We start from the raw sequence: 72089 nt of genomic DNA, 5'->3' as shown, positions 1-72089 counted from the left end.
CCATTTTCCATTTCTCGGGTATGACAAAGGTGGAAAGAGACAGGTTGAAGACATGCGCTAAATATTTGAAACCCTCTTTCCCTAGGTTTTTAAGCATCGGCATGGCTATGCCGTCTGGGACCACTGCTTTCGATGGTTAGCGCGACCAATGGCGTCCTCAACCTCTCTAGCGGTGATGGTGATTGGTGACGCGCTGAATTTGTGTTTATGTGCGTGTCTATTGGCTCTCCGTCTATCTTTGTCGACCGTAGGATGCATTATATATTGTCGGCAGAAAGCGCTCGCGCATTTTTTCGCATCCGACAGCACCTTATGGCCAAAGGCGATGGAAACTTTGTCTTTGTGCTTAGTCGGATTCGATAGGGACTTTACGGTGGACCAAAGTTTACCTACACCGGTAGAGAGGTTACAACCTCTTAGGTGCTCTTCCCATTTCACCCGCTTGTATTCGTCCACAAGCAATCTGATGCGTTGGTTTATATCCCTTATTTGGGGGTCGCCTGGATCAAGCTGTCTTATAAGGTCGCGTTCCCTCGCTAAGCTCGCGGCCTCCGCCGGGAGGTGGGCCGGATTTCGGGAATTCTCCCGGCGGGAATGAAATGTGCCGAGGCGGATTCAATGACCTTACGGAAGGCACGCTCCCCTTGGCGGGCATCAGTCGGGATAGGGAGGGCAGCAAAGCTGCTGTCTGTTGCAGATTTATATTCTTCCCACTTTCCTTTTTTGAAGTTTATGAAAGTGCGTTTTTCGGTGACGATGAAGTCGGCGGTACGCTCGAACGAAATAAGTATGGGCAGGTGGTCGGATGCCAATGTTACCATCGGCTGCCAGTTGACGCAGTTTACGAGTTCTGCGCTCACGATTGAGATATCTGGCGAGCTATGACAGCTTCCTACCATACGTGTGGGGGCGTCTCCGTTTATTGTGCAGAACGTCGTTTCGTCTATTTGATCCGCCAACATCTCACCCTACTGTCCGCCCGCAAGTTTGAATGCCATAGGTCGTGATGGGCATTGAAATCGCCTAAGATAATGCGATTGTTGCCAGTGAGTAAGGCCTCGATATTAGGGCGGTATCCACTGGGGCAACAGGTGACAGGAGGGATGCAGATGTTGATGATTTCTAGATTTGCATCGCCTGACCGGACAGATAGGCCTTGACGTTCTAAGACATTGTCCCTGCGGTCGATGCCAGGATCAAATATATAATATTGCACAGAGTGGTGTATAATAAACGCGAGGCCGCCTCCATTTCCGCTCTCGCGGTCTTTCCTGTGGACATTATAACCAGAGCAGGTCTGCAATGCAGATCTTGCTGTGAGTTTAGTCTCTTGAATCGCAGCAATGCGGATGTTGTGCAGCTTCATGAAATCGACTATCTCCGTAATCTTCCCAGTTAGTCCATTACAGTTTAACTGCAGAATTCTGAAATGCATGAGGGGTTACGCCGCCACTCTAGGGGTAAGTGACGGGTGACTACGCCTAGGTTGTGGAAGGCCAGGACGCAATTGCTGTTGTGGCCTTGGGACTGGGCGCCCTTGGGCAAGCATTGGGGTACCCGGATGATTTGGGTTTGCGACCTGGCAACATGGCGCGATGAAACCCGTAGAGGGGTTGCCGTCGCGGAGACCAGAACATCTAGGAAAGTGGCACCACCCAAGGCAGGAGCTGCATTGAGCGGATGTCGCATACCTATATATTCTGTGCTGGCAGACGGTGCAAACGGAGGCAGGGACTAAGAGTCTGTTTCCCTGACCTGCACGATTGCTGCCAGAAAAGAGGGTTGGGGAGAAGAAGACGGGGGCAGGGGCTGATGCTCAGCATTGCTACCAGCTCTACTACGAAGGTAGTAGTTATGAGTGGTATCAGCTGTTTGAGTTGTTGGCGCCGTGGGGCGCGAGCAGCAGCGGGTACTTGTTGTGGCTTGCTGAGCAGCGAGGCTGCTGGAAGGTAGTGGGGATACGCTTAGGCGTAGACTACGGGACGCCCTTGGGCGTGAGCAGCAAGGAGCCACAAAAGATTTATAAAAGTTACGTGGACGTCGGGTTTTGGGATCAAGCTCAGAACCTGTCCGATGCAACCATCCCTTGCACGAGACACACTGAACAGAGTATGACCGTCCTAAAAAGATTCTTTTCTGGCAAATGCAGGAAAACCATTTCTCAGGACCGGGGTCAGGAGACGGACCCGGATTGGGTTCGATACCTTCCCGGAGTAAGAGAATATGTAGCAGTCCTGCTGCAAGGAGCTGCTGGGAGGATGACAATTTGTGGGAGGGACGAAACAAATTAAATGGGGTCACACTGAAATGACAGTCCTTGGTCGGGAAAAATCCCGAGTCGCCCCGGTACGTAGAGCCGACTGCCTTGGGAGAGATTAATACCGCCCTCCCACCCCCTGGTTCCATGAGGAACTTGTGGTCGCCAGAGCTTAGTCTGCTAAAGATTTTTATGATACATTAATATTTGTAACAGGATTCCCCTCACGTAGATAAGGTTGACAATTGGGTTGCAGAAGCTTTGGAGCTGGAACGATTTTCCGTCATCACTTGTCAAATTTGGTTTTGAGACAAAGATTTATCCACCCTGTCGGAAAATCAACAAAATAAGATAAGTCTGTGTATTGCTCTTATCAACCGCTTGAATCCCTGTAAATTCACTTGAAAAAGATAAACGCGAAAATTATTTACCACATTGAATGCCAAGCGGATTTGACGAAAACCTTCACCGGGTGCCAAGTACATTTTTTGCTCTAAACTGGTGTAAAAGTAAAAAATAATGAGTTCTGAGCCAATTCCGAATGATTTTGTTGTTTATTTTGGATTTTATAACTGTTATATTATATATATTATTATATGTCGCACGTTTTCGCACGAAATGGCACTGCACGAAGAAATTGCAATCGCAAAAATCGCTGCCATACGAAAATGTGCGACGCGCTTTTTTGCTATGTCTTAATTTTTTTTCTTTATACGCATGTTCCTTTTCATTTATTTCAATTTTTCATTATATTTGTTTTTATTTTTATTTTGTGCTATTTTAATTTTTATTTTTCTTCTTTTTTTGTTTTCTTTATTTTAATTTTTGTTTATTTTCTTTGTTTTCTTTTTTTTTATTTTTCTACATTTTCTTTTATTTTTGTAGATTTATTTGAATTAGAAAAATTGCGAAGCGAAGCCTTAGAGAACGTGAAATACGTTAAAAACAAGTGATGATGATTTTTCGTGCGATGACTCGTTGATTGATGAGAACTGGGTACCAGATGATTTGGGCACTGACTCTGCTAATAACATTGATATTTACGATACTGAATACGACTGGGACATGGACGAGGACAAACCAACAGCATTGTCAAACGTAAACAATTATTCCGAAACAAACATTTGGACTGAATTTAGTTCTCGTCAGAAAACTTTTACATTTACTGGGCGATCAGGCCTGCAACAGTGTATTCCAGCAGATATTTCCTGTTTGCATGGATTTCTCTTATTTGTTGACTACGACGTTATTGAATTAATTGCATCAGAAACAAATAAGTATGCGGAAGAATTTTTAAGTCAAGCTACTGCTACCAGATCTTCTCCAAAAAAAAATTGGATACAAAAAACAGATTTTGAAAAGAAGAAGTTCCTTGGCCTTCTTTTGTGGATGGGTTTGGTGAAACTCGGATCTTTAAAAGACTATTGGTCCAAAGATTCGCTCTACAACTTTTCAATTCTGGGGAAAACAATGTCACGCAATTGCTTAGTTTCATGCACTTCTCAGACAATAACTCAATTGTACCAGGTGATTGGTTTGGTAAAATAACACCACTATTGGACATGCTACAAATGAGATACAAAAGAATTTACGTACCAGGTGAAAACACACTAATTGATGAGACCCTTATTCCATGGCGAGGCAGACTATTATTCCGACAATATATACCAAATAAAGCTCATCCTTATGGTATAAAGCTTTTCAAGCTGTGCTCTACCGAAAGATTCACCTGGTCAGTAAAAATATACTCCGGAAAGTCATCAAGTGGATTGAGAGAAGTCGGTTTGGCAAAAAATGTTTGCGAGGATCTGATCACTGAGTTGAAAGGTGAAGGTCGAACTTTATATGTAGACAACTTTTACACAAGCTATAAATTGGCTAGTTCAATGCTAGATCAAAACACACATGTTGTCGGTATACTCCGTGCCAACAAGAAACATTTCCCAAAAGAAGTTATGGTTGCTCCTATAAAGAAAGGCGAAGTAGTGGCTAGAGAAAATGCCAATGGTATAGTTGTGATGAAGTGGAAAGATAAACGCGACGTCAGAATGGTATCTACGAAACATGCCCTTATAATGGTATCCACTTCAGGTGGAGCAAGTAATCCTGAAGAGCCTTCAACTAGTCAAGGACCGAGACGTAAAAGGCGAGCACCAGAAAAGCCATTGGCTGTGGTAGAATATAATAAGGGGAAATCAGGCATTGATTTTTCCGACCAAATGGCTTCTTACTCAAATACCCTTCGCAAAGGAATAAAATGGTATCGAATGCTGGGAATTGAACTTTTACTCGGACTTTCCGTGGTAAATGTCTTTACTGTGTACAAAGCAGCTACGAATAAAAACATTAATATTTGAACATTCCGTGAACGCGTTGCTAAGGACTTAGTAGATCTCACATCCCCGCAGCCTGTATCGCAATCAAAACATATTATCACCAAAAGAGTAGATGATAATAATAAAAGCATCCGACGTGCTTGCGTTTTATGCCACTCTGAATAAAAAAAAAAAAACACTTAGACGAAAGGAAGCAAGAAAAAATATCAAAAGGACAACTAACTACTGTCCGCAATGCCCCAACACTCCCAATTTGTGCGTTGATTGTTTTCCAAAATATACACATCTTAAAAATTAATGTAAATTAAAAAAACGTATCCTAATTTTAATATTTTTCTATATTTTTTAAACTTTTTTTCACAAATATCGAACAAATTCCAATAAATTTTCAAATCTAGAAAGAACCTCCGAGATTTTATCATAAAACCCGCAAAAATTCAGATAGCTCTATGAAAATTGGACCAAATTTTAGGGCAAATATTATGGTACTAGGAAAACATTAAAAAAAAACACTGTAGTGTCAAACAGAAACGCACGCATTTTCGACTTTTTCGGCCATTTTCGGTCATTTTTCTTTTTTCGACATTTTTAATTCGATAAAAAAAGTTTTCTGTATAAAGAGGTTTTTAACGATTCGTCCTTTTGTGTTTCGACAATTTTTTTTCGACATATCGTACGTATGTCGGTGCCAGGACATACGTTATAGAATAACTTCGTCCTCTTGGCAAATACTAGCAATTTTCTAGGGCCCATCTTAATTGCTGCCTCGAGATCTGGCAACTCTGCCACCACTAATAGCTGGAGCCTTGACCTGGCGAAGGCAAGTCACGAACACAGAACGTGCTCAACCGTTTCTTCCTGTAACTCCCACTTCCTGCACTTGTTGTTACTCACGAGGCCTAACTTATAAGCATGTGATGCCAGAAGGCAGTTTACAGTAAGTATGCCCATCTCTCTTCAGAGATATGAGTCACTTTGTGAGTCTAATATCGTTGGCTTTGCACATGACCTTAGAAATTTTGCAGCCCGCGCTTTTGTCCACGCCTTTCCTGCTTGATGGATCAAATGCAAGTCCCGTCTCCTTTTGATTTCTCCCAAGCGATTTGGGACATCTATGGTCGACTCAGCGAGTGTTGCACCCTCGTTTGCCAACTCATCGGCCTTTTCGTTACCTTCTATCCCTTCACCGGGAACTCAGTTTTTCCAATGCTTCTTTGCATTCCAGAGCATTTCTTGATGAAGTACTGTGTGAGATTATTTCCTTAATCGCAGCCTGACTATCAATATATATATTGACGCGACTGCAGCTTAAGCTCGCTTCTCCAGAATTTCTGATGCTTTCTTCACTGCTACAATTTCCGATTGAAAAACGGTGCAGTAATCTAACAGCCTGTAGTATTATATTATTATTATATCCTATGTTACTAGAACTAAACTAATTTTTTATTATATTGAATAAACTAGTATACAGTGAACCACCAAGAGGGTTTGTTTAATTTGGCGATTTTGCTTTTAATTTAGAGCACAGCTTAGTCCCTGTTTTTGTATTTATTCCGCGGTAAGAAAAAAACTTCTTCACCCTACATTTTGGCGCCCAATGTGGGACAGTGTTTTAAATTAAAGGTTGATTTAATCGATTGTTTAAAATAAATTATTAATGCGCATTTCAGCATGGTAAAATATCGTGGTTTTACTCTTGGTGGCGCATCATCATATCAACATCAACTTCATCATAATCATTTGTTGGACATAGGATCCAGAAGGTCGGAGTAACGGAATAATTTCTCCAAGTGCAAGTAGCAGTATAATTTTTCGTGAACCCATAGTTTTCGTACTTCGCTGCCAAAACTCCGTTAAGTCGGCTATTCATTTGGGATTTCTTGTAATCGAAATATTTGTCGCTACCCAACGAACTATTGAACGGTGCTTCCTACCACTTGTCATTGTACACTATTTTTCGATAGCAAAAAATAAGGTAAAACCTTCAATCAAACTTTCTACATTGATAAGTTAAAATAGTTTATTTATTACACGCTGGCACATACCAAATGCATCCAGCCACATACTAATTACTAATTACTCATAAGCGCATTATACATATTTAGTAGTATAAGTTACTAATTCCTTATTACTACCTTTTTCTAAGTTCGATCACTGACATTAATATTTACTTATTATCACTGCTATTTTACCATTTGCCTTTTGCAAGTGTCAATGCTCATATGCATATACATATTGCTATACATAAATGCATAAGCCGTCGCCTGCTTTGATTCTGCCATCCCACCAATGCTTACTCCTACCTATGCAGAGAAACTTCACTGTACACACATATTACATACATATGGTAGCATTAAAGCAGCTGATGTGCAGTACCGCTGAACAAGGTGACTGTGCTTAGCTGTACTTCATATATTTGCTAAAATAACTTTTTCTATTATGTACGTTGCCGTTAAATCAGGTGATATTCCTGTATCCATTTAAATTGTTGCTTTTTACATTTCCTTTGAATATAAGTAATTACATATATTAGGAATTTGAATTTTGTATGAATTCAAGTAGAACTGAATTTAGTTTTTTTTTTAGTCTCGTCAAAGTTATGGTGCAAGGCACTTTAATAAATTTCTACGTACGTTTTTCGTGATAAATCACCAAAAAATATAGCTATCGTGCTATTTAAATAAAATCTTTTGTTGTTTTTAATCGCTTCATATATCTGTGGTAAAGCATAATCTCGCTTTTTAGGCTTTAACCCAGATAACCCTAAAAGTTACTCAGGCGAAAACTTTGATTTTTTTTGGAAATGTCTGTTTAAAACCGCTATAGAAAGAGACTCTGATACTTTAAAAAAAATTTTTTTTTTTTATTATTTTAGAGGTGTCCTATATATAGTACATTAGGAATATAAGGGATAAAAAAATATTTTTATTTATTGGAATGGAAGTTTACAAAATACTTGGCATGTACTCCAATATTGCATTTTACACATCTTGTAGTGGTTTTTGATGGCAATATCCATATCGGGTTTGTTTTTCCTGTGGCTCTACAAGATGATCTATACGGTCATAGCGAATCTCGTCTTCTTTGGGGCAACTTGGATGGCCTGTTTGGTAGCTTGATTGATTTCGATGGGTAGTCAGCAGCATGGTAGCTACTGCACGCCTAAAGCTCAGTTGGTCAAAACTTCCGCCCCGTTCGCGATGTATGATCCAAGCAATGCATATCAATGCAGTGGGCTAGCAAAGGCAGGTACCATTTGCCCCTCATTGAAATTCTATACAAGCTTATATTTTGGTCAGAACGTTCCACTCCTCCCATGTTAGAGTTATACATGTAAATCAAATGCGGTTGTTCTACATATATAACGGTATATTATCGTCCTACTCATCGGATGAGCTTTCAGGCAAGGCTGCAGATGGAAAATTATTTACGCCAAAAGCTTCCTCAGGGCCAGCATCTTCGTTGTTTGCATTAACTGGAGGATACAAAACCACCTCATCGATGTCGCCAGTGTTTTCTGCATCATCTTCCAACAAAACAAGAACCTCATGAAGCCAGAGACCCTTGCAAAAAAATAGATCTTGTAGACACCCATCTTCATATGTAGGACACTAAAATTTGCTCATTTTTACTACTAATTAATTTTCAGTGTATTTAACTATAATTTTACGCATTTAAAAACTCGTTTATTTCTCTATAATTTTTTAATAAAAAAAATATATTTGTTAAATTTCATCATATAAATTTTAACTTTTGAAATCGTATGTTATAATTTTGCATTTTTCAAAATTAGTAATTATCTGTATAAGACAACGAGCACTTCTCTCACTGGGGGACAGTAAACACTTACTAACGCTGTTGCGCAATTTTTACTGCATGCAAAAATACATTCCCGTTGTTTCCTGGCCATCGGGCACGTGCGTGAATCGACATGAAATTGGTGTCTTACATATAGTACATTAGAGTTATCTGGGTTAAAGGAAAGGCAAATTAAAAATTGTAAACTAAACCTCCCGTGATAAAGAAATAGCAAACTATATATTGTGAACTAAAAGCTATTGTGCTAAAGCTATTGTGCTTAATAAATTTTAATTTATACGGACAGTAAAAATGCTTATTGTTCTCATTTCAATTTTATTAGCACGTACTAAGCTTTTGCACATTTTAAATGAACTTTCGCAAAAACTGATGCTCCCACGCAGCAAACATAACATTGAGATCAAGAGTGTAGGTGAGTCCTCTACCAATATTAGATATAAAACATCGACGAATATTAAGTCGCTAGCTACAGGGTTTGAACTACCACTCACTTTTGTATCACGTCGCACATCGCTTATCAGCCAGAACCGGAGGTAGACACATCTTCATGAGATATCCCATTAAACGTTGTGATTGCTGATGATAAATTTTATAAATCCAAAAAAATTGATTTGCTTTTAGGGACATAAAGATTTTGAGCTTACTTTCTGTAGGGCAAATAAAGGTAACGATATCGTACTACCTCTAATACGCTCAAAACAAACAGCTAACTTGTTTGTGAGAACTCCATCGATTCAAAGTTGGAAAAACTATGGAAGATTGAAGAAGTTGCAACAAATGTGGACGTTTGGATCCCTGAACAGCATAGTTTCGAAAAATTATATAACGACACCGTTACTCGAAACTCTGATGGATGGATGATAGATCCCATTATGTCGCATTTATGAATGGGTCATATGGTAACAGCGCCAAACCCGAAACTAAATGAACCTCATTTAATAATGGATATAATTATCCCACATCACTGCGTTTTGAAGCCTAATAACACAAAAACTAAATTAAGAGTGGTGTTCGATACATCTTGTCGAACTTCTTCTCAGAAATCTATAAATGATATTCAAATGGTTGGGCCTACTATACAAAACGAGCTCGTCATTTTCTTACTTCGTTTTTGTTTACGTCGCTTTGCGTTAACAGCTGACATAGTCAAATGTACAGGCAGATACCAGGCAGTGTTCAGAAGTTCGCCAGATGATTATATTCAAACACTCCCACTCAATAGAGTCACATACGGAATGGAATCTGCACCATATCGCGGTGTGCGCAGTTTACACTACCTCGCTGATCAATATGAGTCAACTTTCGTCGTCGGTTCAAATGTTATCAAGTCATCGTTCTACATTGACGACTTACTATGTGATGCTGACTCGATTGCTGAGCTATCGCAGATAAAACAAGAGGTAACCGAATTATTAAATTTAGGTGGATTTGAGTTGGCAAAATGACACTCTACAAGGATAATTTTATATTTTCTTTTCTTCCAAAACAGCCAATAAATGGGCGAATGGATTTTGTAATTCGTCGATTCGCGCGTATGGTTGTGTACTATATACCCGCATTGTTGATTATGACGGCAATATTCGCGTTCGCCTTCTCACGGCGAAACTACAGTCACTACCAAAACTAGAGCTTTGTGGTGCACTACTAATGCCCCGACTCTTAACGAAAATTAAATTATTTTCTAATTATAATTTTGATACCTTTACAGATTCACAAATTGTACTTCACTGGCTTCAACTGCATTCAGCTACGCTTTCAGGTTTCGTTGGCAACAGAGTATCGGAAAACATTACATATTTATTGGAGACATGTACCAATGAAAAACAATCCAGTTCACATTGTGCCCAGAGGAAGTACACCAGTTGAACTTGCAAGCTCAATTTGGTTCACAGGTCCTGCATTTCTTGCTGAAAACATAAACAAATGGCCTTGTGAACAACATAAAGATATCGATATGGGAGATGTAAATGCGGAATTGCGGAAAACGGTATTTAAGATAACTGTAACCAACAACTACATCCTTTATACTCTTGACAGGTACAGTTCCCATACTACAGTAATTCGGATCGTGGCATAGATATTCCGTTTTTTCACAAAACTTAAGAAACCAGTCACAAAAATTACTATTGGACCTCTCACTTCCGACGAACTACACCGCGCATTGCTGAGCATTATATGGAACATTCAACAGCAACACTTCGAAGAAGATATTCGACACCTGCGGAATGAGACAATTACAAATGGTACACTAAGGAATTTTAACCCTTTCTTGCGGACGACTCAAGTATTTGAACTCCTGAAAGCTGTGGGAAGACTTGAGCTAGCCAACATCACAGAATCCCAAAAACATCCGATTTTGGTGCTGTAAAAGAAATTCGTCGTGGCGGCCACCATGGTGTGATGGTAGCGTGCTCCGCCTACCACACCGTATGCCCCGGGTTCACACCCCGGGCAAAGCAACATCAAAATTTTAGAAATAAGGTTTTTCAATTAGAAGACAATTTTTCTAAGCGGGGTCGCCCCTCGGCAGTGTTTGGCAAGCGCTCCGCTGCCATGAAAAGCTCTCAGTGAAAACTCGTCTGCCTTACAGATGCCGTTCGGAGTCGGCATAAAACATGTAGGTCCCGTCCGGCCGATTTGTAGGGAAAATCAAGAGGAGCACGACGCAAATTGGAAGAGAAGCTCGGCCTTGGATTTCTTCGGAGGTTATCACGCCTTACATTTATTTATTTATTTAAAAGAAATTCGTCACACGATACGTTGGATATCTTCACATCAAAAATTACCATGTAGGACCAAAAGCGCTGGCATCTTTAATTCGATTGCACTTTTGGATCGTCAACGTCCGTGACCTCGCTAGATGTATTGTTCGGTCGTGCATCCATTGCGTTCGATACAAGCCGAAACTACTTCAATATATGATGGGGAATCCTCCCGTTGAACGATTGACACCATCACGTCCATTTTCTCGATGCGGCGTCGATTTTTGTGGACCTTTCAACGTTTACCTTCGAATTAGAGGCAAGGTACCCTATAAACCATACGTAGCTATCTTCGTTTGCTTCGCAACAAAGACGATGCAAATCGAGGTCGTTTCAGACTTGTCTACGGATGCATTCCTGGCATCGCTTAAATAGATGATCGGAAGAAGAGGCCTTCCGCCAGACATATTTTGCGACAATGGGACCAATTTCATTGGTGCTTACAGCAAAATAGCTGAATTGAAAGCATTTATCTACAAAAGGAAAATCAATATATAATAACAAATTTTTGCTCATTTTGGCGGCATTTGGGATGCTGCAGTCAAATCAGCCAAAGGACAACTGAACCGAAGCACCATGAATGCCAGGCTAACATATGAGGAGCTCACTACAATATTGGTGGAAATAGAAGCCATTCTTAATTCGCGGCCCATATCACCAATCTCTTCCGATCCGAGCGATTCCCGGGCGAAGCATTGATTCCCGGTCACTTCATAACAGGCAGTGCGTTTCGGGAGCGAACAATCGCAGAAAACATTAACCATGTGGATTGATGGGATCAAATAAAGACCATCAAAAATTTATTTTGGAAAAGGTGGTCGCACGACTACATAAGCGAACTTCAATCACGAACAAAGTGGAACACATGAAAACATTTCCAAAGATGCAATGGTTATCATACATGAGGACAATGTACCATGGCAACGATGGCTATTGGGTCGCATTATAGACGTTGTTCCTGCAAAGGATGGAATATTCAGAGTAGTAGATGTGCGAACATCAAAGAAAATTATTCGTCGGCCAATCCACAACATTGCAATATTACCAATTTGAAATTTCTTTCAACGGTGCCGGGATGTTGGGTCACGTAACGACACACCTACATGTTGCCGTAGGACAGGAACACTTGCAAATGCATTTATTTTAAATTCAATCATTACCTTACCAATTGTACATAACTGTCACATTGGCATTTCTATACTAGAGCATGAACTTATAATACAAACAAACATGCATATATCCACATAATTAATATACACAAACATATGGACAGATTTCGTCACTTTGTCATTTCCATCCTTCGCTTGTACATGGCTATGAATATACATTCGTACAAACATTTATGATATTCCTATGTAACTAGAACTAAACTACGTTTCTTATTATACTGAATAAACTGGTATACAGTGAACCACCAAGAGGCGTTGCTTAATTTTGCGATTTTGGTCTTAATTTAGAGCACAGCTCAGTTCCTGTTTTTGTATTTATTCCGCGGTAAGAAAAAAGCTTCTTCACCCTACAAACGCTATAGTAAAGTATGGGTTTGACAGTTGCCGTAAATACCCAATTAGAGAGTTATGGTGATAGGGCCCACGTGCATCCTAGCATCCTCCTGCATACATACAGTGCAGCGGAGCCTTTCTCCGCTCTCTCTTCCACGTGGAGTTTCCACGACAACTTACTATCTGATATAACTCCTAGATACATTGTACTACAGTATTCTTGTAGGGTTATCCCTCCAAGTTTAGGCTTAGTCCAATAAGGACCTTATACTTCCTAGTAAATAATACAAGATCGGTTTTCCCGCATTGGCGGTTAACCCGACTCCAGGTGCCCAGGCATGTACATCCCGAAGTACCTGATCCATCAGAGAGCTAATTGTTGTCAGGCATCTGCCGCTCATGATAACTGAAATAATCTTCTGTCATCTGCATATGTCGAATAACTGGTCCTCCGTCCAACCGCCTAAGCAGTTGGTTTATAACTAGCGTCCACAGCATTGGTGATAAAACCCCACCCTGCGGCATTCCTCTGTTTACAGATTTCGTTGCTTCGCACAGACCCCGTTGCGATGTGATGTTCTGCAGCTTAACATGGAGCCGGTCCAATTTGCTAAAGCTGGATGAAGTTCAATCCTCAACCCGATTGAACTTCATCCAGCTTTTTCTATTATTGCTCTTTTCGAGACATTGTTGAAAACTCTGGCAATGTCGAGAACAAACCCCTAGGGCATGTGTAGGGTTTCTATTATATTATACATTTTACCTGTTAAATTTATATACTTTGTGAATTCAATAATTTATGTTCAATAACTTTATTTTCATTATTTATCGGTCAAAAATCATAATCAAATATAAATATAATTTTAGGCGTTTGTCAATAAAATTTTTACTATAAAATATAATAGTGGTTCCGATCAATCCGTTGAATTTATTAATACGATTTCTAATACTACATTGGCGATACTGCCGGTAACAACAATCGTGAATCGTTAAAATAATAGTCAAATGAAATAAGAAATTTTTGTGATTTTGCGACAACTAAAATTACTAGAAGAGCAAACACGTTGAATAATTTGCCGAACACAACAATAACACAAGCTGTTAACTTCACCATGCGTCCGTCCGTGGAATTTATACCCAATACGATCACACAAAGTACAACAACATTTTTAAATACTTTCCCTGCCGAAAAACAATTATCCTTACATGATAACACAAATAAATTCACACTAAGGGGCAGTAGCAGCAATTACACGCCAAATATATTACCAGTAACGCAACAACAATTGCCATTAAATAATCGTGTAAAAAACGTTTTTCAAAATTAACAAAATCTTCAGAGTCACAAAGCGAATCCGACGCAGTCACAAGCGACAACAAATAGTGGCACATCAGTGCAAATACAGGCATATAATCAATTTAAATACACACCCACTTACAATCTTACAACAGCCTCCGTTTGAAGTGTCATTATTTCAGGCGTTACCGCTGCATCATCATCAGCCTTTCCATCAAAATTATCATCAAACATTGCAAGAGCAACAACAACAAACTTTACAACAACAGCAACAACTACAAATACAACACAATTAGAAGCCATTGCATAAATAATAATTACGGAAACAAACTAAATATTCGCAAGTATTATAATGATATCATCTTTTATATATGTATATTAATATATAGATTAGACTGGGTCGATTTATTAACCGATATCGCGCCATTGATTTTTCGATAGGATTTGGGCTCAAAAAAAAACGTTCCACTACGCATACCCAAAAAATAATTTCCGAGGCTGCGAAAAAAAATGACAAAAGGGTAAATTTTTCGACCAAAACACTCCCCAAAACCAAAACAAAAAAAAAATATTTTTTTCTTTCAATAACTGTTATTGCCAACACTCTTAAAACGAAAAATCGATGGCGCGATATCGGTTAACTTTCGTCCATACAAATCGAGCCAGGTTAATATAGATATACCTATTATTATTATTGTAAACTCCTTCTTTTTGAGATTTAGAAAGACATTTTTACATTTATTAACGTTGAATTTTAAACGTTATTTTTTATTTTAATTATGCTTCGCACACCAGAAACACATCTACACCAACACATCGAGTTAACGAAGGTACTTCTTCACAAAACAAATAATAAATCCATATGCGAATCAAAACAATAACGAAATTTATTATTTACTGCAGTAAAACTTCCTCAGTTTTGGACAAATTTTCCTGAAGCATGGTTAATACATGCCAAAATTCAGTTTAATACTAAAAAAATTACTCAAGAAACAACTAAATACGAGTATTAGGGTGGAGTGAATTTATTTTTTTTCGAAATCGCTTTTGGCGGACCTCCAGAAAGTTGCTTTCTAGACCAGAATTAAGGTTGAAAATTTTTATTTCACACATATTATATGTTTAGAGGTGCCCCAACGCAACTAAACTTGAAAGAGACGGTAGGTACAAATTTATTATTATTTTTTTTTTCTCACTGATTTACTCTCGCTTGTTGTTATTGTGCTCATTGATTTCAAAGCCTACTGATTTTCATGGCCTACTATGTGCCTGTAAAACTCTTACTTATACACTCGATTAGAAACATATTATTATCAACAAAAAACTGTAAAATACCATTTAAAATTTGTCGTTTTTAGTTATAATATGTAATTTTACCAAAGTTATGTATATTAAAAAAGAAATAAAATAAATATGTAAATAATGAGCTTTGTAAAATCAGGATTATTTTGCTCAGCTTATTGTGGCTGGGGGCACCTCAAAACGCCATCCTACGAAAATAACATTTGGTGGTTGTGGTTAACTCTTATAAAGACAACTTTTCATTGCTAGGCCATTACAAAAAAAAAAAGAAAATCCATAGGGTATCACTCCACCCTAACGAGTATATTATTACTGAATTATCTAATGAGTTTATAATGACCAGTTTAGATTTTATTCAAAAACCACCAGAAATAAATAAAACTTCTGCATTAAAACAAATTTTGATTGAAAGACATTCCTTAAGTGAGAATGCGATTTTAGATAAAGTGTTGTCCGATTGTGAAATGGGTTATCGTAAACCTTCGGAATTTTACCGATCTTTAGTTCTACTTTCTGGTTCTAATTTTAGCCAAGAAATATTAAAGAAACTTTGGATGCGAAAATTACCCAAAATTTTGAATGCAATTTTAACAAGTTCGAATTTCAATGGCATAAATGATTCAACTAAGTTATTACTTTGAAAAACAGTTCTCAAAATTCTAAAGAGAAAATTGTATTATTACTAATTTGGTTAAGACAACATATTTAATTTGTGAAAATTTTCAAAAATTATCTTTTGAATTAAGTGAAATTAAAAAAGATATTAGTCAGAATTATTCAAGATAACGTTCAACAAGTAGAAATAGCTTTAGAAGTCGATAATCCTGATCGTGATAATCCCAACTGGTTATGTGGATATCATTACAAATTCGGAAATAAAGTTAGGAGATGTGAAGAATCATTTGCTTTTGTGAAAAATAGTAATCAACAAACTAAAATGTTTCGTTGTTGCAGCGACAAATAACGGAATTTCAGAAATATCAACTCTTCGCTTATTTATATTTGACAAAGAAAACAAGTTAAAGTTTTTTATTGATAGTGGGGCAGAAATTTCAGTGCTTCCAGCTTCGAAATTCTCGTGTACAAAGAATCATCAGATATTATCTTAACAGCAACTAATGGTTCAACGATTTTTACATATGGAAAAAAACTTGTAAATGTTAATTTAGGTTTAAGGCGGGAATTTCCTTTTGTGCGAAACCGATATATGTGCAGATTTTTTATGCAAATATGGACTTCTCATTGATATTAAAAAAAACGTTTAGTAGATCCATTAACAAATTTATCAGTTAACATAATTTCGTACTATTGTAACAGCTCTTTTCCAAACATTTTTTCAGTAGAAGTTCAATACACAAAATTGTTGAAAGAATTTCCTTCCCTTATAGAAGAGCCAAATTATTCAAAACCAGTTAAACATACCTCAGTTAATATTGTAACGAATGTTAGCAGCACTGAGCGATGCTATCGTCTCTAAGCGGATGCTAAGCAGTGACGTGAATGCACATCAATAATTCAATCATTATGTATTTACATAAACGAAACAATAACTGCGTCTACATATATGTACCATGTACGTATACGAGCAGCGGAGGGACAATGCACTAACACATGCATATATCTGAAAAGTTTGAGAGCTACTGGACTAGTAGATTCTGGAAGCGCCTAAAAAAAGTATAAAAATTGGTCATGGACAATGCTAGTAGATTCTAGAAAAATGCGAACGAGGAAACCAAAGAGTATAAAAGGCGACAGATGTAGAGACGCTGTAATTCAGTTTGAGTTGAGCTATCAATCAGTTTGATTAAGCACGCGATCTGGCGGCCAATAGTACAGTTTCATTTGAGTTATCAATCAGTTTGGTTATTAAGCCAGCGAGTAGCAAAGTATAAGTGTTATTGTGAAGTACTTTAATAAAGGCCGTTTTTCCATTATTCAATTTATTCAACAGTTTAGTGATTCGAACTTAGCAGAGGATTTCAAATAAGGGGATTTGCAGAAAATTCGTTACAATTGGTGTCAGAAGAGGAATTGTTGAATAAATTCCGAAGATTGGGAATACAACTTGGACATGGCAAAGTTCAGTGTATTGAAGATCCAGCAACTGAAAAAGGAGTTGGAGAACCGTGGATTAAATACAACCGTCAATAAGATCGAACTTCAAGCACGGCTACGAGAGGTAATGGAGTCGCAAGGAATTGATGTGGACGAGTTTGTCTTTTATCCTGATGGGGACGAAACAACAACAAAAATTGAAGAGAAAAACGAAACCTCGCAGACGGTTACCAGCACAGACTTGAACATGATATTGGCTGCAATATCTGCACAAACATCGACAGTAGCATCAATGTCGTCGCAATTGGCATCCCAACTGGAAGCGCAAGAGGCACGTATAACAGAAATGTCATCGCAAATATCCACCAACATGTCATCTCAGCTGGAATCGCAGGAGACATGCATAACATCCAAGATTGAAGCACAAGAAACGCGTATGTCAGAAATGTCGATACAGATTACATCGAAGATTGAAGCACAAGAAACGCGTATGTCAGAAATGTCGACACAGATTACATCGAAGATTGAAGCACAAGAAACGCGTATGGCAGAAATGTCGACACAGATTACATCAAAGATGGAGACACAACTGAAAGAACAAGAGGCACGCATAACAGTACAACTCGAAGCGCAAGAGGCGCGTATATCATCAAAACTCGAAGCACGTATGAACGAGAAAATAACGCAGTTTGAGGAAAAATCGAACCCGAGGTGGATGCTTTGAGAGGTCGTATACAAGAGTTGCAATTAAACCGCCCAGCTGTTTCAGCCAGCAATACAAAGGTAAAGACACCATCCTTTGACGGTTCTGTTCCTTTTGAGGTCTTTAAGCTACAGTTTGAGAATACCGCAGCAGTGAACCAATAGAATGCGGAAGATAAAGTTGCTGCACTGTTCGTGGCATTGAAGGGGCCAGCAGCGGAAATCCTACAGACGATTCCCGAAGGAGAGCGGAACAATTATGAAGCATTGATTGCTGCTGTAGAACGACGTTATGGAAGCGAGCATAGAAAACAGATATTCCAAATTGAGTTGCAAAACCGCTACCAAAAAGCAAATGAGACATTACAGGAGTTTGCCTCGGATGTTGAAAGGGTGGCACATTTGGCAAATGCGGACGCACCCGTGGAATACACCGAGAGGGTAAAAATCCAGAGTTTTATAAATGGCATAAGGGACGTAGAAACGAAGCGAGCGACATATGCAAACGCAAAACCCACATTCGCAGAAACGGTATCCTATGTACTGACTCAAGAAACAGCGTCGCTATTGAGTAAGCCAGTTTTCAAAGCACGCCATGTGGAAATAGAAAGGCCAGAGTGGGTAGACGCAATATTGGAGGCGCTGAAAGGATCGCAAAAGCGGAGTGAAAAAGTTGTCAAATGCTTCAAATGCGGGAAGTCCGGTCACAATGCACGTCATTGCGATCTTGGTCCTAATAGTTCCAACAATGTGGGTGGCCGTAAACGCAAAGCTGGCGGAAATAAGCAAGAGCGTGTCGAATGTAAAGAACGAAAACTTGCCCGGCTATTGAATGTCCTGTGATATCTGTGTCGCTAATTGGAAGGAAATCAAGCAGTCTTACCGTCAGAGGGAATGTGGATGGTAAAGAACGTGTACTGGCTGTATATACGGGCGCATCTCATTCCTTGATCCTGTAATTAACCAAGGTGAAAGTGGGCCTAGGTGAGACTCCGCCAATATAGATCCTTAGGAACTCAACCATGAACCAGGGCACCGACTAATCAACATCTTAGTTCTCCGAGTACATATAGAGTTTAAGGAGCGGGTACTCTGTTTGCTACTACCAGCTAGTCTTCAGCGAATGAGGGTGGGAACTTGCTCCTACACTGACTTTTCTCGGCTTCACATAAAAATTTCAAACAGAGATTTGAAAAAAAAATTATTTGTGGCCAACAAGGGTTACACCTGCTAAAAATTAAATTTGCCTAATCCTTACCAAATCCTACAAACTCCAAGTTGAAACCTGCTTACCTCCGTTGTCATACCAATAGCCTGGTTAAACTCTTCCGGCCGCGCTGTGGAAGGCTGAAGGTGTTGTTGCCATTCCGTCATAACCCACCCAACCTGCTAAAAGAAATCATATACGTTTGCTCTTTTAGCCCAAAAGAATACCTACCATTGCCTCCGCTAGCAACTATAGAAAAAATTTACACCATCATGTCCATATTAAATTTTTCGACTTAACTTTATTACAAAACTGATGTTATTTCCATTCCCTGATTTCATTCTCCACAACTTACTATTCGATATACACCTACATAGATAAGTAACCTAATAGTTCATGTTAGTGTGCATCATCATACCAATTTTGACACAATATGGTCTCAGCAAACTTACAGCAAAATAGTCAAATCAAAAAAAAATATGTACCATATCAAACAACTTCTTAATATATGTATACATATGAGTGTCTGAAGTCAACATTCTCTGTTTATATTTATAACAGCTTGCAATCCATCTCTCTGAATATAACATACATATTTCTGTTCTCATTCCATCTATGAATAATGCTGGTTCGAGAGACTCTCAATATTGCCAAATATTTTACTAGTCGCTCTCTATTAAAATTCATACATACTAGAGTATTAACGTAAACCTAACAGCTAACATTCCTTTTCCCATTGTTAACATTTCTCGTATCTACAATATATTAAGAGTAGCATAGTCTCTCTATATTTAACTTCAAGTTCACAACATTCATGCTACAGTGTGGTTATTACACATACATTCTAATGCAAAATTTAAACGGTTGTCGTTGAGAGAGTGAGCGAGTGAGCGAGATCAATTACTCCGATTCATTCTCTACGGCTAATAATCTCCGAGTTCTATTACCAAGCTCTCGTTTGCTCACTATATGGTAATTAAAACTTTTAGTGCTTGAAGCGGGCAGACAAAAACAAAAGGCACTGTTAACAGCTGAAGTTAAAGCTACGGCCTTTACGTACTAAGAAAATAAACGACTATGTAAAGACAAAAGGCATATGTTATCGTAGCAGACAAACTTGCTACACATTTAATGGCCATGTTGCCACTGGCCTTATTCGATTGGATAGGATACAGTTTAATAAATAATTCAATTTGAGACACAAATTACATTATTTAGTAAACTCTTCCATATAGACTTTTTCTTTTAGATGTTCTAAGTGCCTTTTTAAGCGGTAGGTGTGAATAAAGAAGTTTTCATATATATACATGTATGGTCATCGAATGACTTACCCACTTATCCTCCTTCCACTGGCCAGTTGATGGGGATGATGGCGGCTAGGCATCAGCTAATAAAACTGAAAAAAAATATAGGAAATCACTTTCACCATTCACCACTTCCGTACGTCGGGGCTATTTGGCTCTCGGTGCAAGCATTCTTCCCCTGTTATGACCGGTCTTTCGATTTTCGATCGCCAATCTTTTGGTACCTTTGGTACGTTACTTAAATTTCACTCCCTTTTTCCCTATTTTACACTCACTCACTCTAACATTACATCTCTCTTCCCTCTATTACTAACTTCACCTTTGTTTTCTAAAATAAAATTTATAATTTATTATTAATACAAAAATTTTTTTTTTCCTTTACAACTTCTAGACATTATGAAATTATGCCTATTTAATTTAAATCCATGACCCCGATCCGCTCGTTTCCGGCTCCTGCGACTGCTTCCTGTGGCTTAGGTTTCAAGTTTCTTCTTCCGAATTACACCCTCCTTTACAAAATAAATTTAACTTTTGGCGATTATTCCCGTCTTACGCAATTTTCCCCCTTTTTTTTTTCTTTTTTTTTTCTAGTTGCTATTTGTTTATGTATTTACGAATGTTCCTTAATAGCATCCTTCTTTTTCGCAGCACAATGCTCGCAAAATTTTTCTTCGGAAAACATTTTAAAGGTCTTATTTAAAATTTTTTTTTTTTCTCTTTTTCGTCACTGAAAGCTTAGTTAACTTTCCTATCCGAATTCTACAAACCAAAACTTTTTAATAGGTAAGCATTTTACAGTTTTATTTCTTTTTTTTTCTAAATCCAATCCACGAAAATTCTATGCAAGATTATTGCATAACTTATTATTAGTTTAATTAGTATTTCGTGTTTCAAAAGGGTTTTTTTTTTCTTTTTTTCTTGGTTTTTTCTTGTTCGTCAGAAAAATTATGTTCCTTCCGCGGTTGGTTTTTTTCTTCAAAAAAAAAAAGTTCACTTTTCCTTTTCTTTTTTTTTCTAACTACAACTCAAACAAGTTTATTGTATAATTTATTAATTTATTATTAAGTTATCATTTCGGGTTTCAAAAAGGTTTTTTTTTTCTAACACCACTTTTTTTTCTAACTACAACTCAAACAAGTTTATTGTATAATTTATTAATTTATTATTAAGTTATCATTTCGGGTTTCAAAAAGGTTTTTTTTTTCTAACACCAATTTTTTTTTCGAAAGTTTTTGGTTTAGTTTAAACCTTATATTTATTTTAGTTTCGCGTTTGGGTTTTTTTTTTTTTTCTTCAAAAAATGTTCCTTTTTTTTCTCTCTCGGACGGCAAAAGCGTTTCTTTTTTTTCTTCAAATTTTCTTAAACTTTATTATTTAACTGGTTGACAACCGCCCGAACTCAACTTATTCACCAGCACGACTTTCACTATTAGATCTCCAACATCAACTGTTCTAAGCTTGCGTTAATATTTGTTTCCTAAGCTAGACTTCAACCGCAATCCCGCTATTTCCTTAAAAAAATTTATTTACGAACTATTTGACTCCAAAAAAAAATTGTTTGCGAACTATTTTATATGCTATTGTTGTTATAATTTTATATCCTACACCAACATATTAGATCGAACCCTACTCCAATGCTTCTCGCCGTTATTTTCTCATTTTTCTCGAAACTATTCATCTCACTTCTTCGGTATCATTTGAGACATTCTCAACCACAGTGCCAGTCCCGCTGTTAAGGTATCTGCTATAAACTGTTCCCACTTTTCGAACTCATCTTCGAGCGTGTACCCTAACATAGCCGAATTCGCTCGACCGCTGTTAACGTACGCGGTCAAATGTTGTTCAATCGTACTGTTAAAGGTATTGGGGAATATCAACATTTGTAATCTATTCCTATTTCCTATGGCGACCGGATGTAAGCAGTAATAGGACTTCCACATAAATCTCCCACCCTACACCACAGGTTCTTTGATATTGCTTAATGGGATGAGCACAAAGCAAAGGACCTGAAAACATGGAGATTTATGAGGGGTAAATAAACATAATCAAGGTGAGCTGTTAAGGTAACTTCAAATTTTTACCATAGATCTTTTGCATGGTAGGTTCCTATCACTTTGCCATGCAGGTCTTCTAAGACATAGTAGCATGATCCTTTAATGGCCTTAATTTTGGCCTTTACTCCGGTTGGTGCAAGCTTCGCGCTAAAATTGCTAGCTAGGTTGCTCTGCACAAAGTTTCGTCGCGTAACGATTTGGCCTACTTGGAAGTTTCTACTACGGCTTCGTAGATTATACGTGTTTGTATTTCGGATATGTGCTTTTTCCAAATTCTTCCTTATGGTATCTCTTATGAGGTGGACGTTGTCGGGGCGGTCTAGTCTTGCAGTATTGTCATTTAACAGTTGTAACTTTCGGAGTAGTCTGTAGTCTGTTCCGTGGGTAATCATGTGTTGTCCGAACACGGCAAAGTATGGGGTATATCCCAGCGATTGGTGTAAGCTATTACGCAGAGCACAGTTAATGCTGCTGGTGTATGCATCCCATTCCCTCTGATCCTTGCGTATGTAACTTCTAAGAGCCTCATTGATTGAACGATTCACTCTTTCTGATGCATTCGACTGTGGCGAATAAACAGCAGTAGTGATATGTGAAACACCATATTTCGTCAAAAATCCCTCGAACTCCTTACTTTTGAATTGGCTACCATTATCCGTGATAACGCTTTCAGGGGTCCCAAAACAATCAAACACATTTTCCTTTAAATAGCCTATTATCAAGTTGGAGGTAAACCTTTTTAAGGGTTTTAAAAATACAAACTTCGTCAAATGATCGAGAATAATCAATAAGCCGATGTTACCTCTCTTTGAACGGGGAAACGGTCCTATCAGGTCCATATATAGTATTTGGAACGGTCTATCTGACACAATTTGTTGTCCCATTGGCGGTCGTAATGTAGTTGTTGGAGCTTTAGAAGTTTGACAATCTTCACAGTTACGTATGTACTCGCGAATTTGTGTAACCATACCTGGCCAATAGAACTTCCGCCGAAGGCGTTCTACCGTTTTGGCTATCCCACAATGTCCTGCAGATGGTGGATCGTGGGCCGCGGATATTACATGTTGGCGTAGTTCGGCCGGCACATATAATTTCCACGCTTTGTCATCTGAATCACTGTTACCGGTAGCAAAGTCTGTACGATGGTAGATGTATCCATCGATAACCTGAAAGTCGGGTAAATTCGAGTTCTGGAACTGACGCTTCAGTTCTTCGTATTCAGGCGAGTTGAAAGCATCGGAGCCTAAATCAATTTCTGGTAAAATGGTTAGTTCTAATTCATTGATTTCGGTTTCAGACATGTCTTCGGGTATACGCGATAAAGCATCCGCGATTACATTTTCACTTCCCTTTTTGTGTTCAATAGTAAAATTAAATCCCTGTAATTTGATCGCCCATCTGGCTAGTCGACCGCTCAAATCTTTTTGTTGCATGAGCCATCGCAGACTAGCATGGTCCGTCACCACCTTAAACTCCATCCCTTCGATATACATGCGAAATCTCTTTATCGCTAATACTACAGCTAGGCATTCTAACTCCGTCACCGAATAATTTCGCTGGGCCTTATTAAGCTTCTTCGACATATAGGCTATAGGGCGCTCTTGACCGTTATCGTCTTCTTGCAACAGACACGCGCCTATCCCTACTTGACTCGCATCGCATTGTAGTATAAAAGGTTTGTTGTAATTTGGATGAATTAGTACGGGGGCGGAAGTTAATTTCCTTTTGAGGTCATCAAATGCTTTCTGTGCGTCCGGATTCCACGCGAAATGTTTTTTCTTGGAAATTAGTTCTGTTAGATGAAAGGTTACAGAAGAGTAGTCGTCGATAAATCGTCGGTACCATCCGGTCATGCCGAGAAATTTTCGAAGTTGACGTACGGTCTTTGGAACAGGGTAAGTCTCAATCGCAGCAATTTTATCTTGATCTACCTGAAGAGTTCCGTTTCCAACTATAAAACCAAGGTAATTGACTTGGCTTAAACAAAATTTACTCTTTTTGATGTTGATTGTCAAGCCAGCCTTTCGCAATAATGTGGAGACTTCGGACAAATGGATCAAGTGTTCATTAAATGTGGATGATACTACCAACAAATCATCCAAATATACAAAGACCTGAGTTTTTAAATTGTATGGTATTACTTTGTCCATCAGTCTACACATGGTTTGGGGCGCGTTGCATAATCCAAAAGGCATTCTTTTGAACTGATACAGGGGCCTGTTAGGGACGGTAAAGGCAGTCTTCTCCCTCGATTGCTTATCAAGACTAATTTGCCAGAATGCATCCTTTAAGTCAATCTTGGAAATGCAATGAACGGGAGGAAGCCTGCTTAGCAATCCCTCAATATTTGGGATGGGATATGCATCCTTCAACGTCACCTCGTTTACTTTCCGCGAATCTAAACAAAAACGGACCTTTCCTGGTTTCACAATTAAAACTACCGGCGATGACCATGCCGAGCAAGGAGCTTCTTCTATGACTCCTAGTTCCAACATTCTATCTATTTCTTCACATAACAACTTCTCGACTGCAGGGGAGATAGGATAGTGCCTTTGTTTGATTGGCTTTGCATCCCCTGTATCGATAACATGCTCCACTACTTCTGTCAAACCTAGCCCATCTCTCTCAAAACTTGGAAACGAATCTATTATTACTTCTAACTGTCTCTGTTGGTGAGTATTCAACGGCACAACTTCATTAGAATCGTCCTCAATCGCACTTACGTGACTAAATTGAGAATCGAGCTTCACCCCGATGCCAAACTCCTTCCAAAAATCCATACCGCAAATGGCTGACTGTACAATCGAGGGTACTATCAAAAATTCTATTGTTTTCCGTTGTCCGTTGAAGCAAACTGGTATAAAAACTATTCCACTTATTTGTTGTCGTTGGCCATCCGCTGTTTTCACGTATCCCTTACCATCTAAAGCAGACGACCTTTTGGCTAACACCGCTTTCGCCAGCTGGCCTCCTATCACGCTTTTGTTTGCACCGCTGTCTAGTAAAGCAAGTACTTGCTCATCGTTAATCCCTATCTGTATAAACGGCCTGTTATCGGAAGGTTTGTATGCGATAGATGAAATAACTATCTTACGCAAACTCTTCTTCTGGTTCCAAAAGTTTTTCATTCGCCGCGTTGAACGAGGAACAACTTTCGGAAGGGTGGAGAAGATGTCGGCGCGGCGCTGTTTGTATTCCGCCAACCGAACATGATAAGGTTTTAGAGGACTTAACTTAGGCAGAACTGTAGGACTTGTGGCAGAGGGTATGGGATTAGTTAAAAGTTGAACATTTTCTACATCCGAGGCTGATGGTTCGGATATCCTCGACGGCGGACATCCTGACCCCCGTTTTCCTCCCTCCTATTACAATGTTGACAACTGGGCTTGTAGGTGTCTAATCTTCCACAGCCGTAACAAAATACCCGTCGCACTGGGTTTGTGCAGTCTTGGTACCTATGCCCCCTATCGCCACAATTCCAACACTTGAGGTTTTCCGTTGACATTTCGGCGATGGCTGCATGTTCCGTAAGGTCCTGGTCATAAGTACCTTCCGTTACTTCGGTTATATTTCTTCTGGCTGGGAAACTTCGAGTTGGATGGCTGGTCACCACGCTAGCCATGAAATTTTCATGCCGGTGGCACTCCCTTCGAAGAATCGATAAATTGGCAATGTCTAAATGTAATAGCTCATACCTAAGATCAGGCTTTAAATTCCTAACCATGGTTTCAATAAGCTCCTGATCTGCCATGGGGTAACGCAGACGATCATTCATAGCAAGGATCTCGTCCAAGAATTGATCAAATGGTTCATTGGGTCGCTGCTTTCGACGACGTATATTTTCTTTCCTGTCGTAGTCACTCAACTGATCTTTATATTTCTGTCTCAAACCTTCACATAACTCCCCCCAATCTAATCGTTCAGTTTGGCGATGGTGTCGCCAAAACCAAGCTTCCGCATTATCGCTGAACAACATATGTACGTATCGGCATAATAAAACGAAGTCCCCGTTCAAGGACTGCCGTGTTAGCGCATTAACCCGATATATAAAGTCTTCGACAGACATTCCATTTGGTTTGCCTGTGAAACGCACATGCCAGTTAGAAATAAGATTGGAAATTTTGTTAGCCTGTAGATCGCTGGTCCGGGGTAGAGATCCTCTGTCACGGTACGGTCGGGTATGAGGCTCCTCCGGATCATTCAACGGCATGTCCTGTGACCACCTTGGGATGTCTTGATTCGATGGACGCTCGCGATTCCTTCCTAAATTTAAGTGCTCGAGTAGGGCGCTTAACTCACTGCCGATTTGAGCCGTCATTTGTTCGCGGAAGCCATTCAGGGATTCTTGAATTAAGCCCCGTACCATAGAGTCGTCTACCGCGGTGACCTGCGTTTGAGCACTAGCCGTCGGTCTGGCGATTTGTCGCGGTGATCGGTTAAAATTTGGTCTGTTCAAATTTGCTGCCGCGTTTCTAGACGTTTGCGTTACCAAACGCGTGATTGGCCTGTTTCTAGCTACCGCACCCCCTCTCGCGCGGAATGAAGTATTCGACGGTGAAACAGCCGCCTCATTCATACTAGACACGTTTGGGAAATCTGACACTGTAACTGGTTCTCTGCAGGTCGGACAAGAAGCATTGGTTTCTATCCACCTAACTATACATTGCCTGTGAAAGTTGTGCTTGCACGGAGTCTCAACTCGGTCGTGTCGCACAGTATCGCTACAAATGGTGCAGATTAGTTCCTCCTCTGCATTTGTGAGATTCAGATTTTCTGGACTATGACGAACTGCCATTGCAAAAAAAAATCTCAGACTTGTTGATTAAAGAAAAAAAATGTAACGTCTCTGTAAAATTTCGAAAAGTATTTATTATTTATATCAATAACCTACACTTATTTGGGTTTCTTTCTAGAAACAATTTCAATAAAAAGAATAAATTTTTTTTTTTTTTTTTTTTTCCGTAAAGAAAATTCGAATTTATTTGTTTGACATAGTTGCTGCATTTGAGGACTTACATGGGGCATTAAAACTGTAATCACTGCTGGTTGAATTCACCCCGGAAATGGTATGACAATCGATAACAAAACAAACTACCTCTTCTGCAAATTCGAGTTACGTGGCGAGAGTTTAGGTACTAACTAACTACCTCTCCAACCACCTACACCCGTATTGCAAAAAAAAATGATGCGGTGAACAACGCGAGTAGTCTACCGAGGTAACCCAGTAGAGAAAATCTCGAGCGAAGTTTTACCAAAACAAAAAAAATAAAAGTTAAGTATTTATGTATATCACTTTCTTCGGGTATGACTTCGACATAAGCCAATTGTCATCAATATCTCCGACTAAAGTGCAGTTGGAATCTAATGCATTCTGCTAAAGTATCTCCGGTTCACCTCCGAAATAATCCAGATCATGACACTCCAAGAAAGAATCTTTTGGCAGATGCGAAATTATAGAACAAAAAAAAATATATACAAAATTTTATGGAAACGTAACCTTCGTTGGCCCCACACTTGGACGCCATTTATGTAATGAACCAAGGTGAAAGTGGGCCTAGGTGAGACTCCGCCAATATAGATCCTTAGGAACTCAACCATGAACCAGGGCACCGACTAATCAACATCTTAGTTCTCCGAGTACATATAGAGTTTAAGGAGCGGGTACTCTGTTTGCTACTACCAGCTAGTCTTCAGCGAATGAGGGTGGGAACTTGCTCCTACACTGACTTTTCTCGGCTTCACATAAAAATTTCAAACAGAGATTTGAAAAAAAAATTATTTGTGGCCAACAAGGGTTACACCTGCTAAAAATTAAATTTGCCTAATCCTTACCAAATCCTACAAACTCCAAGTTGAAACCTGCTTACCTCCGTTGTCATACCAATAGCCTGGTTAAACTCTTCCGGCCGCGCTGTGGAAGGCTGAAGGTGTTGTTGCCATTCCGTCATAACCCACCCAACCTGCTAAAAGAAATCATATACGTTTGCTCTTTTAGCCCAAAAGAATACCTACCATTGCCTCCGCTAGCAACTATAGAAAAAATTTACACCATCATGTCCATATTAAATTTTTCGACTTAACTTTATTACAAAACTGATGTTATTTCCATTCCCTGATTTCATTCTCCACAACTTACTATTCGATATACACCTACATAGATAAGTAACCTAATAGTTCATGTTAGTGTGCATCATCATACCAATTTTGACACAATATGGTCTCAGCAAACTTACAGCAAAATAGTCAAATCAAAAAAAAATATATACCATATCAAACAACTTCTTAATATATGTATACATATGAGTGTCTGAAGTCAACATTCTCTGTTTATATTTATAACAGCTTGCAATCCATCTCTCTGAATATAACATACATATTTCTGTTCTCATTCCATCTATGAATAATGCTGGTTCGAGAGACTCTCAATATTGCCAAATATTTTACTAGTCGCTCTCTATTAAAATTCATACATACTAGAGTATTAACGTAAACCTAACAGCTAACATTCCTTTTCCCATTGTTAACATTTCTCGTATCTACAATATATTAAGAGTAGCATAGTCTCTCTATATTTAACTTCAAGTTCACAACATTCATGCTACAGTGTGGTAATTACACATACATTCTAATGCAAAATTTAAACGGTTGTCGTTGAGAGAGTGAGCGAGTGAGCGAGATCAATTACTCCGATTCATTCTCTACGGCTAATAATCTCCGAGTTCTATTACCAAGCTCTCGTTTGCTCACTATATGGTAATTAAAACTTTTAGTGCTTGAAGCGGGCAGACAAAAACAAAAGGCACTGTTAACAGCTGAAGTTAAAGCTACGGCCTTTACGTACTAAGAAAATAAACGACTATGTAAAGACAAAAGGCATATGTTATCGTAGCAGACAAACTTGCTACACATTTAATGGCCATGTTGCCACTGGCCTTATTCGATTGGATAGGATACAGTTTAATAAATAATTCAATTTGAGACACAAATTACATTATTTAGTAAACTCTTCCATATAGACTTTTTCTTTTAGATGTTCTAAGTGTCTTTTTAAGCGGTAGGTGTGAATAAAGAAGTTTTCATATATATACATGTATGGTCATCGAATGACTTACCCACTTATCCTCCTTCCACTGGCCAGTTGATGGGGATGATGGCGGCTAGGCATCAGCTAATAAAACTGAAAAAAAATATAGGAAATCACTTTCACCATTCACCACTTCCGTACGTCGGGGCTATTTGGCTCTCGGTGCAAGCATTCTTCCCCTGTTATGACCGGTCTTTCGATTTTCGATCGCCAATCTTTTGGTACCTTTGGTACGTTACTTAAATTTCACTCCCTTTTTCCCTATTTTACACTCACTCACTCTAACATTACATCTCTCTTCCCTCTATTACTAACTTCACCTTTGTTTTCTAAAATAAAATTTATAATTTATTATTAATACAAAAATTTTTTTTTTCCTTTACAACTTCTAGACATTATGAAATTATGCCTATTTAATTTAAATCCATGACCCCGATCCGCTCGTTTCCGGCTCCTGCGACTGCTTCCTGTGGCTTAGGTTTCAAGTTTCTTCTTCCGAATTACACCCTCCTTTACAAAATAAATTTAACTTTTGGCGATTATTCCCGTCTTACGCAATTTTCCCCCTTTTTTTTTTTCTTTTTTTTTTCTAGTTGCTATTTGTTTATGTATTTACGAATGTTCCTTAATAGCATCCTTCTTTTTCGCAGCACAATGCTCGCAAAATTTTTCTTCGGAAAACATTTTAAAGGTCTTATTTAAAATTTTTTTTTTTTCTCTTTTTCGTCACTGAAAGCTTAGTTAACTTTCCTATCCGAATTCTACAAACCAAAACTTTTTAATAGGTAAGCATTTTACAGTTTTATTTCTTTTTTTTTCTAAATCCAATCCACGAAAATTCTATGCAAGATTATTGCATAACTTATTATTAGTTTAATTAGTATTTCGTGTTTCAAAAGGGTTTTTTTTTTCTTTTTTTCTTGGTTTTTTCTTGTTCGTCAGAAAAATTATGTTCCTTCCGCGGTTGGTTTTTTTCTTCAAAAAAAAAAAGTTCACTTTTCCTTTTCTTTTTTTTTCTAACTACAACTCAAACAAGTTTATTGTATAATTTATTAATTTATTATTAAGTTATCATTTCGGGTTTCAAAAAGGTTTTTTTTTTCTAACACCACTTTTTTTTCTAACTACAACTCAAACAAGTTTATTGTATAATTTATTAATTTATTATTAAGTTATCATTTCGTGTTTCAAAAAGGTTTTTTTTTTTCTAACACCAATTTTTTTTTCGAAAGTTTTTGGTTTAGTTTAAACCTTATATTTATTTTAGTTTCGCGTTTGGGTTTTTTTTTTTTCTTCAAAAAATGTTCCTTTTTTTTTTCTCTCTCGGACGGCAAAAGCGTTTCTTTTTTTTCTTCAAATTTTCTTAAACTTTATTATTTAACTGGTTGACAACCGCCCGAACTCAACTTATTCACCAGCACGACTTTCACTATTAGATCTCCAACATCAACTGTTCTAAGCTTGCGTTAATATTTGTTTCCTAAGCTAGACTTCAACCGCAATCCCGCTATTTCCTTAAAAAAATTTATTTACGAACTATTTGACTCCAAAAAAAAATTGTTTGCGAACTATTTTATATGCTATTGTTGTTATAATTTTATATCCTACACCAACATATTAGATCGAACCCTACTCCAATGCTTCTCGCCGTTATTTTCTCATTTTTCTCGAAACTATTCATCTCACTTCTTCGGTATCATTTGAGACATTCTCAACCACAGTGCCAGTCCCGCTGTTAAGGTATCTGCTATAAACTGTTCCCACTTTTCGAACTCATCTTCGAGCGTGTACCCTAACATAGCCGAATTCGCTCGACCGCTGTTAACGTACGCGGTCAAATGTTGTTCAATCGTACTGTTAAAGGTATTGGGGAATATCAACATTTGTAATCTATTCCTATTTCCTATGGCGACCGGATGTAAGCAGTAATAGGACTGCCACATAAATCTCCCACCCTACAATCCGATATGACTTGGTCAACAGGAGAGTAAAACCGTTACCTGGAGCAAAGTTGCGTACGGTCACTGGCGAGTATAACCAAGTTCAGGGAGAAGTGATATGTGAAGTATTGATTGGGAAGGTCATGGTTCTACACAAATTTGTTGTGGCGGAGATTGTTGATGAAGTTATATTGGGAGTGGATTTCTTGGTGGACCATGACATCAAGATCGATATGCAGAGAAGGGTGATGTGTTATGAGAACCAAGATGTGCCACTTAACTTTAGTTTGGAAAAAGGGTTCAGCAGTAATCGGGTACTGGTGGAGAAGACTCGACGAAGGCCACGAAATTCAAAGGTAAAGGTTGATGGAACAAATGGGCCAAACAAATCAAAACCGAAGGTACCTGTGAGAGGAACACTGGCATTGAAAAGCCCTAACGGACGTACTAAAACGAAGAAAGAATGCAAGGGTGGTTTCAAGCCAAGGCACACTACTGTTGTGAAGCGTCGGAACGATACTGATTATGCAAAGCAAATCCGTCCAGCGCAAGTTCTGCGAAGTAGTTCTTCATTGGCCGAGCAACAGAGTGCGAGGGAACGATCCAGGATAATGAGTAGTAAGATGAAACACAGGGACGGCAAGGAAAATAATTCGGAAGGTTTCCGGGAGGGAGATTTGGTACTGTTATACAACCCTCACCGGCGGAAAGGTGTTCCATCCAAATTTCGGTGCAGTTGGGAAGGCCCGTACAAGGTTGTGAAGAAGATCAGTGATACCATCTACCGCATACAAAGCATTGAGAAACCACGGAGTAGAAGAGTGGTACATTTGGCGATGCTAGCAGCGTTTAGATCGAGAGATTGGTCTGATCGGGACGATCAGACTTAGGTGGAGGGCAGTGTAACGAATGCTAGCAGCACTGAGCGATGCTATCGTTTCTAAGCCGATGGTAAGCAGTGACGTGAATGCACATCAATAATTCAATCATTATGTATTTACATAAACGAAACAATAACTGCGTCTACATATATGTACCATGTACGTATACGAGCAGTGGAGAGACAATGCACTAACACATGCATATATCTGAGAAGTTTGGGAGCTACTGGACTAGTAGATTCTGGAAGCGCCTAAAAGATGTATAAAAATTGTAAATTTTAGTTATAGCTGAGAAGTTTGAGAGCTCATGGACAATGCTAGTAGATTCTAGAAAAATGCGAACGAGGAAACCAAAGAGTATAAAAGGCGACAGATGTAGAGGCACTGTAATTCAGTTTGAGTTGAGCTATCAATCAGTTTGATTAAGCACGCGATCTGGCGGCCAACAGTAGAGTTTCATTTGAGTTATCAATCAGTTTGGTTATTAAGCCAGCGAGTAGCAAAGTATAAGTGTTATTGTGAAGTAATTTAATAAAGGCCATTTTTCCATTATTCAATATTGGAGTTATTTATTCAACAGTTTAGTGATTCGAACTTAGCGAGGATTGCAAATAAGAGGATTTGCAGAAAATTCGTTACAATATGCTAGTTGCAGAAGGTAATCTTCCTTTCTCAAAGCCCAGACGTTTAGACCCAATCAAATATAAGGTAGCTAAAACTGAATTTGATTTTCTTGTAAAAACTGGAATTTTTGGACCATCAAATTCCTCTGTAGCATCACCATTTCATTTAGTACCAAAAGAAGAGAGTAATGATTGACGTCCCTGTGGTGATTTTAGAAGACTTAATACTGTTAATGTTCCTGACCGCTAGCCTTTACCACATATCCAGGATTTTAATATGAATAAAAGAAATAAAAAGGTTTTTTCAAAGTTAGATCTTGTGAAATGGGTGATTGTAAACCTTCGGAATTTTACCGATCTTTAGTTCTACTTTCTGGTTCTAATTTTAGCCAAGAAATTTTAAAGCAACTTTGGATGCGAAAATTACCCAAAAACTTGAATGCAATTTTAACAAGTTCGAATTTCAATGACATAAATGATTTAACTAAATTATCTGATAACATTTGGGAAGTTATCAGTAAAAATGAAATTGCTTTGATAAACAGTTCTCAAAAGTCTAAAGGAGAAAATTTTATTATTATTCTATGTAAATGTTAATTTAGGTTTAAGGCGGGAATTTCCTTTTGTGTCTTTGTTCGCTGATATAGCGAAACCGATATAGGTGCAGATTTTTTATGCAAATATGGATTTCTCATTGATATTAAAAACAAATGTTTAGTAGATCCATTAACAAATTTATCAATTAACATAATTTCGTACTATTGTAACAGCTCTTTTCCAGACATTTTTTTAGTAGAAGTTCAATACACAAAATTGTTGAAAGAATTTCCTTCCCTTATAGAAGAGCCAAATTATTCAAAACCAGTTAAACATACCTCAGTTCATATGCTAGTTACAGAAGGTAATCTTCCTTTCTCAAAGCCCAGACGTTTAGATCCAATCAAATTTAAGGTAGCTAAAACTGAATTTGATTTTCTTGTAAAAACTGGAATTTGTGGACCATCAAATTCCTCTGTAGCATCACCACTTCATTTAGTACCAAAAAAAGATAGTAATGTTTGGCGTCCCTGTGGTGATTTTAGAAGACTTCATACTGTTACTGTTCCTGACCGCTATCCTTTACCACATATCCAGGATTTTAATATGAAGGAAATAAAAAGATATTTTCAAAGTTAGATCTTGTGAAATGGGTGATCGTAAACCTTCGGAATTTTACCGATCTTTAGTTCTACTTTCTGGTTCTAGTTTTAGCCAAGACATTTTAAAGAAACTTTGGATGCGAAAATTACCCAAAAACTTGAATGTAATTTTAACAAGTTCGAATTTCAATGACATAAATGATTTAACTAAATTATCTGATAACATTTGGGAAGTTATCAGTAAAAATGAAATTGCTTTGATAAACAGTTCTCAAAAGTCTAAAGGAGAAAATTCTATTATTATTAATTTGGTTAAGACAACATATTTAATTTGTGATAATTTTCAAAAATTATCTTTGGAATTAAGTGAAATTAAGAAAGAAGTTAGTCAGAATTATTCAAGAAAACGTTCAACAAGTAGAAATAGTTTTAGAAGTCCTGCTAGATATAGTTCGAAATCTCGTGATAATCCCAACTGGTTATATAGATATCATTACAAATTCGGAAACAAAGTTAGGAGATGTGAAGAACCATCTGCGTTAGTGAAAAATAGTAATCCAACAAACTAAAATGTTCCGTTGTTGCAGCGACAAATAACGGAATTTCAGAAATATCAACTCGTCGCTTATTTATATTTGACAAAGAAAACAAGTTAAAGTTTTTGATTGATAGTGGGGCAGAAATTTCAGTGCTTCCAGCTTCGATATTCTCGAATACAAAAAAATCATCAGATATTATCTTAACAGCAGCTAATGGTTCAACGATTTTTACATATGGAAAAAAACTTGTAAATGTTAATTTAGGTTTAAGGCGGAAATTTCCTTTTGTGTCTTTTTTCGCTGATATAGCGAAACCGATTATAGGTGCAGATTTTTTATGCAAATATGGACTTCTCTTTGATATTAAAAAAGCGTTTAGTAGATCCATTAACAAATTTATCAGTTAACATAATTTCGTACTATTGTAACATCTCTCTTCGAAAAATTTTTTCAGTAGAAGTTCAATACACAAAATTGTTGAAAGAATTTCCTTCCCTTATAGAAGAGCCAAATTTTTCAAAACCAGTTAAACATACCTCAGTTCATATACTAGTTAAAGAAGGTAATCTTCCTTTCTCAAAGCCCAGACGCTTAGATCTAATCAAATTTAAGGTAGCTAAAACTGAATTTGATTTTCTTTTAAAACTGGAATTTGTAGACCATCAAATTCCTCTGTAGCATCACCACTTCATTTAGTACCAAAAAAGAGAGAAATGATTGGCGTCCCTTCGTTGATTTTAGAAGACTTAATACTGTTACTGTTCCTGACCGCTATCTTTACCATATATCCAGGATTTTACTAAGAAATAAAAAGATATTTTCAAAGTTAGATCTTGTGAAATAGGCGATCGTGACCTTGGGAATTTTACCGATTTTTAGTTCTACTTTCCCGTTCTAATTTTAGCCAAACAATTTTAAAGAAACTTTGGATGCGAAAATTACCCAAAACTTGAATGCAATTTTAACAAGTTCGAATTTCAGTGACATAAATAATTTAACTAAATTATCTGATAACGTTTGGGAAGTTTTCAGTAAAAAATAAATTGCTTCGATAAACAGTTCTCAAAATTCTAAAGGAGAAAATTCTATTATTACTAATTTGGTTAAGAAAACATATTTAATTTGTGAAAATTTTCAAAAATTATCTTTGGAATTAAGTGAAATTAAGAAAGAAATTAGTCAGAACTATTCAGGATAACGTTCAACAAGTAGAAATAGAAATAGTTTTAGAAGTCCTGCTAGATATCGTTCGAAATCTCGTGATAATCCCAACTGGTTATGTAGATATCATTACAAATTCGGAAATAAAGCTAGGGGATGTGAAGAACTATCTGCGTTTGTGAAAAATAGTAATCCAACAAACTAAAATGTTCCGTTGTTGCAGCGACAAATAAAGAAATTTCAGAAATATCAACTCGTCGCTTATTTATATTTGACAAAGAAAACAAGTTAAGGTTTTTGATTGATAGTGGGGCAGGAATTTCAGTGCTTCCAGCTTCGAAATTCTCGTGCACAAAAAAATCATCAGATATTATCTTAACAGCAGCTAATGGTTCAACGATTTTTACATATGGAAAAAAACTTGTAAATGCTAATTTAGGTTTAAGGCGGGAATTTCCTTTTGTGTCTTTGTTCGCTGATATAGCGAAACCGATTATAGGTGCAGATTTTTTATGCAAATATGGACTTCTCATTGATATTAAAAACAAATGTTTAGTAGATCCATTAACAAATTTATCAGTTAACATAATTTCGTACTATTGTTAAATCTCTTTTCCAAAAATTTTTTCAGTAGAAGTTCAATACAAAAAATTGTTGAAAGAATTTCCTTCCCTTATAGAAGAGCCAAATTATTCAAAACCAGTTAAACATACCTCAGTTCATATACTAGTTATAGAAGGTAATCTTCCTTTCTCAAAGCCCAGACGTTTAGATCTAATCAAATTTAAGGTAGCTTAAACTGAATTTGATTTTCTTTTAAAACTGGAATTTGTAGACTATCAAATTCCTCTGTAGCATCACCACTTCATTTAGTACCAAAAAAAGAGTGTAATGTTTGGCGTCCCTGTGGTGATTTTAGAAGACTTAATACTGTTACTGTTCCTGACCGCTATCCTTTACCACATATCCAGGATTTTACTAAGAAATAAAAAGATATTTTCAAAGTTAGATCTTATGAAATGGGTGATCGTATACCTTCGGAATTTTACCGATTTTTATTTCTACTTTCCCGTTCTAATTTTAGCCAAACAATTTTAAAGAAGCTTCGGATGCGATAATTACCCAAAACTTGAATGCAATTTTGACAAGTTCGAATTTCAGTGACATAAATGATTTAACTAAATTATCTGATAACGTTTGGAAAGTTTTCAGTAAAAATGAAATTGCTTTGATAAACAGTTCTCAAAATTCTAAAGGAAAAAATTCGATTATTACTAATTTGGTTTGGAATTAAGTGAAATTAAGAAAGAAATTAGTCAGAATTATTCAAGATAACGTTCAACAAGTAGAAATAGTTTTAGTAGTCCTGCTAGATATCGTTCGAAATCTCGTGATAATCCCAAGTGGTTATGTAGATATCATTACAAATTCGGAAATAAAGCTAGGAGATGTGAAGAACTATCTGCGTTTGAGAAAAATAGTAATCCAACAAACTAAAATGTTCCGTTGTTGCAGCGACAAATAAAGAAATTTCAGAAATATCAACTCATCGCTTATTTATATTTGACAAAGAAAACAAGTTAAGGTTTTTGATTGATAGTGGGGCAGAAATTTCAGTGCTTCCAGCTTCGAAATTCTCGTGCACAAAAAATCATCAGATATTATCTTAACAGCAGCTAATGGTTCAACGATTTTTACATATGGAAAAAAACTTGTAAATGCTAATTTAGGTTTAAGGCGGGAATTTACTTTTGTGTTGTAACGTAGCGTTACAATAATATCACCCCCCTGTATTTCCTTATTAACTTAAACCTGAACCCCCCTGTACTTATTTCTCTATGGCATATCCAACAACCACTATGGTAAATAACCACACGCTACCAACGACTGACAGCAAACCAATTGTGTGTTCCTTCAACACAAGAAAATCACAATAATGGTGTATTGGTTTCTCAACCAGTTTGCGGCACCACTCATATAAACAGCGAATTTGCATTTTTGCAACTCAGTCCTCGCAGGTGAGCCAGCCGGAGTGGATGTCTTTTTAAAGACATTCTTTTCCCTCCTGCTAGCTAGCTAAGTGGAAGGGGTGCCGTCATGGCGCGGGTCACCCTTCACCTGGGCTGGACGGCGCGAGTGGTGTCTTCGGACTATCTCCCTCCGTCGTCCACCTAGGTGTTGGAGGGCACAACGCCCTAATGACTAAACCGCCCCTCCCCCGCAGCTAGGACTGAGCGGAAGGGGGCGCTGGTATTGCGCGGGTCACCCTTCAACTGGGCTGGACGGCGCGAGTGGTGTCTTCAGACTATCTCCCTCCGTCGCCCACCCAGGTGTCGAGTGGCGCGACGCGGAACGACCAAGCGACCCCTCCCCCCTCAGCCCTTGTATAATAAGTTGGCCGGAGCGGGTTTAACCACTCCCACTAGCGAGCTGGGGAGAAGAGGGTGCGGCCGTGGCGCGGACCACCCCCCTTGCTACGCCCGGACGACGAGAGTGGTATCTTCGGACTATCTCCCTCCGTCGCCCTGGCCAGGCAGGGGATGGCTCGCTGCCCGAACGACCGCACGCCCCCTCTCCACAGCTCTGGTTTCGGCGGTGGGCCGATGTGTGTGCACAGGAGCTAGCGCTGTGCCGTTAAGGTGCACTTCCCCTCCGCGTACGGATCGATCCACGGTGTATCGGCTGGTACGGCCCCGTCCCCCTTACGCACCTTTTATTAGCGTGCAAGTAGGGAGGCGGGGGTGTCCAGCGGTGAAACCAGCGCTAACCCGAGTCCTCGCAGTCTCTTCCCCAGGTACGCGCTCCGTAGCCCACCGACGCTGCCGTCCTATCGTCGCCCCTCTGGTGCCGCCGCTGCTTAAATCCCGCCGGTGCTACGCCCACCGTTGGCCGTCCAGCATACTACCGCCGTGCCCATCCAGCCTCGCTGCCACACCAGCCACTGGCCGCTTACCATCCTACCACCGTTAAGCCGCTGCATCCGTCCAGCCGCTGCTACGGCGACCGTTGGCCGCCCGCCATCCTACCGCCGGTAAGCCGCTGCATCCGTCCCGCCTCTGCTACGACGACCGTTTGCCGTCCGCCATTATACCGCCGTTAAGCCGCTGCTTCTATCCCGCCGCTACTTCCGTACCGCCGTACCAATCCGTCCGTTACCAGACCGTTCAACCGCTCTACAGAACTTCCTCTACTCCAAGAACCGTTAGCCGCCGCTTCACCCCCTCGCCATCACCGGCGGAAAGCTGCTGCCCGCCTAACATCTCCAGCCGTGTGTGCGTGTGTCCGTAACACATTAATATTGTGTGTTTATTCAGTAGGGGTTTGTGGGACTTTTATTCGACTTTGGATTGACTGAGCGTTACCCCAGCCTTAGACGAAACCCACCTCATAAATGGCACCCGAGCAGGGACCCTCATCCGCAGATGACCGTGGAAAAACAAATACAACAACAGTGCCGGTGCGGGTTCGACGAACACACCATCAGAAACAACAAACACACCGGCCCCCGAAGTTACGATGCTGAATACCGACTCACTCAATTGGACCTACTTACTGAAAAGGGAGAGGCTGATAGAGGAGTGCAAGAAGCATAGGATTTACGTGGAGGGCGAAACCGTAGCCGATCTGCGCCGCGCGCTGAGCACGTACGTACAAACAACACGCACGAGGAAATCAAGCGAAGACCTACTGAAGGAGTTGGAGAAGGAAGTAGAAGAGGACGAAGGAAAGCCAGTTAAACTACCAACACCGACACTAAACATCTCCCCCACACCACCGACCAAATCAATCCCCACCATCCCGATTCATAATCCCCAACCGCATGCGCATGAGTGAGAACGGGCACCACCGAAGCGAGACGAAATGATCACCGGTGAGCTAATGAATACCGTCCGCCACTGGGATCTGCATTTTTCGGGAGAGGAGTCGCTGCACGCATTTCTGGAGAGAATAGAGGAGATCGCCCAATGTTACCGCATCCCCGTCGACCGGCTCTTCCTAACGCTGTCGGAACTGCTGCGTGGCAAAGCACTCCAATGTTACCGCATTCGTAAGCAACAAATCAACCACTGGAGCGATTTTCGAAGGGAGGTGAAAAATGTTTTTCTGCCTAAGCGTCATCTTCAACATTTAGAAGAGGCCATCCGAAGACGCAGGCAACAAGGCCAAGAAAAAGCCAAGGACTACGTCCTCGCAATGGAAACGCTGATCTGCGAGCATCCGACAATGTGAAAAGAAAGCCACCTCGAACGAATACACGATGGCCTACGCGTTGAATACCGCCTCTTCGTCAAGCGTAGCGAGTTTAAGACTATCGATGAGCTCCTGGAAATAACGAAAGAATATGAGCTGCTAAAAATCGAGGAAGCGAAACAGGGCAAAGTGGCGATCCACAGCCTGTATCACCTTCAAACGGAGTATGATAGCAAGGAGTGCTGCTGGCGCTGCAAGGAACGCGGACACCGCCGCTTCCAATGCAGGGGCTGCTGGAGAATTTTCTGCTCCAGGTGTGGACAAGACAACATCCTCTCCAGGGACTGCCTATGCCTTTCGACCAACAAATCCACCGACAACAACACATCCAGGATGCCGTCAAACCATGTGAGAGGAAGCCATGAAGCATTATTTGTTCGGCCAGACAAGCCAATGGAACCACCAAGCTGCGAGCCCATACCGGAATGCAAGTAGATGACAATTTCTACATACCAATAACTATCGAGGGCATGAGCGTGCGCGCGCTAGTGGACACCGGCGCCACCCTCTCATACGTCGATGGGTCAATACGAAACCACCTGGAGAATAACAACATCAAACTACGTCTTAACAGGCGGAGTGTCCAATTGGCAGACCAGACGTGTGTCTATAGGGTACGATGCCCTAATGTCTAAAATGCCCTCCCCCGCAGCTCGGACTGAGCGGAAGGGGGCGCTGGTATGTCGCGGGTAACTCTTCACCTGGGCTGGACGGTCCTTCCGTCGCTCAGGTGTCGAGTGGCGCGACGCCGAACGACCAAACGACCCCTCCCCCCTCAGTCCTTGTATACTAAGCTAGCCGGAGCGGGTTTAACCACTCCCACTAGCGAACTGGGGAGAAGAGGTTGCGGCCGCGGCGCGGCTCACCCCCTTGCTACGCCCGGACGACGAGGGTGGTGTTTTCGGACTATCTCCCTTCGTCGCCCTGGCCAGGCAGGGGATAGCTCGCTGTCCGAACGACCGCACGACCCCCTCTCCACAGCTCTAGTTTCGGCCGTGGGCCGGTGCGTGTGCACAGGAGCTAGCGCTGTGCCGTTAAGGTGCACTTCCCGCGCACGGATCGATTCCGTGCCGTCCGTTACCCGACCGTTCAACCGCCCTACCGAAACTCCTCTACTCCAACGACCGTTAGCCGCCGCTCCGCCCCCTCGCCATCTTGCGATGGAAGGCTGCTGCCCGCCTAAAATCTCCAGCCGTGTGTGCGTGTGTTCGCAACACATAAATATTGTGTATTTATTCAGTAGGGGTTTGTGGGACCTTTACTCGACTTTGGATTGAATGAGCGTTATCCCAGCCTTAGACAAAACCCACCTCATAGTGTCTTTGTTCGCTGATATAGTGAAACCGATTATAGGTGCAAATTTTTTATGCAAATATGGACTTCTCTTTGATATTAAAAACAATTATTTAGTAGATCCATTAACAAATTTATCAGTTAACATAATTTCGTACTATTTTAACATCTCTCTTCCAAAAATTTTTTCAGTAGAAGTTGAATACACAAAATTGTTGAAAGAATTTACTTCCCTTAAAGAAGAGCCAAATTATTCAAAACCAGTTAAACATACCTCAGTTCATATACTAGTTACACAAGGTAATGTTCCTTTCTCAAAGCCCAGACGTTTAGACCCAATCAAATTTAAGGTAGCTAAAACTGAATTTGATTTTCTTGTAAAAACTGGAATTTGTAGACCATCAAATTACTCTGTAGCATCACCACTTCATTTAGTACCAAAAAAAAAAGAGAGTAATGATTGGCGTCCCTGTGGTGATTTTAGAAGACTTAATACTGTTACTGTTCCTGACCGCTATCCTTTACCACATATCCAGGTTTTTAATATGAATCTAAGAAATAAAAATATATTTTCAAAGTTAGATCTTGTTAGACCGTATCACCAAATACCAGTGGCAGGCGAAGATATTAATAAAACAGCGATTACTACTCCTTTTGGTATGTTTGAGTTCATTCGAGTGCTTTTCGGCTTTAGGAACTCAGCACAAACTTTTCAAAGATTTATTAATGAAGTTGTAGGTGAATTAGATTTTGTTTTCGCGTACATTGATGATGTTTTAGTTGCAAATGAGAGTGAAGGCCAACATTTTAAAGATCTACGTATACTTTTTGAACCTTTGTCTGAATATGGTTGTTGTTGTTGTTGTTGTAGCAATGCTCGCCCCACCTAATAGCCGCGACCTATCACAAATTGTCATCAATATCCTCTAACGGGAGTCCAAGGAAACTTGCCGTTTCAACAGCGGTGGACCATAAGGAAAGGGGTGTTAGAGGCGTTGGTTCCACATTACAATTAAAGAGATGGTTGGTGTCATGTGGGGACACATTGCAAGCGGGGCATACATTTTGTATGTCGGGGTTGATTCTGGATAGGTAAGAGTTTAACCTGTTACAGTATCCAGAACGAAGTTGAGCAAGAGTGACACGCGTTTCCCTGGGGAGTATGCGTTCCTTTTCCGCGAGTTCTGGATATTTTTCTTCAAGTACTGGATTCACCGGGAAATTCCCGTTATAAAGGTCCGACGCCTGTCTATGGAGTTCACCAAGGACCTGCTTGTGTTTTTTCGCTTCATACGGCTGGGTTCTCAGGTGCCGTATTTCCTCAAAATGCTTACGGAGATGACTCCTTAGGCCCCTAGGCGGCGCTGGTTCGTCAATCAGATGTCTGTTGGGATGCCCAGGTTTCTGGGTATTCAACAGAAACTGTTTGGTCAGCGTCTCATTTCTCTCCCTGATGGGGAGTATTCTCGCCTCATTATGCAGATGGTGTTCTGGGGACATAAGAAGACAGCCCGTGGCGATTCTGAGAGCAGTATTTTGGCAGGCCTGTAGTTTCTTCCATTGGGTAGTTTTTAGGCTTGGCTACCATATGGGTGACGCGTAGCACGTAATCGGCTGGCTAATTGCTTTGTATGTGGTCATGAGCGTTTATTTAACTTTTCCCCAAGTACTGCCAGCAAGGGATTTGAGGATTTTATTACGGCTCTGAATTCTCGGAACAATTGCGGTTGCGTGCGCACCAAAATGTAGATCCTGATCAAACGTCACACCCAAGATTTTGGGTTGTAGGACAGTCGGTAGCGTAGTGCCGTCGACGTGGATTTTCTATATGGTCGACATTTGGGGCGTCCATGTTGTAAATAAGGTCGCGGAAGATTTAGTCGGTGACAATGCCAGGTTTCGCGAGGCGAAAAAACTGGAGAGATCAGGGAGATAGCCGTTTATTTTATTGCATAGCTCATCGATCTCTGGGCCTGGGCCTGTGGCCATTATTGTGCAATCATCGGCGTAGGAAACGATTGTGACTCCTTCCGGTGGTGAAGGTAGCATAGATATGTAGAAATTAAACAAAAGTGGGGATAGGACACCACCCTGTGGCACCCCTTGTTTAATTCTCCTTGGTTTTGATGTTTCGTTTCTGAATTGCACCGATGCCTGCCGACCACCCAGATAATTTGCGGTCCACCTTTTAAGACATGGGGGAAGGGTAGACCTTTCCAGGTCTTGCAGTAATGAGCCATGGTTGACCGTATCAAAGGCTTTTGATAGGTCTAGCGCTACGAGTATTGTTCTATGGTGGGGGTATTGATTCAAACTGCAATTTATCTGGGTGCCAATGGCATTTAGCGCGGAGGTAGTGCTATGGAGTTTTCTGAAGCCATGCTGATGAGGGGCTAGCTGCAAATGTGCTTGGAAATAAGGGAGCAAAATGGCTTCAAGCGTCTTTGCCACTGGCGATAGGAGAGATATCGGACGATATGACTCACCTACGTTAGCTGGTTTCCCAGGCTTTAGTAGCGGGACCACCTTGGCCATTTTCCATTTCTCGGGTATGGCAAAGGTAGAAAGAGACAGGTTGAACATGCGCTAAATATTTGAAACCCTCTTTCCCTAGGTTTTTAAGCATCGGCATGGCTATGCCGTCTGGGTCCACTGCTTTGGATGGTTTAGCGCGACCAATGGCGTCCTCAACCTCTCTAGCGGTGATGGTGATTGATGGCGCGCTGAATTTGTGTTTATGTGCGTGTCTATTGGCTCTCCGTCTATCTTTGTCGACCGTAGGATGCATTATTTATTATCGGCAGAAAGCGCTCGCGCATTTTTTCGCATCTGACAGCACCTTATCGCCAAAGGCGATGGAAACTTTGTCTTTGTGCTTAGTCGGATCCGATAGGGACTTTACTGTGGACCAAAGTTTACCTACACCGGTAGAGAGGTTACAACCTCTTAGGTGCTCTTCCCATTTCGCCCGCTTGTATTCGTCCACAAGCAATCTGATGCGTTGGTTTATATCCCTTATTTGGGGGTCGCCTGGATCAAGCTGTCTTATAAGGTCGCATTCCCTCGCTAAGCTCGCGGCCTCCGCCGGGAAGTGGGTCCGGATTTCGGGAATTCTCCCGGCGGGAATGAAATGTGCCGAGGCGGATTCAATGACCTTACGGAAGGCACGCTCCCCTTGGCGGGCATCAGTCGGGATAGGGAGGGCAGCAAAGCTGCTGTCTGTTGCAGATTTATATTCTTCCCACTTTCCTTTTTTGAAGTTTATGAAAGTGCGTTTTTCGGTGACGATGAAGTCGGCGGTACGCTCGAACGAAATAAGTATGGGCAGGTGGTCGGATGCCAGTGTTACCATCGGCTGCCAGTTGACGCAGTTTACGAGTTCTGCACTCACGATTGAGATATCTGGCGAGCTATGACAGCTTCCTACCATACGTGTGGGGGCGTCTCCGTTTATTGTGCAGAACGTCCTTTCTTCTATTTGATCCGCCAAAATCTCACCCCTGCTGTCCGCCCGCAAGTTTGAATGCCGTAGGTCGTGATGGGCATTGAAATCGCCTAAGATAATGCGATTGTTGCCAGTGAGTAAGGCCTCGATATTAGGGCGGTATCCACTGGGGCAACAGGTGACAGGAGGGATGTAGATGTTGATGATTTCTAGATTTGCATCGCCTGACCGGACAGATAGGCCTGGACGTTCTAAGACATTGTCCCTGCGGTCGATGCCAGGATCAAATATATGATATTGCACAGAGTGGTGTATAATAAACGCGAGGCCGCCTCCATTTCCGCTCTCGCGGTCCTTCCTGTGGACATTATACCCAGAGCAGGTCTGCAATGCAGATCTTGCTGTGAGTTTAGTCTCTTGAATCGCAGCAATGCGGATGTTGTGCCGCTTCATTAAATCGACTATCTCCGTAATCTTCCCAGTTAGTCCATTACAGTTTAACTGCAGAATTCTGAAGTGCATGAGGGGTGAAGCCGCCACTCTAGGGGTAAGTGACGGGTGACTACGCCTAGGTTGTGGAAGGCCAGGACGCAATTGCTGTTGTGGCCTTGGGACTGGGCGCCCTTGGGCAAGCATTGGGGTACCCGGATGATTTGGGTTTGCGACCTGGCAACATGGCGCAATGAAACCCGTCGAGGGGTTGCCGTCGCGGAGACCAGAACATCTAGGAAAGTGGCACCACCCAAGGCAGGAGCTGCATTGAGCGGATGTCGCAAACATATTTCTGTGCTGGCAGACGGTGCAAACGGAGGTAGGGACTAAGAGTCTGTTTTCCTGACCTGCACGATTGCTGCCAGAAAAGAGGGGGGGGGGGGGGGGGGAGAAGAAGACGGGGCTGATTATCAGCATTGCTACCAGCTCTACTACGAAGGTAGTAGTTATGAGTGGTATCAGCTGTTTGAGTTGTTGGCGCCGCGGGGCGCGCGCAGCAGCGGGTACTAGTTGTGGCTTGCTGACCAGCGAGGCTGCTGGAAGGTAGTGGGGGGGGGGCGCTTAGGCGTAGACTACGGGACGCCCTTGGGCGTGAGCAGCAAGGAGCCACAAAAGATTTATAAAAGTTACGTGGACGTCGGGTTTTGGGATCAAGCCCAGAACAACCTATCCGATGCAACCATCCCTTGCACGAGGCACACTGAACAGAGTATGACCGTCCTAAAAAGATTCTTTTCTGGCAAATGCAGCAAACCCATTTCTCAGGACCGGGGTCAGGAGACGGACCCGGATTGGGTTCGATACCTTCCCGGAGTAAGAGAATATGTAGTAGTCCTGCTGCAAGGAGCTGCTGGGAGGATGACAATTTGTGGGAGGGACGAAACAAATTAAATGGGGTCACACTGAAATGACAGTCCTTGGTCGGGAAAAATCCCGAGTCGTCCGGTACATAGAACCGACTGCCTTGGGAAGCGAGCGAATATGGTTCGAATGTTAGACCAAATAATTGCATTTTTAGTGTTACTAGAATTGATTTTCTAGGGCATAGTATTTCTGAATTAGGAATACGTCCATCTGAAGATAGAATAAAAGCTGTTCGAGATTTTGAACCACCAAAATCTATTAAACAAACACAAAAGTTTATTGGTATGGTCAATTATTACCATAGATATATTTCACTATTAGCAGAATTTACTGGAGTTATATATGATTTAATTAATAAATCAAGTAAAAACCGACACAAAATTCTAGTTTGAGATAATAAATCTGTTAAAACGTTTGAATGCATTAAAGATAAATTTGCATCTAAGGTCTTGTTAAATCAATTTAGCAAAGATGCAAAATTAACTTTAATTGTAGGTGTATCCAATAAGGCAGTCGTTGGTGTTCTACAACCAAGTATTAACAATAAAGAAAGTTTCTCCAGCTGAAATGAAATATAGTGCTTTTGATAGAGAACGATTAGCAATTTATCTTAATATTAAACATTTTCGATATCTATTAGAAGGACGAGAACTAAATGTGTTTACTTATCATAAGCCCTTAATTTTCGCCCTCAATTCAAAAACTGAACGAAGTCCACCACAAACCAGACATCTTGAATTTATCGCACAATTTACAAGTGGTATTCAGCATATTAATGGAGCAAATGTGGTAGCTGATAATTTATCTAGGGCATTTGAAATAGAGGCAATTCAAAATTCAGAACTTAGTTTTAAAATTTTAGAAAAGGAGTAGCAACAAGATGAACTAGCAATCTTTTATTCAATAATGTGGGAAAATTTTAAACAACGTGATTTCAGGATGGACAAGGCGAAAGCTGTTTCGATTATACCTTGTAAATCTCTTCAAAGCCTTTTCTCCCGGGAGTGGGATTATTAAATAAATTATAAAATTAAAAATTGCTTGAAATAAATGTTTTCATACATTTAAAGCGATACGGGCAATCCCCGCTTAACTCATATAAGTAGACAACATTTGGTTAATTCGTTGTAGTTCTATAAATAGAACAAAAACAACAACAAATACCAAGTTTCTCTGAAAACCGCCTTACAAACAGGCATAACTTCAACACATAACTACATGCGAATTATGTGATGTGTGAAAGATAATATATGCGAAAAGAAGCAATTGGGAAAAACTTTACAACAACTAAGGCATGACGTAGCTGAATGCGTTTATAACCATTTCAACTATTGTAGGAGTGCGGGTTCGACTCCCACTCCCGGGAGAAAAGGCTTTGAAGAGATTTACAAGGTATAATCGAAACAGCTGTCGCCTTGTCCGTCCTGATGTCACGTTGTTTAAATTTTCCCAATAGAACAAAAACATATAAATAGAACAAAAACAACAACAAATACCAGCTTTCTCTGAAAACCGCCTTACAAACAGGCATAACTTCAACATATAACTACATACGAATTATGTGATGTGTGAAAGATAATATATGTATGCGAAAGGAGGCTATTGGGAAAAACTTTACAACAACTAAGGCAAGACGTAGCTGAATGCGTTTATAACCATTTCAACTATCGTAGGAGTGCGGGTTCGACTCCCACTCCCGGGAGAAAAGACTTTGAAGAGATTTACAAGGTATAATCCAAACAGGTGTCGCCTTGTCCGTTCTGATGGAACGTTGTTTAAATTTTTCCCAAATTATTAAATAAATTATAAAATTAAAAATTGCGTGAAATAAATGTTTTCATACATTTAAAGCGATACGGGCAATACCCGGTTAACTCATATAAGTAGACAACATTTGGTTAATTCGTTGTAGTTCTATAAATAGAACAAAAATAACAACAAATACCAAGTTTCTCTGAAAACCGCCTTACAAACAGGCATAACTTCAACACATAACTACATACGAATTATGTGATGTGTGAAAGAAAATATATGCGAAAAGAAGGCAATTGGGAAAAACTTTACAACAGCTAAGGCATGACGTAGCTGAATGCGTTTATAACTATTTCAACTATCGTAGGAGTGCGGGTTCGACTCCTACTCCCGGCAGAAAAGGCTTTGAAGAGATATAATCGAAACAGCTGTCGCCTTGTCCGTCCTAATGTCACGTTGTTTAAATTTTTCCCAAATTATTAAATAAATTATACAATTAAAAATTTCTTGAAATAAATGTATTCATACATATAAAGCGATACGGGCAATCCCCGGTTAACTCATATAAGTAGACAACATTTGGTTAATTCGTTGTAGTTCTTTAAATAGAACAAAAACAACAACAAATACCAAGTTTCTCTGAAAACCGCCTTACAAACAGACATAACTTCAACACATAAATAACTACATACGAATTATGTGATGTGTGAAAGATAATATATGCGAAAAAGGCAAACTTTACAACAACTAAGGCATAACTCAACTATCGTAGGAGTGCGGGTTCGACTCCGACTCCCGGGAGAAAAGGCTTTGAGGAGATTTACAAGGTATAATCGAAACAGCTGTCGCCTTGTCCGTCCTGATGTCACGTTGTTGTCCCAAATTATTAAATAAATTATAAAATTAAAAATTGCTTGAAATAAATGTTTTCATACATTTAAAGCGATACAGACAATCCCCGGTTAACTCATATAAGTAAACAATCTTTTATTTCAACAATCATTTCAAAATTTAAAATTAATTAAAATTCCACTTTTAAATTTCAATATATGGTGTGAATCATCCGGAGATTGTCCTAGACCGTTCGTTCCAAAAAACTTACCCAAAATATTATTTGATAAAAAATAAAATAAAATAAATGTAAGGCGCGATAACCTCCGAAGTGATCTAAGGCCGAGCTTCTCTTCCAATTTGCGTCGTGCTCCTCTTGGTTTTCCCTACAAATTGGCCGGACGGGACCTACATGTTTTATGCCGACTCCGAACGGCATCTACACGGCAGATGAGTTTTCACTGAGGGCTTTTCATTGCAGAAATACACTCGGAGCGCTTGCCAGACACTGCCGAGGGGCGACCCCGCTTAGAAAAATTTTCTTCTAATTGAAAAACCTAATTTCTAAAATTTTGATGTTGCTTTGCCCGGGGTATACGGTGTGGTTGGCGGAGCACGCTACCATCACACCACGGTGGCATATATGATATAGTGCATTCGGGTACTAAAGCTACTCACCGTCTTATTATTAAAAAATATTTTTGGCCAAAAATGAATAAAGAAATTAATAAATGGTCAAAAGAATATATTAATTGTCAAAAATCTAAAGTTTATCGACATACGAAGTCACCAGTAAGTAAAATTTCAATACCGAGCAAATAATTCGAACATATTCATTTAGATATTGTAGGACCTTTACCTATTTCAAAGGGACATCGCTATATTTTGACTATTATCGATAGGTTCACACGTTGGCCACAAACATACGGATTAAGGGAAATTTCTGTACAAAAAATTGCAAATAAATTTTTCGTGAATATATACTTCGGTTTGGTGTACCTCTAGAAATAACTACTGATCACGGTGCTCAATTTGCTTCAAAATTGTTAACAGAATTAACAAAGTTATTAGGTAGTCTTCAAATTACAACGTCAGCTGATCATCCTCAAGCGAATGGCATGGTAGAGCGATTTCATACACAATTGAAATCTTCTTTAATAGCTACAAATGAAACCAGAGATTGGTGTGGTGAGCTTCCTCTAATACTGTTAGGCTTGCGATCAACATTTAAGGAAGACATTTCAGCTACCCCGGCTGAAATGGTTCTTGGACAAAATTTACGATTGCCCGGTGAACTTATTTTTCCAAAGTCTGAAAATTCATCGTCAAATAAAATTTTGGGTAAATTACGTGAAAATTTTAGAAATGTTCATTATAGTTTAAATCATCACAACTCTAATGTTGGTTTTTATGTTCCGAAAGATTTACAAACATGTAAATTTGTTTTTTTTTTTTCGTTTAATTAATAAATGTTCATTACAACAACCGTAGGAAGGTACATACAAGGTACTTGAAAAAATCAAGAAGTATTTTAAAATTGAAAATGATAATGAAGCAAAACTATTCCAATTGCAGGCTAAAACCACCAATTAATGAAACTTTACACCTCTAAGTTTAAGATCGAGCGTAATCGCATCGCGCGATGCGGCGAGAATCGCTGTTAGCGATCAATTATATTAGTGCATATGGAGATATTTATGACAAAGCGATTTAGCGTAAAGCGAATTGAGCGATTACAAGCAACAAAAGCGACGAAAATTTGCAACAAAAATATTTTGATTGAGTTGCGCGAAATTAGCGAAACAATATGGATGTTTTTATTGAAAATTTACATGATAAGAAGTTTTGTGGAATTTGCGTCATGCAGTTTACCACAATCGCGATTGGATGCACTTGACATTTTTTTCTTATGTATTCTTTTAAAATATTTTTTTCGTAACAAATAGCTATTTTCTAATAATAAAATTTTACGAGTTAATGTACCATGTTGATTTCTCTACACTGCCACAACGTGAATAAAAAGATGTTGAGTTATATTGTTGAGCATTCCATCGTTTGCTATACTATAAACACTCAATCGCGAGCGATAACCCTAGCGAAAATGTAACAAGCGATGGAGCGGTTCTCGTCGCATCGCGCGATGCGATTACGCTCGATCATAAACTTAGCCTAACAGTTATCACAATAACAATAGAACAAAAAAGCAAGTCACTTTTAATTTATTTAATGTTAATTCTCTGGAATGGGGATTAATGTATGGTTTCTATTATATTATACATTTTACCTGTTAACTTTATATACTCTGTGAATTAAATAATTTATGTTCAATAGTTTTATTTTCACTATTTTTATTTTTTAAATATCAATTCATTCGGTTAAAAATCATAATCAAATATACATATACTTTTAGGCGTTTGTCAATAAAAGTTTTACTATAAAATATTGTAACGAATTTACTTGCAAATCCTCTTATTTGCAATCCTCCGCTAAGTTCGTATCGCTAAACTGTTGAATAAATAACTCCAATATGTAATAATGCAAAATGGCCTTTATTCAAGTACTTCACAATAACACTTGTACTTTGCAACGAACAGCTTGCTTAATAACTACACTGATTGATAGCTCAATGAAACTCTACTATTCAAAATAATACTGCTATTGCTCGCTAGATATCGTCTTAATCGCAACTGCTTGACAACTCAAATCAAACTGAATTACTTCTTACTCGCTTTCCCCGCTTTTATAGTTTACGCTGCATACTTCTAGGCTCTTCGATTTCCAGAACTTACTAGTTGTTTCGGCTACAAAATCGCCAGCCACAACTACGTGCACAAATTATTGCTCTCTTGTGACAACTCAGATAAAATATATGCATGTGTTTCTGCATTGCCGCTCCGCTGCTCGTATACGTACATATGTGTAGACGCAATTATTTATTCGTTTATGTAGATACATAAAGATTGAATTATTGATGTGAATGTTTGTAGTTTGCGCACATAGGCATATAAGTAAATGCATATGTGTGTGAGACATCTCTGGGCTGCCTTATATATGTGTATACTTGATCTAATTATTAACGTAAATACTGCTTGGCATGGCCTTAGCATCGCCTTAGTGATGGGATTATTTAGTGATGCTAATATCCGTGACACTGCCCTCCACCTAAGTCTGATCGTCCCGATCAGACAAATCTCTCGATCTAAACGTTGCTAGCCTTTCCAAATGGACCACCTTCATTTTGGTTCGTGGTTTACCGATGGTTTGTATGCGGTACACTACATCGTTGATCCGTTTTACAACTTTGTATGGGCCTTCCCAATTACACTGCAATTTCAGACTTGTTTTGCATGTCGATCTTGATGCCCTGGTCGATTAAGAAGTCCACTCCAATTACGATTTCATCAACAATCTCTGCCACTATAAAATTGTGTACTACCGTGACGTTCCCAATTGCGACTTCACATGATACTTCTCCTAGAATCGTGCTGTCTTCTCCAGTGGCTGTACGCAATCTTGCTCCATGCAATGGTCTTATCTTCTTGTTGACTAAATCCGCTCGAATGATGGAATGAGATGCACCCGTATCTGCAGTCAGTAAACGTTCCTTTCCATCCACATGTCCTCCGACAGTAAGATTGTTTGACCTTCTTCCAATTTGTGAGATAGAGATTATGGGGCATTCAATTGAGGGAGCCAGCTGTCGCCCCTTGCGGCTGACTCGCTTTAGTTTAACGATTGAGTGGACTTGGAGATTTGCTCATCTCCTTCAACTCTGCGTTTACGGCCACCCACATTGTTGGAGCTATTGGAACCGGTGCTGCAATGTCGTGCAATATGACCTGGGTTGCCGCACTTGAAACATTTAATCACTCCGGCATTTTTCTGTTGTGATCCCTTCAGTGCTTCCAAAATTGTGTCTACCCAATCTGGTCTTTCCACTTCCACACGATGAGCTTTGTATGCTGGTTTACTCAATAGTGAGGTCGTTTCCTGAGTCAATGCATGTGATACCGTTTCAGCAAATGTCAGTTTTGGGTTTGCGTATGTAGCTCGCTTCGTTTCCACGTCTCGTATGCCATTTATAAAACTCTGGATTTTTACCCTCTCGGTGTATTCCACGGGTGCGTCCGCATTTGCGAGATGAGCCAACCTTTCAACATCTGAAGCAAACTCTTGCAATGTCTCATTTGCTTTTTGGTAGCGGTTTTGCAACTCAATTTGGAATATCTGTTTCCTGTGTTCGCTTCCGTATCGCCGTTCTACAGCAGCCATCAATGAGTCATAACTGTTCCGTTCGTACTCTGGAATAGTCTGTAAGATTTCGGCAGCTGGTCCTTTCAATGCTACGAAGAGTGCGGCAACTTTATCTTCCACATTCCAGTTGTTCACTGCTGCGGTCGTCTCAAACTGTAACTTAAAGACCTGGAAAGGAACAGAACCGTCAAAGGATGGTGTTTTTACCTTTGGATTACTCGCTGAAACTGCTGGACGATTTAATTGTAACTGCTGAATCCGATCTTTCAAAGCATCCATCTCAGCTTCCATTTTATCTTGTCGTTCACTAAAACCCTCCAACTGCGATGATATGCGATCCTCTTGCGCTTTCAACTGCTGAGCCAACTGAGATATCATATATGTCTTCTGTTCTTCCAGTTGCGATGCCATATATGTCTTCTGTTCTTCCAGTTGAGATGACATTTGCGACGACATTTCTGAAATACGCGTTTCTTGTGCTTCAATCTTCGATGTAATCTGTGTCGACATTTCTGAAATACGCGTTTCTTGTGATTCCATTTGTGATGACATATACGTTTTCTGTTCTTCTAGTTGAGATGACAGTTGAGATGTTATATCTGTCTTTTGCGATTCCGTTGAGAAGCCACTGTCGATGTTTGAGCAGATATTGCAGCCAAAATCATGTTCAAGTCTGTGCTGGTAACCGTCTGCGATGTTTCGTTTTTCTCTTCAATTTTTGTTGTCTCCTCGCCATCAAGGTGAAAGACATCCTCTTCCACATCAATTCCTTCTGCTTCCATTGCCTCTCGTAGCCGTGCCTGAAGTTCGAGTTTAACGCCGCTTGTATTCAATCCACGGCTCTCCAACTCCTTCTTCAGTTGCTGGATCTTTAATTCACTGAACTTTGCCATATCCTTGTTGTCTTCTGGAATTTATTCAACAATCCCACTTCTGACACCAATTGTAACGAGTTTACTTGCAAATCCTCTTATTTGCAATCCTCCGCTAAGTTCGTATCGCTAAACTGTTGAATAAATATGTAATAATGCAAAATGGCCTTTATTCAAGTACTTCACAATAACACTTGTACTTTGCAACGAACAGCTTGCTTAATAACTACGCTGATTGATAGCTCAATGAAACTCTACTATTCAAAATAATACTGCTATTGCTCGCTAGATATCGTCTTAATCGCAACTGCTTGACAACTCAAATCAAACTGAATTACTTCTTACTCGCTTTCCCCGCTTTTATAGTTTACGCTGCATACTTCTAGGCTCTTCGATTTCCAGAACTTACTAGTTGTTTCGGCTACAAAATCGCCAGCCACAACTACGTGCACAAATTATTGCTCTCTTGTGACAACTCAGATAAAATATATGCATGTGTTTGTGCATTGCCGCTCCGCTGCTCGTATACGTACATATGTGTAGACGCAATTATTTATTCGTTTATGTAGATACATAAAGATTGAATTATTGATGTGAATGTTTGTAGTTTGCGCACATAGGCATATAAGTAAATGCATCTGTGTGTGACATCTCTCTGGGCTGCCTTAGATATGTGTATACTTGATCTAATTATTAACGTAAATACTGCTTGGCATGGCCTTAGCATCGCCTTAGTGATGGGATAATTTAGTGATGCTAATATCCGTGACAATATAATAGCGGTTTCGACCAATCCATTTGTTAATATAGTTTCTAATACTACAGCATATTCCTGGTATTCCAGGGCCTTCTCTATATTCAAAACCACACTATGCAATGCAATATCGACCGATTTGCCTTTGGTGTGAGCATGTAGTGCTGAGGAGAATGATTCGTCGATCACTTTTTACTTTATATACGCATATATTAATCTCTCTAGCATTTTTAGTAGATAATAAACAGCAAACTAAAAAAGAAATTTTGAACAGAAAAAGAGAAAAACAAAAAGTTGCCCTTCCTAGATATTGAAATCATAAAATCAGACCACACATTAAAAACTAATTGGTATGCTAAAGCCGTTCGTCATATAGAATGAAAAATTATCATTCAAATCCCCCATGGATGCAAAAAAAAATCGGAATATTTTGTACAAGAATGGCTACCCTAATAAAGCATTTGACGCGTGGATAACAACAGCAATAAACAAGGTAAACTGCACGCCAAGCAATACTGAACAGAGAAAGTAATAGGAAAAACAAATATACACAGGCATGACATACATACCAGGACTAACGGACAGAAAAGCAGTAGGTAGCATTACACGCAATAGCAAAATAAAATTAGCACATAAACAAAATCAAGAAAGGACAACAAAACAATGAAGATACCAAATTCAATGCAATGGGAGCACAGGAGAGAATCGCAAAGAAATATACATCGCAACAACAAAGCTATCGCTAGGTGTCCCAACACAGACTTTACACGGGAAATAAGAAAACTACAACAGCACTATGCGAACATTTAACCAACACTGGGCATACAGCGGACTTCATAAACACGAAAATATTAGATATTGAGGGGAAAGAACGACCACGAATGACGCTGGAAACTTTGAGAATACAATAATCAATCAACAATGCCATGAACTACAAAGAAAACGTAATAACATCAACTGCACATACATGACGGTATTATCAGCTGGTAGACGAGGCAGTGGAGATGAATGAATTAATGTAATATAATGTTTATGTGTTTAATGGAAGTGTAGTTTAACATTGAATGTAAGTTAAAATTCTGTAGAGGAGATATGTAAACTGTTAATTGTTAAATATGTTAATGGTTGAGTTGTTTTATGTTTATATTTTAATGTTAAAATATACAGCCTCCCTAAGGAAGATAGAAAATACTCATCGAAAGGCATAGAAGAAAAAGAAAAACTTGTGTTCTGTCTGAAAATCATCGTCGGAAAAGCTCCAGTAACAACAAAGTAAAATAAAAACTGGCCCAAAATTAATATATTAGAGCAACAATGATATTAACATTGTTGTACTAGCTGACGAAATTAGTGCGCTAAAAAACATTAGTTCACGTACTATTATTTCGGATAACAATAATAAAATTGGTGTTCCTCCTGTGCCAATGGATTTATTTACTTTTTAGCGTTTGCTTACTCTTCCGAGTTCGTAGTCTGCTGTTCTTCCTCTCAACACTCCCATGCCCAGATCAGTGGTACAGACAGCTGATAATGCTAAATTTTTCACATCAACAGCTCTCCGCCCGCTACTACCAGCAAGTGTGCTCGTGTAAAATCTGCTGCTTCTAGTAATGCAATAGCCGCTCGTGCTCATGCTTTTGCTGTCAATTCTGCTGCCACTAACTCCAGTAATATAATGCATGTAACACATACTTTAAGAAAACCATACTAATCTTAATATATAACAAGTAAGGAAGGTTAAGTTCGGGTGTAACCGAACATTACATACTCAGTTGAGAGCTATGGTGACAACATAAGGGAAAATAACCATGTAGGAAAATGAACCGAGGGAAACCCTGGAATGTGTTTGTATGACATGTGTATCAAATGAAAGGCATTAAAGAGTATTTTATGAGGGAGTGGGCCATAGTTCTATAGGTGGACGCCATTTAGGGATATAGCCATAAAGGTGGATCAGGTTGACTCTAGAATGCGTTTGTACGATATGGGTATCAAATGAAAGGTGTTAATCAGTATTTTAAAAGGGAGTAACCCTTAGTTCCATAGGTGGACGCCGTTTCGAGATATCGCCATAAAGGTGGACCAGGTGTGACCCTAGAATTTGTTTGTACGATATGGGTATCAAACTAAAGGTATTAAGGAGGGTTTTAAAAGGGAGTGGTGGTAGTTGTATAGGTGGTCGCCTTTTCGAGATATCGCCATAAAGGTGGACCAGGGGTGACTCTAGAATGCGTTTGTACGATATGGGTATCAAATGAAAGGTGTTAATGAGTGTTTTAAAATGGAGTAATCCTTAGTTCCATAGGTGGACGCAGTTTCGAGATACCGCCATAAAGGTGGACCAGGGGTGACCCTAGAATTTGTTTGTACAATATGGGTATCAAAAGAAAGGTGTTAACGAGTATTTGAAAAGGGAGTAATCCTTAGTTCCATAGGTGGATGCCGTTTCGAGATATCGCCATAAAGGTGGACCAGGGGTGACCCTAGAATTTGTTTGTACAATATGGGTATCAAAAAAAAAGGTGTTAGTGAGTATTTTAAAAGCGAGTGATGCTTAGTTCCACAGGTGGACGCCGTTTCGAGATATCGCCAAAAAGGTGGACCAGGTGTGACCCTAGAATTTGTTTGTACGATATGGGTATCAAATTAAAGGTATTAAGGGGGGTTTTAAAAGGGAGTGGTGGTAGTTGTATAGGTGGTCGCCTTTTCGAGATATCGTCATAAAGGTGGACCAGGGGTGACTCTAGAATGCGTTTGTACGATATGGGTATCAAATGAAAGGTGTTAATGAGTATTTTAAAAGGGAGTAATCCTTAGTTCCACAGGTAGACGCCGTTTCGAGATATCGCCACAAAGGTGGACCAGGTGTGACCCTAGAATTTGTTTGTACAATATCGGTATCAAAAGAAAGGTGTTAATGAGTATTTTAAAAGGGATGTTACGTTACTGTCTGTTTTTGTGGTAAGGGACGGTGGCAAGCAGGCATGCTTGCGAGCCCTGGCTAGCTCGTCGGTTAGGGGGGTCTTTTCCACCGCTCTCACCTTCAGTACTCGTAAACAAATATAGAGGGATTCATGCCTGTGTGTACATATAGAGATAGGGTGAGAAATAGACAAGGTGATAGGAGAGTGAAGGCCCGTCCAGGTCAGGTGGAGTCTACCCTCCCTCTTCTACATATGGAATGTAGCCTTGGGCTTCGCTATGACTCCTTATTCCGAGCGAAGCCCCCTTAGCCTGACACTAGTCCGTCCGTCAAAAGTCTAAAAAGTCCCTATTACCCTCACATTCGTCCTTGTCTTGTCAGTCGACATACCCACGCCCCCTCTTCCGCACCTGTGCAACGCCTACACCAAACGAAAGGGGAATCCTATCTACTCATGGCGGTACTTCAACCCATTAACCCAAAGAAGATACCGAAGAATTAGAAATAATCCAAATCGATATTTTTTTTTTTTTTTTGAACGTTATAAACGCATTTCTTAATGTATATTTCAGATAATAACCAAATCCAAAAAAAAAAAACAATTTAATGGTTCTTAAGCCTATGTGCCTAAACCTCTAAGAATTACATAACGAAGAATTCAACTCAAATTTCATGTTTAGGCTTAAACTAGCTGAAAGGTATTTCTAACTTTTCTCCAATTGTTACCAAAATCTATCTGTGATATGTGCCTTACTTCAAAGAAAAACGGCTACTTTAACATTAAATTTCAAGATAGAAATGTAAAGATACCCGCAAAAAAAAGTGTGTAAAAAGAATTATATTTGCGATTCTTATCGCCTGTTCATTTACTTGGTTCTATAGCCACGGCCGCTGCTGTAGGCTTCTCCCAATCCAACCTAATTCCACTCCCTTTCCTCAAGCAGTTTCAAAAAAAAATAGAAAACCAAAGCAAAGAATATACATACGCACGCAGCAAAGACGCGTGTACTAAATAGGTAAACGTGGTATATTGTTGTCTTGCACTTACCGCTTTATCCCTCGATGAGGCGCCGCATCTCGGAGAGCCGTGCTGAAAAGTTACAATAGAACACTTATGTATTTACCTAACGATGGATAAGGACAGATAGTAAAGAGCTCTGCCTTCCAATGCCTAACGAGATGAATTATAGAGAGGAGCTACTTTGGATGAGTTTCCGCTTTTAGTCACGCGGTCATGGGGCTGAAACGCCGTAGCCCAATTACGGGGTCAAAAAAAAACATGTATTTAACTTGGTTCCGGAACCATGCAAATAATAAATTGTAGGTGATTAACTAAGTAAATAGTAGTGAAGTAGATTGTGATAACAAATTATAAATATTTGCCCAGTGGAATGAGCTTTCTGGCTTAAAGAAGTGTTTTACAGACTTCATATATATATACATATATATATATGTATAGCTATGTATACATGTATATTTATATAAACTGCGATTTAAAAGCTACTTTTAATTATTTTGTTGGTTTGCTCCTTAACGCCTATATATTTTTTTGTTTTTTTTTTTCTTGCTTCGAGCTGTGCTAAGCTACAAGGCCTTGCAGTTGGTGCAACTAACAAGTAGAAATCTAAATTCAAAACTCGCCAAAAGTAAGAGAAGGCTATCTCAAAAATCAAATTTATCGGGTTGAGTTCACAAACGATTTGTGTAAAAAAAAAAAATGTATAAAAAAAATTCAACCGAAAGTTTAGTTAGTGCAAAGATAAAATCAGACCCCAACCGTGGAATTGCCCCCAGACTAAATTCTCCTTGCAAAAATACAATAAATTCGCTGGCGCATATAACAAAAAAAATTATACACATATACATAAAATATACAGCAGTTATATAAAAAAAAAACAAAGCGCTGCCAGTCTCTCCGTCCTCTCTGTGGATGTTGTGGTTTTCGCTGCCTTTGTCTTTCCTTCTCCGGCTTATTGGTGGTTGATTTTCCATCCGACTGCTCAAAATAACATTGCGCTAGGTTTTTATTTCTACGATGTTTCCTCTATGCGGATTTGCCGTCGGCTTTGACGCAATTAACTTAACACCAAACTTCTTGGGTGGATGCGGTCCAGGGATAACCCCGCCGGGTGGGGACCTTAAAGCTTGTTGCAGGTCCGTTTTGAGTGTACCGGTGGCCGGTTCCGTAAACTTGCGGTCACTTGCAGTACAAAAAAAATTCGGCTATTCTTCCACTTTATAAAAAAAACTTTTTTTTTTTTTTTTATATTTTCACGCACTAGTTATATATAAGACGTCCTTTTCGGTCTTGGACACTTCGATCATTCTTTTATATTTTATTTCGGCTATTAAGCGCAGCCATCGCCAAAGTAGAAAGGCAGGTTTCCCTCGCCCGTTTTTCACTCATCACCCGAAGGAATAACCTATACATTCTTGCCAATAAACGTTATTCACAGATACATACATGCCTACACAGCCACTAAAACCGACACCTACAAGCTATCTATATAGACATTCACGCTTTCACAAGGGAAAATACTTTCCATGCATACATACATTCACAAACACGAAGTAGGGTTTGACATGGTTGTGCACTAGGCATTGGCAACTGGTTTGACTGTTCGATGTTGCTTTATATGTTCGAGGATGGGCCGATTTGGTTTGACGTGTTTCCTAGGGCTCTGATAAATTTATGTTGCATCCACTACCACAGGCTGTCGTTACAGGCTCGCAGTCGTCGAGGTTGCCCGCAACTTGGAACGTGTGCGTAAAAAAATTATAAACACAGCCTGTAGCCTATTTTCCTAACCAAACGTGTGGCTTCGACCCATGCCCCAAAGCCGGGCTTCATAATTTTACCTAATCTGGTTGCCTTAGCATTGCTCACAAAATTTCGAAAGTAGCTACGTGTACACCATGCACTTAAATTATTTCGATTCACTACGTGCTATATCACATACTAGGTCAGTAAATATGTATATCACAGATAAAAGCCCAAATCTATATCACAGGTTTCTGACTATAACTAAACTAAAGAGAATAATGCAGTAAGAAAGTCGGTCAAAGTTAATAAAAAAATCAAAAAATAGGGATAAATAAACAACTGGAAATAAATCAAGCGAAAAAGTGATTTAAGGGATTGTCAAGTGAATATGTATCTACATCTACATCAATAAAAAAAATCGCCTCAATAATTACATTGTGGTTAGATAAAATTCATTCCTACTGGTGTAGTTCGTCCAAAAAGGTACAGATAACATTAATCACAATGAACCTACATACATAGTAACGAACATCGCAACATGCACTAAACATTTACCTAAACAGCAAACATATCTTTAGCGTGGTATACGCCGATTTTCTTGCCATTGGAATCACCAAGCTCGTACATGGAGTTCCCTATCGCCCGTAGCACTACGCACTTGACTTGTTTTGGGGCAAGTTTCGCGTTGTAATAGTCAATTTGAGAGCTTTGCTTGAAATTTCGGCGGTATACCACTTGTCCTATCTGAAACCTTATGTCCTTACTCCTTGTATTATAAACTTTCTGACTTCTTTCATGCGCTAGTTTTAATTCTTTCATGATCTTTTCGCGAATATGTTGCAATCGGTCTGTCCCTGCCTCCACTTGGAAATCTACATTTTTCACGGAATGAAGTTTTCGACAAATTTCGTAAGACGCCGCGTGTTGCATCATCGGCAGGCCGAAAATTGCATAGTAAGGAGAACAGTTGATGGATGCATGCACCGCACTACGGAGAGCAAATGCTGCATCGCTGATGCATTTGTCCCAATTACGCTGATTCTCATTTACGAAGGACCTAATTATCTGAAGAACTGATCTATTAACTCTTTCGGCGGCGTTGCCCTGTGGTGAATAAAATGCTGTCCTTATATGCTTTGTTCCATATTTTTCCAAGAACTTTGAAAATAACTCAGAAACAAATTGCTTCCCATTATCCGAGTGGAGGTACTCAGGGACACCAAAGACATGAAAGACGTCGCGCTCTAAAAACTTTATTACCTCCGCGGAAGTCGCATTTTTCATTGGTTTCAGAAACACAAATTTTGAAAAGTGATCAAGACATACAAACACATAAACATTGCCATCACAAGTACGTGGGTATGGACCCATGAAATCTATAAACACACGTTGAAACGGCCGTTCGGTGATGTGCTGTTTTCCCATCATTGGCTTATGAAAATTATTACGATTTTTATTCCCCTTACAAATATCACATTCTTTAACAAATTTGTGTACATCAGTCACCATCCCTGGCCAGTAGTATTTCTCGCGGATTCGTGCTAGGGTTTTGTGGATACCTCCGTGACCAACAGATGGCGAACTGTGGGCGCGTTCCACTAACCCCGCTCTCAATCCCGACGGAACCCAGAGTTTCCACGTCTGGTCCGATTGGAGTCCGTCTCCCCGGTCAAATTGCGTTCGTCGATAAACGTAACCGTCCGAGGTACACAGGTCAGGTAGTCTGTCTTTGTTTCCGTCAACAATCTTTAGGAGTTCCAAGTATTCGTCCGATTTAAAGCAAGGTGAGTTCAGGCAGACTTCGACATTCCTTTCACTCAAGCCTAGTTCGTCCATATTCATCCTCGACAAGGTGTCGGGCACTACATTTTGCGAACCTTTCCGGTGTTGGATGTCGAAGTCATACCCTTGAAGTTTTAGGCTCCATCGTGCCAGTCTGCCTGATAAATCCTTTTGGTTCATCAGCCACTTAAGGCTGGCATGGTCAGTAATTATGGTGAACGGAAGCCCTTCTACGTAGGGTCTGAATCGTTTTACACTAACGATAGCAGCATAACACTCAAGTTCGGTGATGCTATAATTCTTTTGAGCTTTATTGAGCTTAGCGGAAACGTATGCTATAGGTCGTTCGTTGCCGTCCTCGTCTAATTGAAACAAAACCCCACCCACTCCGTTCGTCGACGCGTCACATTGGATGTAAAAATGTTTACAAAAGTCCGGATGGGTCAGTACAGGGGCAGTAATCAGGCTTTGTTTTAGTCGGGTAAAGGACTTTCGTGCGTCTTCGGTCATTGTAAATCGCTTAATCTTGTCCTTTTGGAGGCAGTCGTGCAGCGGCGCTGCGATCGTCGCGTAGTCCTGGATAAATCTTCGGTACCAGCCGGACATCCCGAGGAACCGTCGTAATTGCTTCGGCGTTTTGGGTTCCGGAAAGTCCCTCACCGCGGCTACTTTGTTGGCATCAGTACGAATGCATCCGTCTCCCACTACATATCCTAGGTATCGGACCTCCTTATAGCAAAACTTGCTTTTCTCGACATTAATTGTTAGTTTTGCTTCTCGCAAACACCGAGCGACCTTTTCTAACAAGGACAAATGAGACAAGAAATCCTCCGAACACACTAACAAATCGTCTAAATACACAAAAACACATTCACGTAAAGAAGCGGGTATAACTTTGTCCATTAATCTGCACATTCTTTGTGCAGCATTACAAAGACCGAAGGGCATCACAGTAAAATGGTAAAGGGGTCTTCCTGGCACAGTAAAAGCGGTCTTTTCCCTGGACTTTTGCTCCAGTGGTATTTGCCAAAATGCATCTTTAAGATCTATCGCGGAAATAAAACGTGTGTTTTGCAAACGGCTAAGAATCCCGTCGATGTGGGGAAGAGGGTATGCATCCTTCACCGTGCGTTCATTAATTTTTCTCGCATCTAGACAGAGCCTATTTTTTGTTCCTTTAATTACTAACGATACGGGAGAACTCCAACTACTATTACTCTCTTCTATCACTCCCATATCTATCATTCTGTCTAATTCCTGGTACACAAGCTTCTGTATCGCCGGCGAGATCGGGTAATGTCTCTGCTTAACGGGTAAGTTTTCATTAACGACCTCAATGATGTGTTCCTCTACATCTGTACGCCCTAAACCTAACATCGCAAAAGATGGAAACTTCGCTTTCACCTTTTCCAACGCTTTACTCTCTTCCAGCGTCAACGTGTGCTGCACGGCATCAAAGGACAAGTCCCCTTCGGCGGGCATGAGTTCTGCAACGCCAACCTGTCCCGAACGCAACATAGCCCTCCTACTCACCACGTTCAAGTCAAACACCTGCCAAAAGTCGATACCAAGATACACTTCCTGTTGCAACCCCGGGGCAATCAGAAACTCCAATTCCTTACACATTCCATCCCAATGCACGGGAAGGGTGATTACTCCCACAACTGGCGTTTCTCCACCGTTCGCGGTACGAATGTTTTGCCCACTTATCGGGAGTATTAAGTTTTCTTTGCCCTCTAATAGCCTTTGACAATTTTTTCCTAAACAGCTAGCCCCCGCACCCGAATCCTAAAGAGCTACCGCGTCACGGCCACCAATGGTTGTTTGGGCAAAGATCCTATTGTCTCCCTTAACCGTTACTATCGTTGAGATAATTTTATTACAAATCCTCTTAATTCTTTTTGCCTTTTCTCTCATCTTTCTTATTTTCTCAAAGTTTCGTTTCTTTTTCTCTAGTATTATTTCCTCACAAAAAATTCTCCTACGTGCTGCTTCATAATCAATTTTCCTTTGGTGCAAACTTTTTAAATCGGTTTTCACTCCAGATCCTACTTCCTCTGTACCACCAACAGTTCTATCCCCTTTCAAAACCCTGTATTCCGGTTGGTTTCCGGTTGTGCCTGTTCCTGGCTGGAGGTCCCGGAAATCTCCGCCAGTGTGGAGTTTCCCTTCCCGGGCTTAAAAACACAAAAAGACGTGGCACTGCCACAAGCAAAACAAACCATACTGTGAAAACGAGACTTACACCTATTTTCTTTCAACGCCTCCGACGGATTCATGACAAAGTAATTCACAGGCATACCACACGTAACACATAACATTAAGTGGAATGGAGACGTACAGAAGGAGTTAACAGTGGGTTTGGGACCGGTCGTGGAGTTAGTTCCAACAGACACACCACCAGCAGTGGAAAAAGGCCCAGGATTATTACTGTTAAGTGGCTGATTAAACCCTAGTCTCGGTTTGGCTGGCTGTTCGAGTGCCTCGACGAGCTTCCCCCCATCTACTTCAGCCTCAACTTGTGCTGCGGGAAATACCATCTCGTTCACTGCCCTTGCCGACCTACTCCTATTCTCCTTGATTAGACGTTCTGCACGCCGACACTCCGTCTTTAGATCGGCCAAGGTATCCATTTTTGCTGCGAACGTTAAATTTGCCAAATAAGGCTTTAAATTCCCCTTAATGATGCCAACCAGCTCCTTTTCCGGGATTTTCTGCTTTAGCCTGAACGTCAAGTCGTGGACCTCGCCATAAAAATCATCAAAACTCTCTTGACCTGACTGCTTCCTCTCCATGATTTCCCTGATTATCTCGTAATCAGACTCAGCGGTTTTAAAGTGGGCCAACAGCTCTGCCTTGAGCTCGAAGTAGCCAAAAGCAGGGTCGTCGGCATGATCCTCAAGAACCTGCCAGTACCACTTAAGCGCGGAGCCTGTCACGAGATAATGGAAATCAGTGAAGAGACGATTGTAGGAGATGTCATACTGAGCCCTTAACTTCTCTATTCTAAATAAAAAGCTTTCCACGGTGATCCCCTTAGCAGACCCATCGAACTTGACGTGCCACTTGTCTAGGTCGACCTTCCTCCAATGTGGGTGCGATGGCTCCCCATTTCTGCCCTGACCCGTAGCAGCGTCGGCATTATTTCTGTTTTGGCCCCTATCTCTCCCCCCTTGCGGAGTGGATGCGTTAGCGGCTTGCTGGTTCAGCGCTTGAGCCGAAACTTCTAAGTCCCCCATACGATTGCTAAGGTGCGAAACGTCGGTCCTCAGGTCACGAACCGCGTTCATGTACTGCGCCATAACTTGGTTTTGTGTAGCCATCATCTCCATCATCCGCTCTAGCTGTTCGGTGCCGGCGTTGCACTTGGTCCGTTTCCTGAGGCCTTCGAACTACCAGCTCCCGAATTCACTGGCTGTCCATCTTGCCCGGCATCCGCTCCTCCGGTAACTCTTGGTGTTCCGGTTTCTGGCATATTTAATAGTCGCTCTATCTTTGTAGAAAAACTTAGGCTGTTATTAGATTCGTTGATGGCCACTTGGTTGATGATCGACACTGTAGAACGTCTACTTGTATCGCTCTCACTCGTTCCGAAAATTCTGGCTGCACACCGATTAAAAAGGTCGGTAGGTACAAAGTCAACTGGGAATGGTATTCCCGTATCTATTTGATTAAACAGGGATCCTGCCACCTGATTCGCTAGCTGCCTAGTCACACTCCTGGTGATACGCCTATCAGTACTAAACAATCCCAACCCACCAGTAACTCTATCTGGGTGGTCTCCCTCCTCCATTCACTCACACAAACACACGAGCGAGGGAAATTTGGCACACCTGGGTTCACAAGCCGAACTTATCAACACCGAAATTGGTTGGTTTGGTGCAAAGCGAAATAAAACAACGTTGCACCGATCGCTACCAAAGGTGAATCGAAACCTTAGAAAAGATGTTCGACTATGTATCAAATACCGCAAACTTCGCAACTAAATCAGATCTTTGAAAGGTATCTAAAATAAATTCAGTACATTAAATTCGAAGGCAAATCGTGCAAAAAAACTTCAAAAAAAAATTCCAATCGAATTTGAAGACAAAATAATTCAATAAGATTAAAAAAACAACAAAAGAAAAATATAACAACTAGGTATAAATCTAAAAATTCAAAAATTCAAAAATTCCAAACGTTTGCGAAAAAAAAAAAAAATATATATATAAAATAAATACAATGAAAAGAGAAGAAAAAAGGAATATTCCAAGATTTACTTATAAATAATGTATATATGTGTACTAATTCCAGTTAAACTTAATTTTATACAGATTTCCATAAAAAAATAAAAAAAAATAAAAATACCATTAAAACTAAGTGTAGCCTAATTATGATCTACTTTGGAAACTTTGCCAAACTTTAAAAAGTGCGGAAGTGACAAAAATAACTTGATTCATTTCCGAATATTAAGCTATGCAAATACCGAAATTAGTTTCAATGGCTAGATGTGTTTAAATGTGCCTGTGAACGGCAGAGTTTTCTTCAAATTCAAAAAAACTTAAAAAGATAATAAATTCTTTTTTTTTTTTTTTTTGTGAAATTTCGTATAAAGAAAAGCAACACGTAGTTAATTCCGTTTTTATTGCAAAGAAAATAAAACTAATCAACAATCAAAAAAAAAAATCCAGATCAATAATGTGAACTAATTAAATACCTGTGTGTTTAGCATGTGCCGAAAAATTATTCATATATTTATTTCAAAAAAAGATATCCATATGTATTTATATAAATTTAATAATATAAATGTGCATGGGGGTATTTTCCAATCAATAATATACGTATTTCTAAAATTTATATACGTGTGGTTCTACGTACGTAGCGTGTATGTTTAAGAGAAGTTCAACTTGGTCCTCTTCTTATACAAAAAAAATTGAAACAAAATGTGCATAAAAAAAATCATTTGGTGTATTTACGGCGTTGCACCTTAGCAAGGTCGTAGTGGGTATGCTGAGTCCGTATGGTTTGTTGTCATCCGTCCCAAGTCCCAGTCAGCTAAGTTTCCCCCAGTGTCGAATGCGGCACAACAGTGTTCGATTCCTGAGTCCGAATCTGGTAGCCACATTCTCCCATTACCCATTACACCCCTTACCCCCATTGTGCCGACTCACTGCAAACCTCACGTTCACGCAATGCTGGACTGCGTCCACGGTAGCTTGAGCAGTGACCGACTAAGCAAAAACAAAACTCTCAATATAATCCCCCTTTTAGTACCAGTAAGGCCTTAGGATTCCACTTGCAAAAACGTTGAAGCTTTGGCAAGGTACTCCCCATGCCAGACAGATATACCCCCCCTTTTTCGTTATAGCAGCACTAACAGTTTTGACTGATCCAAACTGCGTTGCTACTGTAACCCTAACAAGTCAAAAAAAAAAAACAAAAGATAGGAAGGGAAGTATTAGATAGATAGCAAATGAAATAGACTTAGAGGTAGAGATGAACGAAGCTATTCAAGGAGACGATAAGTAAAAAGAACGAGAAACAGAAAATCATGCTAAAAGAAATGAAAAGATTTGGGCTATATCGTTGGGCGCCATTGTTACGTTACTGTCTGTTTTTGTGGTAAGGGACGGTGGCAAGCAGACATGCTTGCGAGCCCTGGCTAGCTCGTCGGTTAGGGGGGTCTTTTCCACCGCTCTCACCTTCAGTACTCGTAAACAAATATAGAGGGATTCATGCCTGTGTGTACATATAGAGATAGGGTGAGAAATAGACAAGGTGATAGGAGAGTGAAGGCCCGTCCAGGTCAGGTGGAGTCTACCCTCCCTCTTCTACATATGGAATGTAGCCTTGGGCTTCGCTATGACTCCTTATTCCGAGCGAATCCCCCTTAGCCTGACACTAGTCCGTCCATCAAAAGTCTAAAAAGTCCCTAATTACCCTCACATTCGTCCTTGTCTTGTCAGTCGACATACCCACGCCCCCTCTTCCGCACCTGTGCAACGCCTACACCAAACGAAAGGGGAATCCTATCTACTCATGGCGGTACTTCAACCCATTAACCCAAAGAAGATACCGAAGAATTAGAAATAATCCAAATCGATATTTTTTTTTTTTTTGAACGTTATAAACGCATTTCTTAATGTATATTTCAGATAATAACCAAATCCAAAAAAAAAAACAATTTAATGGTTCTTAAGCCTATGTGCCTAAACCTCTAAGAATTATATAACGAAGAATTCAACTCAAATTTCATGTTTAGGCTTAAACTAGCTGAAAGGTATTTCTAACTTTTCTCCAATTGTTACCAAAATCTATCTGTGATATGTGCCTTACTTCAAAGAAAAACGGCTACTTTAACATTAAATTTCAAGATAGAAATGTAAAGATACCCGCAAAAAAAAGTGTGTAAAAAGAATTATATTTGCGATTCTTATCGCCTGTTCATTTACTTGGTTCTATAGCCACGGCCGCTGCTGTAGGCTTCTCCCAATCCAACCTAATTCCTCTCCCTTTCCTCAAGCAGTTTCAAAAAAAAATAGAAAACCAAAGCAAAGAATATACATACGCACGCAGCAAAGACGCGTGTACTAAATAGGTAAACGTGGTATATTGTTGTCTTGCACTTACCGCTTTATCCCTCGATGAGGCGCCGCATCTCGGAGAGCCGTGCTGAAAAGTTACAATAGAACACTTATGTATTTACCTAACGATGGATAAGGACAGATAGTAAAGAGCTCTGCCTTCCAATGCCTAACGAGATGAATTATAGAGAGGAGCTACTTTGGATGAGTTTCCGCTTTTAGTCACGCGGTCATGGGGCTGAAACGCCGTAGCCCAATTACGGGGTCAAAAAAAAACATGTATTTAACTTGGTTCCGGAACCATGCAAATAATAAATTGTAGGTGATTAACTAAGTAAATAGTAGTGAAGTAGATTGTGATAACAAATTATAAATATTTGCCCAGTGGAATGAGCTTTCTGGCTTAAAGAAGTGTTTTACAGACTTCATATATATATACATATATATATATGTATAGCTATGTATACATGTATATTTATATAAACTGCGATTTAAAAGCTACTTTTAATTATTTTGTTGGTTTGCTCCTTAACGCCTATATATTTTTTTGTTTTTTTTTTTCTTGCTTCGAGCTGTGCTAAGCTACAAGGCCTTGCAGTTGGTGCAACTAACAAGTAGAAATCTAAATTCAAAACTCGCCAAAAGTAAGAGAAGGCTATCTCAAAAATCAAATTTATCGGGTTGAGTTCACAAACGATTTGTGTAAAAAAAAAAAATGTATAAAAAAAATTCAACCGAAAGTTTAGTTAGTGCAAAGATAAAATCAGACCCCAACCGTGGAATTGCCCCCAGACTAAATTCTCCTTGCAAAAATACAATAAATTCGCTGGCGCATATAACAAAAAAAATTATACACATATACATAAAATATACAGCAGTTATATAAAAAAAAAACAAAGCGCTGCCAGTCTCTCCGTCCTCTCTGTGGATGTTGTGGTTTTCGCTGCCTTTGTCTTTCCTTCTCCGGCTTATTGGTGGTTGATTTTCCATCCGACTGCTCAAAATAACATTGCGCTAGGTTTTTATTTCTACGATGTTTCCTCTATGCGGATTTGCCGTCGGCTTTGACGCAATTAACTTAACACCAAACTTCTTGGGTGGATGCGGTCCAGGGATAACCCCGCCGGGTGGGGACCTTAAAGCTTGTTGCAGGTCCGTTTTGAGTGTACCGGTGGCCGGTTCCGTAAACTTGCGGTCACTTGCAGTACAAAAAAAATTCGGCTATTCTTCCACTTTATAAAAAAAACTTTTTTTTTTTTTTATATTTTCACGCACTAGTTATATATAAGACGTCCTTTTCGGTCTTGGACACTTCGATCATTCTTTTATATTTTATTTCGGCTATTAAGCGCAGCCATCGCCAAAGTAGAAAGGCAGGTTTCCCTCGCCCGTTTTTCACTCATCACCCGAAGGAATAACCTATACATTCTTGCCAATAAACGTTATTCACAGATACATACATGCCTACACAGCCACTAAAACCGACACCTACAAGCTATCTATATAGACATTCACGCTTTCACAAGGGAAAATACTTTCCATGCATACATACATTCACAAACACGAAGTAGGGTTTGACATGGTTGTGCACTAGGCATTGGCAACTGGTTTGACTGTTCGATGTTGCTTTATATGTTCGAGGATGGGCCGATTTGGTTTGACGTGTTTCCTAGGGCTCTGATAAATTTATGTTGCATCCACTACCACAGGCTGTCGTTACAGGGAGTGATGCTTAGTTCCACAGGTGGACGCCGTTTCGAGATATCGCCATAAAGGCGGACCAGGTGTGACCCTAGAATGCGTTTGTACAATATGGGTATCAAACGAAAGATGTTAATGAGTATTTTAAAAGGGAGTGATGCTTAGTTCCACAGGTGGACGCCGTTTCGAGATATCGCCATAAAGGTGGACCAGGTGTGACCCTAGAATTTGTTTGTACGATATGGGTATCAAATTAAAGGTATTAATGAGGGTTTTAAAGGGAGAGGTGGTAGTTGTATAGGTGGTCGCCTTTTCGAGATATCGCCATAAAGGTGGACCAGGGGTGACTCCAGAATGCGTTTGTACGATATGGGTATCAAATGAAAGGTGTTAATGAGTATTTTAAAAGGGAGTTATCCTTAGTTCCATAGGTGGACGCAGTTTCGAGATATCGCCATAAAGGTGGACCAGGGTTGACCCTAGAATTTGTTTGTACAATATGGGAATCAAAAGAAAGGTGTTAATGAGTATTTTAAAAGGGAGTAATCCTTAGTTCCATAGGTGGACGCCGTTTCGAGATATCAACACAAAGGTGGACCAGGGGTGACCCTAGAATTTGTTTGTACAATATGGGCATCAAACGAATGGTGTTAATGAGTATTTTAAAAGGGAGTGGGCCTTAGTTCTATAGGTGGTCGCCTTTTCGAGATATCGCCATAAAGGTGGACCAGGGGTGACTCTAGAATGCGTTTGTACGATATGGGTATCAAATGAAAGGTGTTAAAGAGTATTTTATGAGGGAGTGGGCCATAGTTCTATAGGTGGACGCCATTTACGGATATAGCCATAAAGGTGGATCAGGGTTGACTCTAGAATGCGTTTGTACGATATGGGTATCAAATGAAAGGTGTTAATGAGTATTTTAAAAGGGAGTAATCCTTAGTTCCATAGGTGGACGCCTTTTCGAGATACCGCCATAAAGGTGGACCAGGGATGACCCTAGAATTTGTTTGTACAATATGGGTATCAAAAGAAAGGTGTTAATGAGTATTTTAAAAGGGAGTATTCTTTAGTTCCATAGCTGGACGCCGTTTCGAGATATCGCCATAAAGGTGGACCAGGGGTGACCCTAGAATTTGTTTGTACAATATGGGTATCAAAAGAAAGGTGTTAATGAGTATTTTAAAAGGGAGTGGGCCTTAGTTCTATAGGTGGACGCCGTTTCGAAATATCGCCATAAAGGTGGACCAGGGTGACTCTAGAATGTGTTTGTACGATATGGGTATCAAATTAAAGGTATTAATGAGAGTTTTAAAAGGGAGTGGTGGTAGTTGTATATGTGAAGGCGTTTTCCAGATCGCGGCCAAAATGTGGACCAGGGTGACACAGAACATCATCTGTTGGATACCGCTAATTTATTTATATATGTAATACCTGCCAAGATTTTAAGGGTTTTTTATTTCGCCCTGCGGAACTTTTTCATTTTCTTCTACTTAATATGATAGGTGTCACAACCAATTTATAAAGTTTTTTCTAAAGTTATATTTCGTGTCAATAAACCAATCCAATTACCTCACCATGTTT

The sequence above is a fragment of the Eurosta solidaginis genome, chromosome 2, assembly GCF_040869045.1.
Source record: "Eurosta solidaginis isolate ZX-2024a chromosome 2, ASM4086904v1, whole genome shotgun sequence".
NCBI classification, from domain to species: Eukaryota; Metazoa; Arthropoda; class Insecta; order Diptera; family Tephritidae; genus Eurosta; species Eurosta solidaginis.
Note: the sequence above shows the minus strand (reverse complement) of the source record.